Source organism: Rhinopithecus roxellana, chromosome 14 (genome assembly GCF_007565055.1).
Source record: "Rhinopithecus roxellana isolate Shanxi Qingling chromosome 14, ASM756505v1, whole genome shotgun sequence".
Taxonomy (NCBI): domain Eukaryota; kingdom Metazoa; phylum Chordata; class Mammalia; order Primates; family Cercopithecidae; genus Rhinopithecus; species Rhinopithecus roxellana.
This window is the reverse complement of record NC_044562.1, coordinates 69,898,786-69,957,409: the sequence shown is the minus strand read 5'-3', so window position 1 is coordinate 69,957,409 and position 58,624 is coordinate 69,898,786. Positions and strand designations below refer to the sequence as shown.

Here is a 58,624-nt window from a genome sequence, read left to right as displayed (position 1 = left end):
TCTTTTTTTTTTTTTTTTTTTTTTGAGACAGAGTCTCACTCCACTGCCCAGATAAGTGCAGTGACATGATCATGGCAAAGCCCCATTTCCAACGACTACAAAATATTTGTTCCTAAATGTTTCACAGGCACCTCAAATTTCTCATCTCCAAGACCACTCTCACTCCCGCCCACATGAAATCACTCAATCCTGTATATTTTACTGCAGCAATTTCTGTTTAAATCCAGCTGTCTTCTCCAAGCCTGCTTTCCTTAATTCAATTCCTTCACTATCTGTCCATTCTTTACCAACTAGTATCACCTTCCACATAACAAATGTAAAAATGGCATATTAAGTCCTTGTCAAAAGGCAAGTAATGGGTCAAACTGCAGCTCCACAAAAGCTATGTCCACCAGAATCTGTGAATGTCACCTTGCTGGGAAGTGGGTCTTTGCAGATGTAATTAGGTTAAGGATCTCAAGATAAGATCATCCTGAATTTAGGGTAGGTTCTAAATTCAGTGATCCTTTCCTTATAATAGATGCACAAAAGAGAAGACACAGAGACACACAGAGGAGGAGGTGGTATGAAGACTGAGGTACACATGGAGTGATGGGTCTACAATCCAAGGAATATCCAGGATTACTGGCGGCCACCTCATTCTGGGAGAGAGCCATGAAACGGATTCTCTCAGAAAAAAAAAAAAAAAATCAGTCTTCTCAATGCCTTGATTTTGGAGTTCAGGTCTCCAGAACTGTCAGAGAATAAATTTGTGTTGTTTCAAGTCACCATGTTTGTGGTAATGTGTTACAGCAGCCCTAAGAAACAAATGCAAGAGCTTTCCTCAGTGCACCTTTATTTTCCATCTCTCTTCTTACCTCCTGCCATAACTCTCCAAGCATTCTCCCCTTCTCTCTTCTGGGCTTCTACTTGAAATGCTCTTTTCCCCTTCCCTGCTTCTCAAACTTCTCTTTTCCATTAACACCTATTTCAAATGCCACACATCCTATGGTTCCTGCTTCCCCAATAAAAAGCTGTGCTGTATCCTATGTGTCCTGCTTCCACACATTTTGGTCATCTACCTGCTATATACCATTGAACATCTGGTGTTTATTCAACCCAACACGATGCATTTAATTCTCCATTTAAAAAATATTTTGCATTTAAACACATCTTACTACTCCTTTGTCTCTTCTTTTATCAATTTAGAAATTGAAAGCACTCTAAGCCAGAAGCCCACCTACATTCATAGTTGTATTAAAGATTAATAAGTATCTAGAAGGTACGTTTTTAAAATTTCAAAGATATCTTGGTAAACGATAATGACCCATAAAGTTACAGAAAAAAATGAGCTTCAAAATCACGCCATAAATGTTTTACATATTTTCTTCATCTTAAAATCAATAGAGTATTTTTCACCAGAAAAATCAGCAATAATCAAAGTATCTTGAGGAAGAATAATTTGTTGATAAAAAATTGGTTGGTTTTTCATTATTGAAAATATTTTCTATATATTTGGAGACTCAAACTTAGTAGAATATGGATAAATTCAATATTTAAAATATTCCTTGAATCTTCATAAAGGTAACTTTGCTAAAATATCTTAAACCATCAACACTGTTGAGTTAAGACATTGACAATATAAAATAGTCTAAGAGTCATCTCTTTCCTCAAGGAACATGTACAGTCTAGCTAGGGAGGTAGAACGTTTACATTAAAGAACAATTGACAATACAAGATATTGTTGATGATGTCTGACAGACAAGAAAATCTATTTTCTAAAAATCAGACACATCCTTAAATACAATATGATATTATTTATATTCAATAGAATCCATAACCAATCCATAACAATAGTATTAATATTGAGAGTATAGACCTACTACTAATAGAACTAAAGGAGGAAAAAGCTGGAGGGAAAAATTCAACAACAGATTCTTTTTTCCTTCAACTTTTATTTTAAGTTCTGGGGTACATGTGCAGGGTGTGCAAGGGTGTGCAGGTTTGTTACCTAGGTAAAGGTGTGCCATGGTGATCTGCTGCACAGATCAACACATCACCTAGATATTAAGCCCAGCATGCATTAGCTATTTTTCCTGCTGCTCGCCCTCCCCTCGTCCCCCTGATGGGCCCTAGTGTATGTTGTTCCCCACTTCCCATGTCCATGTGTTCTGATTGTTCAGCTCCCACTTATAAGTGAGAACATGTGGTGTTTGGTTTTCTGTTCCTGTGTTAGTTTGCTGAGGATAATGGCCCCAGCTCCATCGATGTCCCTGCAAAGGACATGATCTTGTTCCTTTTTATGGCTGCACAGTATTTCATGGTGCATATCTATCAAATTTTCTTTATCCAGTCTATCATTGACAGGCATTTGGGTTGATTCCATTTCTTTGCTACTGTGAATAGTGTTGCAATGAACATACACATGCATGTATCTTTGTAACAGAATGATTTATATTCCTTTGAGTATATACCCAGTAATGGAATTACTGGGTCAAATGCTATTTCTGGTTCTAGATCTTTGAGGAATTGTCACACTGTCTTCCACAATGGTTGAACTAATTTACATTCCTACCAACAGTGTAAAAGCATGCCTTTTTCTCCACAAACTCACTAGTGTCTGTTGTTTCTTGGCTTTTTAATAATTGCCATTCTGACTGGCCTGAGATGGTACCTCATTATGGTTTTCATTTGCATTTCTCTAATGATCAGTGATGTTTAGCATTTTTCATATGTTTGTTGGGCACATGAATGTCTTCTTTTGAGAAGTGTCTGTTCATGTCCTTTGCCCATTTTTTAATGGGGCTGTTTGTTTTTTTTCTTGTAAATTTCTTTAAGTTCCTTGTAGACTCTGCATATTAGACCTTTGTCAGATGGATAGATTGCAAAAATTTTCTTCCATTCTGTAGGTTGTCTGTTCACTCTGGTGATAGTTTCTTTTGTTGCACAGAAGCTCTTTAGTTTAACTAGATCCCATTTGTCAATTTTTGCTTTTGTTGCAATTGCTTTTGGTGTTTTTGTCCTGAAATCTTTGCCACAGTGCCTATGTCCTGAATGGTATTGCTCAGATTTTCTTGTAGGGTTTTTATGGTTTTGGGTTTTACATTTAAGTTTTTAAAACATCTTGGGTTAATTTTTGTATAAAATGTAAGGAAGGGGTCCAGTTTCAATTTTCTGCATATGGCCAGCCAGTTCTCCCCAGCATCGTTTATTAAATAGGGAATCCTTTCCCCGGTGCTTTTTTTTGTCAGGTTTGTCGAAGATCAGATGGTTGTAAGTGTGCAGTCTTATTTCTGAGTTCTCTATTCTGTTACATTGGTCTATGTGTCCAACAACATATTTTAATTTAGGTTTTAATTCAGGGAGGTTATATAGAAGAAGAAGGGTAGAAATAAATATTAAGCACTGGTGCCTTTCTTCTTAATTGCCATGCCTTCATTCACTAAATCAAAAATAATTAATCATTCCAGCACTGTTTTGCACGTCTTATAGGAAAAATTTTATAAAAATTGAATATAAATGTCTTATCATTTAAAAGACAATCTCCATTAGTCTCATCTGTTATTTACGGCTTGATTCAAAGATGAAACGTTACTCCCAAGAGTAACTTCCACAGCAACTAATACATTAAAAAAAAAGCATGGCAACCCTCAATTATTTATTTTATTTTTTGAGTGATCATGATAAATCACAGACTACAGCAAGGCCAAGCAGCTCTAGTTTCAAATAAGCATTTTTTAAAAATACACTGTACAAGTTATCCATAAAACATTTGCAATGTTTTAATGTCAGAATTTATCTTTCCAAAATAAATACATCAAAATTAAAGATAGTTTGAACTTTGAGAAACTATGAATCTGTTGTCAAATTAATCTTATTAATATGCAATGTAATGTGAAATACTATTAACATAATTAGTTATCATTCTAGAAACTCTAATTACATCACAGCTACATGTTATAAAAACAGCTAATGATGTACCCTTGGGCACTGAAGAACCAATCAAGACAGAACCTGATGCTAGATACTCCTCCTGAAGTTTAGCTTCTGAAAGATTTTCTCACTTGTGTATACATACACATTTTTTGGCACATAACCTGCTTTTTAATGAGATTCTTGTATTTATAGGAAAACTTTTCTACATGCTATTTTATCACCAAGAAATAGACCAATGTAAATGTCTAACCAGTTTATAAGAGTAAAAGAAAATACAGAGAAAAAAATTGAGCAAATTATTCAATTCATGCTATACTATAATAATAAGGTAAAGAATTTGGTTAATTTCAGTCTCTCATCAAATATCCTTTTGAGCACAGTAGAAAGTGTCATTTGTTAACAATGACCAAAATGGCATCTTTCTCAACCTGGCTGCCTTTGCCTGCATTCTTTCACCCATCTCTTCAAACCGGGCTTACCAAATTTTCCTCTACTAAATGAGCTTAACCCTCCAAGGATATTCTGACACTGACCTTGGAGAGAGTTTTAAGCACTTTGTTTGTTTGTAGTAGTGACTTCACTGTATTGCTTCTAGCTCAGTCTTTTCTTTCTTCAGTTGCAAACAATTCTGGTGATTTTCTTTCAACATTTGTACAAGTAATTTTTTAAAAAATTATAAAAATTATCATTTCCACACTTACTGTCAAAGGTTTCCTCACAAAAGACCACCAAGGTTGAAATCATTTGCATTTCTGCAATATAACTCATACTTTAAATATGTATCAGAGACTACCCAGTACTTCCTAGGTTGACTTTTGTCATTTAGATTTCCAGTCGAAGTGGGAGCAGTGCTATCTGTCACATAGTCATAGTGAAGGCCATTGTGGGGAGCTTCAGGCGCAATGTCATCTCTGTTACCACCTTTAATTATTTTAAGTTGATCTCAATTTCCCTTTTTGCATATTCGTACTAGTATCAAGCAATGGTGGAGCAAGATGCCTCAGTTTCTACATCTGCAAAATGTGAATTATTAATTGAATTGTATTAAATGAGTTAATATGAGTACAGCACTTAGAACAGTATCTGTACAAAAGGAGCACGATTGAAAATAAAAGAAACAGAACAGTTTCAGTCACATAGTAAACTCTCAATAAATGTTAGCCATTCTATTATTATTGTTGTTATCATTAATTTAGCCACCAGTCCACATACCTGAAATACAATTTTAAAATACATATACATTTTTTAATGTAAAACCTTGTTTAAAACCATATGTCAACTAAAAAATGACAGAGTTCACAAATTTCAACCCTCGTGAAGTGTTGCAGCCTGCAGGGTGGCCATTCTGACACATTGGGAAGCATAATCTCTAGTCAGAAGCTGGAAACAGACACTTTGAGGGAAGGGCAAAGGGAACAGGAATTTATGCTTAGCAGGGTGGCCAAACATACATATTCAATCAGCTATAGGAGGAGTCATGAATATTTATGAAAGAAGAAACAATGTGCACGCACAGTTCAGCTTTATATCCCTTCATGGGGCCCACGTACAAAAAGCAGCAGCATTAGCATGGTCCAAGGGTGATGTTTTTGCTCTCTGATATCATGTAAAGCAGAGGACACAAAAACCCTCACTGTGCATTCTGGGTGGACTGGCCAGAACCACTCTGTGGTCGGTGGGGCAGCATCAAGTGGCTGGTTGTTGTCAGTGAAAGGGCTAGTTCCTGTTGAACTCTTAGGGAAGAGTTAGCCAGAGAGAAAGTGTAACAAGCCATATCTGACCTCTCACACAATCATGGCTGAGAACTTAGTTTTCAAGGTTACTCTGATCACCTTGGCCAAGAGATGGTCTGTTCAGTCAGTCGTGGGGCTTAGAATCTTATTTTTATTTCTCACATATTTTCTGCTAGTTAGGGGTAATTGAAAAATCACTGTACAGAAAAACAGAACTCAGTAGAACTAAATTTTTTTTTTTTTTTTTTTTTTTTTTTTGAGATGGAGTCTTGCTCTGTCACCCAGGCTGGAGTGCAGTGGCACAATCTCAGCTCAGTGCAACCTCTGCCTCCTGGGTTCAAACAATTCTCCTGCCTCAGCCCCCCAAGTAGCTGGGATTACAGGCATCTGCTACCACGCCTGGCTAATTTTTGTATTTTTAGTACAGACGGGGTTTCACCATGTTGGTCAGGCTGGTCTCGGACTCCTGACCTCAAGTGATCCACCCACCTCGGCCTCTCAAAGTGCTGGGATCACAGGCGTGAGCCACCTCACCCAGCCAGTAGAACTAAATATTTGAAGGAGCACAAAAGTGGTAGGAAATTGAACCAATTTGAGAAGCCAAAAAATAAAAACAAAAACCTTTTTAAGTACTGCTCAGAAAAATGACACACTTGTTTTTCCAAAGAATTGGCTATGCTGGTTTCCACAGACTGGCCAATAAAGCACATGTCCAGGGCAGGCATATAGATCCAAAGAGCCCTACCAGAAAGTGTGTGAATCACACTTTCCTGCTACAGTAGTTCATCATACCTTTGACTGGCTGTACAACTAATAACACCACATTCCCAAAATACATACAAAATAAGTTTCCTAATAACTTGCTGTGCAGGAAAATGTTCCTCTTTCTGGATTTTCATAAAATAATATGAAATTTAGTGACAGAAAAAAGTTCCGCAGATTTTGCTTTTGCATTTGACAAAATTTTTCAGTGACTTTCAGCTATACTTTTAGTTTTTCTCCTTTTATGAAAAAGATAACATATGCTTGTAAAAATTTAAACATAAGATTATATAAAGAAAAAATAAGTCTTCCATCTCCATTCCCAAGAAGCACATACTTATCAGTGTGGTATGTATCAACAGCCAATAGCTATATAGATACCTTCACATATACACAAACATACATATTCTTGTATGTATAGAAAAAAACTATATATAAAAGTGAGCCATTCTATAAGATCCATCAGAAATTTGCTTTCTTTACTCAATAGTGTATTATAGCTATCCCTCTATGTCAGAATAAATGAAACCTCAAAAGTATAAAAATCCAAAAAGGGCTTTTGTCTTCAAGTAAAATTAACACTCCAAGGTAAAAAGATCACGTTTATTCTAACCAGAATTACAAGAGAAATAACTTTCTTTTCTAAATCAGAATTTAACGTCAATGACAAATTATCTCCTTGAGTAGCTCAGAGAGGTTCTTGGATATAATTGTGGAATAGAACCTTCTAGTCCTAGCTATCAAATAATCTGTTATCTAATTTCTTTATGCTTCAAGTAAAACTGCACAATAATTTGATCACTAGCCCATAGTCAATCTAAACTTGGATTTTACAAAGGCTTGGTTTGTTGCTCACATATCAGAATGGGAGAAGTAGTCAAAGAGTAGGAAATGCTGATGGTTTTGCAAGCCAGAATGCAGACACAAGCAAGTCTGACATGGGAGCAGGCAGGCTGCAAGCAACTATACAAACTAGAAAAAAGAACAAAGCAACATTGACACATAGGTCATAACTGGTCGGGTTAACAGGTAAGTCAAAGAGCAGTGAGACTGGGTTCAACAGAAAGATTGTATGAAGCAAAAATACAAGCAAAAGGAAATGCATATGCATGTTTATGATAGACAGCTTTTTTTTTTTTTTTCAATTATTCACTACCCTCTTCCCTCTAAAAGAATGACAAACTATTGTCTTGTGACTTGCATTCCTTCTTCAGGGAAAGTATACCTTTTCATTTAATTGGCATTGGCCTTGACTACTTAAGTTTTGATCAGTGGAAGGTGAGTACCCATTATGTATGCCACATCTAAGCAGAAGCTTCATGAAACATCAGGAGCTTCTTCTGTGGCTCTTGGACTTTCCTTCTGCCACATGAATGGGAATGTCCATATAAGTACTTCTTTAACCTGGGTTCTAGAATGAGAAGACACTTGGAGCAAAACCACATCCAACCAGTCTCTATGCCATGTGAATGAGAAATATTAATAAATGCTTTGTTGTTGTAAGTCCCTGAGATTTTGTTACTATAGCAAGTTGACATACAGAAATTGGGACCTAGAAGTGAGGTGCTGCTGTCACCAAAATATATAGCCCTATATTGAATACCTGACAGAGAGTGGCATGGAAACTATTATCGGGAGCTGGAAAAATGGTGACCCATGTTATACACGTATAAAATATTTGGTGAAACTGTCACCTACAATACCTTAAACAGGTAAGAAATCTAATAAACATGGACATAAATATGGGAACAAAAGACGCTGTGGAGGGGGGTGTTTTAAAAACTACCTATCAGATACTATGCTCACTATCTGGGTGATGGCATCCGTACTCCAAACCTCAGCATCAAACAATATTCCCATGTAACAAATCTACACATGTACCCCATGCATCTAAAATAAAAGTTGAAATAAAAAAATAAAATAAACCTAAAGAATATACAGCTTCAGGTGAAGAAACTGAAGAACAAAATGTTACTAGTGTATTTGGTCATTACTAGCTGTGTTTATCAAGACTGTACAAGAAGTGAACTCAGAAAAAGAACTGGCCTATTTATAAGCAGTGATTCAAGGGAAAATAGAGAATCCAGAAATCCCAGAAGTTTCCGACCTGAAAGCTGCAACTATTTCTCATCTCAATTTCAGATGAAATTAAAAATAGTCTTGCGACAAAAGCCAATTAAAACTCAGTAATGGGGCAAATAAATGGCTCAGTAAAAAGAATGTGACTCCACGAAAGCCTGACAAGCACAAAGTAGGATAGACAAAAAGAACAAAAATCAAACAGATTTTCGGAGACAATTGTGCTATCAAAAGTACCACTATCCTAGGTTTTTAAAAGACTGTAACTTAATAAAAACAATCTTTGGGCTGAAGTCACCCGGAGACTTGACTGGATTGTATGGATCACTCTGTCTGGGCTCAGCTGGGACTCTGGAACCACTGAATCACTCAACTTCTCTCTCCCCATCTCCTGGCTGAATCAATCTTTCCCCTTTCCCCTCTTCCAATAGCCTCAGGCCTCTCTTTCTACATAAGGTTTCTCCACATAGTCTCTCCAGCAGGACTGCCGACCTTCTTACATGGTGGTGTAGATCTTCCAAAAAATGCAAAAATGTAAGCTTCCAGGTCTTAATGCTTAGGATCTGAACTAATATAACATCACTTCTATCACATTCTATTGTTAAAGTAATCAAAGTCAACCCAGATTCAGTGTGAGAGAGTTCTACACAAACGCATGAACAGCTGGAAGCATATGGTTTATCAGGGGCCATCATTAGAGACGAGATACCATAATGCACAATAAATAAATATTTATTGAATAAGCTAATGAATGATAATCCACTGTAACAGACCACATTCTTATTTATGGCAGAAGATGGGCATACGTGGTTTAAAATGACCACTCTATTTTTATGATCAAACAGTAATTTATAGAGCCATGATTTTCACATAATACTATTCCAAATACTTACCAAAAAAGGAAAACAAACCAAAAATAAACCTCTTGGTAAGATTAAAACAGAAAAATTCCATGTAAAAATTTTTATTTTATAGGATTGTTGCAGTTTTCAGAGAAGGACAGAAAGTGAAACATGAGGAAGTGGTTGGATAGACGACACTCCTTAAAAGTTTATAAATCTGGCCAGAACCCCACATAAAAGTAGGAAAATCAGATTTAGGGAAACCAGGACCCATGTTCTAGTTCCAGTTTTGAGAACTAACATTAAACTGTTTGATTTTGGAGAAGTTTCTGGGCCTCAGTTTTCTCAACTTTAAAATGAGCAATCCCACTACTGGGTATCTACCCAAAGGAAAAGAAATAATTGTAACAAGAAGAAACCTACATCTGTATGTTTCTGCATTCAAAGATATGGTCACCCTCCGTGTCCACCAATGGATGACTGGATAAAGAAAATGTCAGTCGGGCGTTGTGGCTCACACCTGTAATCCCAGCACTTTGGGAGGCCGAGGTGGGCAGATCGCAAGATCAGGAGTTCGAGACCAGCCTGGCCAAAGAGACCAGCCTGACCAACATGGTGAAACCCAGTCTCTACTAAAAATACAAAAATTAGCCAGGCATGGTAGCAGATGCCTGTAATCCCAGCTACTCGGGAGGCTGAGGCAGGAGAACTGCTTGAACCCAGGAGGCAGAGGTTGCAGTGAGCCAAGAGCACACCATTGCACTCCAGCCTGGGTGACTAAAGCAAGACTCCAGCTCAAAAAAAAAAAAGAAAGAAAGAAAGAAAAGAAAAGAAAATGTCATATATAGACACAACTGAATATTATTCAGCCATAAAAAATCATATCTTGTTCAGCAACATGGATAAAACTGGAGGCAATTAACTTTAATGAAACAAGTAAGACACAGAAAGACAAATACCTCATGCTGTCACTTAAAAGTAGGAGCTAAATAACTCTTTCACATGGGCATAGACCGTGAAATGATAGACAACGGAGACATGGAAGGGAGAGGGAGAAAAGAAGGTGGATGATGAGAGATTACTTGATGGGTACAGTGTACGTTATTTGGGTGATGGATACCCTAAAATCCTGACTTCACCACTAAGTAATCTATGCATGTTAACAAAATTTATACAAATTTTAAAAACCAAAAATAAAATAAAATAAGAGTATGGAAACGGTACATTTTCAAACATTTTCTAACCTCCGTACACTTTATTTGAAAGTAGTTTTATACTTAGGAGTAGGGAGGAAGGATGTGGAGGAGTAGGGAAGGTGTCCCACTCCTCCTCAATCAGAGTGGTTCTGTTTTACACACTGAGTTTTTTTTTGTTTTGTTTTGTTTGTTTGTTTTTTGGAGGATGGCTGCATTTAAACAAATGGTTCCGCAAATAAAATATATTTGAAAATGAGAGATTTGGCCCAACCCCTCCCATTTTATAGATGAGGAAATACTGTCCTTTTCTGCACTGAAACACCCCACCTCTGCCTTTCATGCAATCCCTGCCTCACATGATGGTGCCCCACTCTGACTTGCCTTACTCTCATAGTATTATGTGTTTACATGAATCCCCACTTTGTGGGGAATGAGGAATTCAAGCTGAGGAAATGCATGAAATTGTGATTTCAAACTCAAGTTAATCATAATGATCACCAAGTGAAAAATGCAAAGACGAAAATTTGATTCTAAATTCTAATCTATGTTAATATTTTAGAAGAATGTGATGAGGAAGAAGAATAAGCAAAACGTAAATGCTTAAAATTATGCTGTATTATATACATCTTGTAGGACACGAGAGTTCAATTCAAAAAATTATTCTTCTTGAAAAATAAATGGTGGCTGGGCGCAGTGGCTCACACCTGTAATCCCAGCACTTTGGGAGGCCAAGGCGGGCAGATCACAAGGTCAGGAAATCAAGACCATCCTGGCGAACACGGTGAAACCCTGTCTCTACTAAAAACACAAAAAAATTAGCCGGGCGTGGTGACCGGTGCCTCTAGTCCCAGCTGCGCAGGAGGCTGAGGCAGGAGAATGGCGTGAACCTAGGAGGTGGAGCTTGCAGTGAGCCAAGATGGCGTCACTGCACTCCAGCCTGGGTGACAGAGTGAGACTCCATCTCAAAAAAAAAAAAAAAAAGAAAAGAAAAAGAAATGGTATGTTGTTTCCCACAAGACCTACTGACTAGAGGTTTACATCTGGGAAGTACTTCACTCAGTAGTCTAAAAAAATTTGAAGAATACAGGATCTAACAATGTTCCACTGCTTTCTGAAGAGTTCTCTCTGTACCTTCTGTAACACACAAATAATTGCCAAGTTAATTAATCTCACATTTTCACTTCAATTAAATGAAACAACTCTTTGTCCTTTTAGATCCTTATGAAGATATAAATTAGAATTGCCTATGCTAAAAGTGATCAATGTTCCTATATAATCATCCAATGGTCTACATATTTTTAAATATATTTTTGCTGGTATGTTATCACCGTAACATTTCCTGGTCACTAAAGTCTCCTGGTTCATGTTAACGGTACTATAAAACAAAAATACTTACTTTTTCAGATTTCATCATGATAGAAATCTCTTCTCTGATTAATATGAATCCTTTTCCTACTGGATATTTAATTCAAGTGTAGGAGACATTTTCAGACTTTAACCACTTGACAACTGTAAAGAGTTGTAAAAGTTAATTATTATTTCCTCTGCTCTGTCAGAGTACACCTAATTTAGACGGAAGTGCACTCAAAGAGTAATTTCCTTAGAGGTTCTCATCTTTCACAAAGTAGGCGTTGCACAGATACGGTGACCATATCAGTTAGGGTTTGAGCAGATAAGCAGTACCACTATGATTGATGTGAATAAGGAATTTATTATAGGAATTAGGCCTTCCACAATTTGGGGAGCAGTTGAGGAGATAAAGGTCGAGAAAGGGACAGTTTAAACTATCAGAGGAAAGTCAGTAAGACCACAAAGCAGAACTAGTGAAGAAGACGATGGGAGGTTGTTGGTGTTACAGAAAAAAATTATTCCGACACTGCTTAAAGACAGGAAGAAGGATGTTACTGAAGAAGAGACTACTACAATGAGAGTTTTGCAGTAGGGAGAAAGATTGAGCTCAACTATAAATACAACAAGGTCAAGTGGAGTTTATAGCTAAGAAGCGGGGTGGAAGCTCAGTGGATGAAAAAGCACTAAGAGGAAACGCCAGGTGTAAGAGGCGATTCTGGCCAAACTGACTTAACAGGATACTTGCTGAAGGCAGGCCAGGGGATTAGATTAAAAAGCTGAGGGGTGAGGAATTTTATCAGATACCAAGGGTGGGAGATTTTTGCTAAACTAATTTAGCACAATTCTTGCTAAAACTGTAGTAAGTGGATCAAACACAGAGACCAAGATCAGGGCCTAGTCGAGAAGACAGTTTAGATGAGCCTGACTCAAGTCTGGTCAAAGGATCTTTATTAATGGCTCTGCATCTAGCAGTGGGCCTAAGGTTGTTGTAGATCAGCAGAGCAAGTACTTGGAAAGAAAGCTGCAAGCCAAACAGAGAGAGCAATGACAAGCCTGTGAGGGTAAACTGGTACCTGTGTTGTCTGTTTCTCCCCATTTCAAATCTGGATGATATGAGTGGCCTGAAAAACCTAGGCCCTTTCCCCTCGAAGCTCCACACAGTCCTGGCCCAAGACTCAGAGAAGCTATAAAAGAATACGCGGCAGGAGTTGGAAGAGCTGTTGTCCCATCACACAAAGGTGAGCCAACAGATTAGTTACAAGTATAATTTGTACCTGGGGCCCTGAACTGACCTTCCAAATGTCAAAGTTTCTGCCTGACCCATTTTGAATCTCAAACAAATTTCTCTGGTGACCAGCCCTAACTGAGGACAATATAGAGAATAATTTGGAAGATGCAGTTCCAGCTTAGCTAAACTGGCACAGTATAAAATCCCCACCACACCCAAAAGTCCCTTCATGCAAATTCATCCTAAAATGGACTTAAGCCTCTTAGAAATAATATATATTCAATAATAACGCCTATCACAATAAAGTATTTTCATTATTGCATTCATTTGCAAACTTTCTTCCAACTTTTATTTCTTGACAGGAAACATTGCTATCAGCAAAGAGATACTTATTTTGCTCTAAGGTAAACATAAATTCAAAGCAAATTCAACACATTATTTCTAACTGCAATTTTTTAAATGGAAGTCTACTTAATATTTCTCCATGTCTACCCACCTGCCTTTTTCTTTTTTTTTTTTTTTCTTTTTTTTTTTTTTTGAGACGGAGTCTCGCTCTGTCACCCAGGCTGGAGCGCAGTGGCCAGATCTCAGCTCACTGCAAGCTCCTCCTCCCGGGTTTACACCATTCTCCTGCCTCAGCCTCCCGAGTAGCTGGGACTACAGGCGCCCACCACCTCGCCCGGCTAGTTTTTTGTATTTTTTAGTAGAGACGAGGTTTCACCGTGTTAGCCAGGCTGGTCTCGATCTCCTGACCTCGTGATCCGCCCTTTTCGGCTTCCCAAAGTGCTGGGATTACAGGCTTGAGCCACTGAGCCCGGTCCCACCTGCCTTTTTCATCTCAACTCTCCTCATACCATCTTTCTTCTACTTCCCATAAGTCAAAAGTATTCAAGCTCCACATCTGGGGGCCTCTTACTTCCCCATGCAATATGGCTTTTATCAATGCCACCACGTTCATCTGTCAGGGTTGTAGAAATACAAACTGTAATTATAAATGTGGATGGAGTTCAAGTTCTTTCTCAGAGAGCTCTCTGGCATCATGCCAATTAGGATAGGAGGTACATCACCTAATTCTACATATTTGCACACCTAACTGAGCTCTGAGACTGGTAACATCCTTAGCACACTCTTGGAGTCCCTACAGATGTCTCTGCCCTTATCAGATAATTCCTTCAGGGAGAGAATAACAAGCTCAGCTTTTTCTGAACCCTCCCTGGGCCCCCACAGGCACTCTTCCTACACAATACTGACACTGGGCTCCATGAGGAGTGCATTCTCCCCGACTTACCAGATACATTAAGAGTAAGGCTGGGCACTTAGCAGATTTAATGGAACCATCTGGAAATCACTGTTTGTCAATATGTTCCCCTCACTCTGAGAACTCTGTTAGGATATCTTCACAGGAGGCATATGCTAATATTTTTTTCATTTTATTTTATTTTGAGACAGGATCTCACTCTGTTGCTCAAGCTGAGTGTAATGGCATAATCACAGATCACTGCAGCCTTGACCTCCCAGGCTCAAGCAATTCTCCTGCCACAGCCTCCCGAGTTGCTGGGACTACAGGCACATACCACCATGGACAGCTAATTTTTGTATTTTTTGTATTGATAGGGTTTCACCATGTCGACCAGGCTGGCCTCCAATTTCTGGGCTCAAGTGATCTGTGCACCTTGGCCTCCCAAAGTGCTGGGATTACAGGCATGAGCCACTGCACCTAGCCCACTAATATCTTAACTTGCTAAAATATTATCCCTATGATAATGGTGAAAAGCCACAAGGAATTGGAGCAGAAGATCCAAGTCTTGGTTCTGGTGCCAGATCTCTCTAGGTGTCAACATAGAAGGTAAAACCCACATCACAGGGGCATTGTTGTGAAGTGTAAATGAGGTAACACATGTCTTATCATTACCCATAATGATTCCAGACCTAGTCCACTACCCATCCCTTTGGTACGGACTCAGCTTCTCCTTCAAGCATTGGGTCATATCATTTTGGTGATACAATACTTGCAGGACTGCATAGCTGCTTCAGGGGCTGCCTCACACTACACAAAGTCACTGTTCCCTTCCACCCGGGCCCTGCTGTAGACCTGCCCCACCATGTGTCTCTTATATTTGCTGAAAGGTGGGGGCTCTTTCCACATTTATGACGAAGGTTTTGGGATTTTTTCTCCCCCTCTCTCAGTGTCCCTGCTATCCTTCCCTGCAAATCTAGCTTCATATTACTCAGGATTAGCAGAGTATCTTAATGCAGGAAGATTACATGTTATATGACATAAATATTTAACAACATTGGACTTGCTTTTCTCCTTCTCTCTTTTATGTCAGCCAAGGTCAACAATTTGCTCTTTTTTCCCAAAAATATTCCTAAGGTAAGATCAATTATGTGACCTTATTTTCCCTACTTTTTTAAAAGTTGCTTTAAGTATTATTTATAATAAAAAGCAAACATGTAACCAAGCACAACTTAATGAAAATTAAAGCTAATGTCTTCTATATTTACATTTAAATTACAGAGAAATAAGTATGTGGAAACCATCATCAATAGTAGTTGTTAGGCTTATAAAATACTTTGTGCACATAGAGACTACTGAACCACAACAGATTTTAGTTTCCTTCCTTCTCCTCCTCCATCCTGACCCATCCCCATCCTTAGCAAGCCAACAAAAGCGAGTTCAGACTCTGAAGGGCTCCTGATCAGTAGATCACACATAATAAAAAATACCAACCTTTATTTTAAAATGTTAAACTTACTACAGGCTGATCAGAAAAGATCAAATATGACTTCTTTAAACGTGCAATTTTTGAAATTAGAAATTTTGGCTTATAACGTATTTCTGAAGTGAAGATGTTGCCCGCTTCAAATATTGAATAAGATCTTCTCTTTCACTTTTCTTATTTATTTATTTATTTATTTATTTTTATTATACTTCAAGTTCTAAGGTACATGTGCATAACGTGCAGGTTTGTTACATATGTATACTTGTGCCATGTTGGTGTGCTGCACCCATCAACTCATCAGCACCCATCAATTCATCATTTATATCATGTATAACTCCCCAATGCAATCCCTCCCCCCTCCCCCCTCCCCATGATAGGCCCCAGTGTGTGATGTTCCCCGTCCCGAGTCCAAGTGATCTCATTGTTCAGCTCCCACCTATGAGTGAGAACATGCGGTGTTTGGTTTTCTCTTCTTGTGATAGTTTGCTAAGACCAGCAAAGATCATTTTTAGTTCCAGGGATATATTTCTTTCTTTCTTTTTTTTTTTTTTTTTTATTTTGAGACGGAGTTTTCCTCTTGTTGCCCAAGCTGGAGTGCAATGGCACAATCTTGGCTCACTGCAACCTCTGCCTCCCAGGTTCAAGCCATTCTCCTGCCTCAGCCTCCCAAGTAGCTGGGATTACAGGTGCGCACCACCACGCCTAGCAATTTTTTGTATTTTTAGTAGAGACGGGGTTTCACCATGTTAGCCAGGCTGGTCTTTAATGCCTAATCTCAGGTGATATGCCTGCCTTGGCCTCCAAAGTGCTGGGATTACAGGTGTGAGCCACCATGTGCAGTCCTAGGGATATATTTCTTTGGGTTCTCCAAATATTCCATCAAAGTCTCTTCTCCCCATACAATACCTACAAAGGTGAAGGTAAGTTTTAAGTTTGTGTAGTTACATTTGTAGGGCTTACTTTCTGATCTGACCTACATATGTGAACAAAAGATTAATGTTGGACTCAGTAGGGAGGTTATTTTAACTGAGACTTACAGATTCTGACCTATAAGAAATTTCCAAAATTCGTCTTCACTCCTTGGCTTCTCTGTAGAAATCCAATAGTCGCATACTGTTTAGGGTCTTCTACGGTAAACCAGTAAACTACCACCAAAGACATGTTATGCTTAAGCAGTTCCTCATCCTCCAAGAATCACAGTGAGTTCCTTCTAGAAAAGGTCTTAGAGATCATGTAATCCAATCTCTAATTTTGCAGATTAGTAAACGATGGTCCAAAACTTGCCCTAAGATTACAAAGCTACCTAGAGTCATGAATTTATGACTACTAACTCATGTTTCCATGTGTTTTCTACCTATCCTACCAAGCTGCCTGTATCCAGATCTCCATCAAAATCCACGATTTCAAAAATCCAGTTTTAAGAAAATAGAGAAAGGTTCCTTTTTTTCTTTCTAAAACCAGTCAAAATGATCATGGAGAAAGAAAAACAGAAATGCTACCTTCCCTTTTGATAAAACTTTTGAGGAAGCACCTATTATAATTGTTATAATTAGAAGCCTACCAAGGACATGAAACCTGGACCCCAGAGTGGAATGACACTTTTCACTAACCATCTCTCCAACATAGGTGACACACTCTGAAAGGCAAAGGCATAAGCCTTTGTTTAGCTCAAAAAGAATAGGACATATCAGCTGGCCATGAAAATCTTCTTAAATTCAGTTTGACACCATGGAGGACCAGGGGAGCCAGGATGAATGAAGAAAACATAAATATGTCCTCTTTGAAAGAAGGACTCTAACTTACATTATAGGGTACAAGAGAAACTGCAAAGGTAACATAACCCCAGGCCTGCCAGTCTTTGCCACCTGAAGTAAAGAGCCAAATAACAGCCCCACCAAAACATACACCCATACACGCTCAGGCATATGTTATCTCTAACGTAACTATGGGTAAGGAAGACGTCAAAACTAACCAGAAAACTCAGACCATCATCCTTATTTTCTTTTGGCAAATAACTAGTCCAAAAAGATTATCTTCATCAGAAGGTGGATAATAATCAAAAATAACCAGCACAAGAAAGTACTGAAAATACACACAATACACACAGTATATACACACACATACACACACATCACATATATACACACAGCAGAAAGGAATATGAAAAACAAAAGTTAGGCCAGGCATGGTGGCTCACACCTATAATCCCAGCACTTAGGGAGGCTGAGGCTGGTGGATCTCTTGAACTCAGGAGTTCAAGACCAGCTTTGGTGACATGGTGAAATCCCATCTCTACAAAAAATAGAAAAACAAAATGGCCAGGCATGGTGGTGCACATCTGTGGTCCCAGCTACTCGGGAGGCTGAGGTAGGATGATCAACTGAGTCCAGGATGTCAAAGCTGCAATGAGCTGAGATTGCACCACTGCACTCCAGCCTAAGCAACAGAGTGAGACCCTGTTTCAAAAAACAAAATCGAAATGTTAAATGAAAAATACACATCAGAAGTTATGTGTTAATAAACAGGCAGATGAAAATCACAACCACATTTCCATGGATTCAAAAAAGGCCATTATGAATTAAGGGCTCAAAGTAGAGTGTTCTAGTCTGTTTTCACACTGCTGTAAAGAAATACCCAAGACTGAGTAATTTATAAAGGAAAGAGGTTTATATGTCTCACAATTCCACATAGCTGAGAAGGCCTCAAGAAACTTACCACCATGGTAGAAGGTGAAGAGGAAGCAAGCACCTTCTTCACAAGGCAGCAGGAGAGAGAAGCATGAAAAGGAGGAATTTCCAAACACTTATAAAGCCATCAGATATTGTGAGAACTCACTATCATGAGAACAGCATGGGGGAAACTGCCCCCATGATCCAATCACCTCCCACCAGCTCCCTCCCTCCACATGTGGAGATTATGGGGATTGCAATTCGAGATGAGATTTGGGTGGGGACACAGAGCCAAACCATGTCATTCCACCCCTGACCCCTTCCAAATCTAACATCATTTTTACATTGCAAAACCAATCATGCCTTCTCAACAGTCCCCCAAAGTCTCAACTCATTTCAGCATTAACTCAAAAGTCCATAGTCAAAAGTCTCATCTGAGATAAAGTGAGTCCCTTCCTCCTATGAGCCTGTAAAATCAAAAGCAAGTTATTTACTTCCTAGATATAATGGGGATACAAGCAATTGGTACATACACCCATTCCAAATGGGAGAAATTAGCCAAAACAAAGGAGCTACAAGCCCCATGCAAGTCCAAAATCCAGCCAGGCAGTCAAATCTTAAAGCTCCAAAATGATCTCCTTTGACTTGATATCTCACATCTGGGTCGTGCAAAAGATGAGTTCCCATGGTCTTGGGCAGCTCCACTCCTGTGGCTTTGCAGGGTACAGCCCTGCTCCTGGCTGCTTTCACAGGCTGGCATTGAGTATCTGTGGCAAAACAGTCACACATGCAAGCTGTTGGTGGATCTACCATTCTGGAGTCTGGAGAATGGTGGCCCCCTTCTCATAGTTCCATTAGGCAATGCCCCAGTGGGGACTCTGTGAGGGGGCTCCAAGCCCACATTTCCCTTTCACACTGCCCTAGCATAGGTTCTCCATGAAGGCTCTGCCCCTACAGCAGACTTCTGCCTGGACATCCAGGTGTTTCTATACATCCTGTGAAACCTAGACAGAGGTTCCCATACCTCAATTCTGGACTTCTGTGTGTCTGCAGGCCCCACACCACATGGAAGCTTTCAAGGCTTGGGGCTTGCGCCCTCTGAAGCAATGGCCTGTGTTGTACCTTGGCCCTTTTTAGCCATAGTTGGAACTGGAGTGGCTGGGAAGCAGGGCACCAAGTCCAAAGGCTGCACAGAGCACAGAGCAGCAGTGGGGCCCGGGGCCTGGCCCACAAAATCATTTTTCCCTCCTAGGTCTCAGGCCTGTAATTGGAGGGGCTGCCTTGAAGGTTTCTGACATGCCCTGGAGATATTCCCCCATTGTCTTGTTGCTTAACATTGTCTTGCCAATTAACTCCTTGTTACTTGTAGAAATTTCTGCAGCCAGCTTGAATTTCTCCCCAGAAAACAGGTTTTTCTTTCTTTCTTTCTTTCTTTCTTTTTTGAGACAGAGTCTCGTTCTGTCACCCAGGCTGGAGTGCAGTGGTGCAATCTCGGCTCACTGCAAGTTCCATCTCCCAGGTTCACGCCGTTCTCCTGCCTCAGCCTCCAGAGTAGCTGGGACTACAGGCTCCCGCCACCACGACAGGCTAAGTTTTTTTGTTTTTCTGTTTTGTATTTTTAGTAGAGATGGGGATTCACTATGTTAGCCAGGATGGTCTCGATCTCCTGACCTCATGATCTGCCCGCCTCGGCCTCCCAAAATGCTGGGATTATAGGCATGAGTCACCGCACCTGGCCCAGGTTTTTCTTTTCTACCACATGTTCTGGCTGTAAATTTTCCAAACTTTTATGCTCCGTCACCTCTTGAACACTTTGCTGCTTAGAAATGTCTTCTACCAGATACCCTAAATCATTTCTCTCTCAAGTTTGAAGTCCCACAGATCTCTAGGGCAGGGGCAAAATGCTGCCAGTCTCTTTGCTAAAGCATAACAAGAGTGACCTTTACCGCAGTTCCCAACAAGTTCCTCATTTTCATCTGAGACCACCTCAGCCTGAACTTCATTGTCCACGTCATTGTCAGCATTTTGGTCAAAATCATTCAACAAGTTTCTAGGAAGCTCCCAACTTTCCCACATCTTCCTGTCTTCTGAGCCCTCCAAATTGTTCCAACATCTGCCCATTACCCAATTCCAAAGTCTCTTGCACACATTGTTTTGTTTTGTTTTTTTAAGACAGAGTCTCGCTCTGTCGCCTAGGCTGTGGTGCAGTGATGCGATCTCAACTCATTGCAACCTCCGGCTCCGGGGTTCAAGCAATTCTCCTGCCTCAGCCTCCCAAGTAGCTGGGACTACAGGTGCGTGCCACCACACTCAACTAATTTTTTGTATTTTTAGTAGAGACGGGGTTTCATCGTGTTAGCCAAGATGGTCTTTTTTTTTTTTTTTTTTTTTTTTTTTTTGAGGCGGAGTCTCGCTCTGTCGCCCAGGCTGGAGTGCAGTGGCCAGATCTCAGCTCACTGCAAGCTCCGCCTCCCGGGTTCCCGCCATTCTCCTGCCTCAGCCTCCCAAGTAGCTGGGACTACAGGCGCCCGCCACCTCGCCCGGCTAGTTTTTTGTATTTTTAGTAGAGACGGGGTTTCACTGTGTTCGCCAGGATGGTCTCGATCTCCTGACCTTGTGATCCGCCCGTCTCGGCCTCCCAAAGTGCTGGGATTACAGGTATGAGCCACCGTGCCTGGCCATCTCTTACACATTTTTAAGTATCTTTACAGCAGTGCCCCAAACCCCTGGTACCAATTTACTATACTAGTCCATTCACACTGCTATAAAGAAACACCCGAGACTAGGTAATTTATAAAGGAAAGAGGTTTAATTGACTCACAGTCATATGTCTTGGAGGCCTCAGGAAACTTATAATCATGGAGAAAGATGAAGGGGAAGCAAGGTACCTTCTTCATAAGGTGACAGGTGAGAGAAGTGTGAATGAGGAGCTTCCAAATACTCATAAAACCATCAGATCTCATGAGAAATCAATGACTATCACAGGAACAGCATGAGGGAAACCACCCCTATGATCCAATCACCTCCCACCAGGTCCCTCCCTCGACATGTGAGGATTATGGGGATTATAATTCAAGACGAGATTTGGATGGGGACACAGAGCCAAACCATATCATAGAACTACAAAGGCGCAAGTAGAAAATGATAAAACAGAAACACATAAATGACAGCAAAAAGGGACAATGCTACTGCTAGCACAATCAGACTTCAAAATACTGATAAAAATACTGATAAAAATGAATAAAAACTGGAAAAAATAGTTTTAAATGATCACTCTAGCTATCAGCCCTAAGGTCAAATGACAGATACAGAAGATCCTCAGACAAGGAGATACAAGATCTGTACAACTGGTGGCCCAAGTAAGACTTTTAAAAAACAAATGAAATAGAGTAAAACTATTACAACATATAATTCAAGAAAACTTTCAAAAATAAAAGCACTGAATCTATCAACTGGAAGAATACAACATGTCCCAGGAGATACTGAAATTGATCAATCAAGGCCTAGATATAGCCTAGCAAATTTGCTAACTCTCAGTAAGACTTTTACTGAAACATAGAGAGAAAAGAATAAAATAAAAAACCAAGTAACTCATAATGGAAAGCCATCAGGGTGGTTTAATATTTCTCCAAACAATAATTCAACATAAAGCATATAAAATCCTGAGCAATTAAAATGTCTCCCAATAATTTTATGCCCAAATTATCACTCAAGTGTAATAACAATCCCCAGCTGTTTTTAAACATCCAAAAACTGGGACAATATAGTTCCAGTAATACTTTCTTATTGTTATAACTAATAGAAAAACCATCCACCAACCAAAAGATAAATGAAGATAATATGGTAAAATCTGGGAACACTCACTGGTACAATTTAAATGTGGAACAAATATTAAAAACAACTGTGGTAATTATGGTTACACGGGGTGTAAATGATATATGGCATATCAGAGTAGAAATAACAACATACCTTAGTGGTAAGAGTGCGAGACTATGAAAAATGGGAGGTTGTATAAATATTTTGACTTTGTCATCCCTCAGAGTGGAGGATAAGCAGATGTTGCTTAATGTAGATCAATCTAATTATAGAGGCACATGGATATTCTTTAAAGTATAAATATGACTATCAAAATTATCAAAAAGAATAATATTGCCAAATAAATGTAGTCGGTAGAGGGACAGGAATAGGAGAAGGTCAGGAAAAGTGAACATACATAATTTCCTTACCACTCATAATGGTAAATATTTCTTTTGAACTATTTGAATTTTTGTATAATGTAAGCATTTCAAGATATTTTTAAAGTTATTAATACATTTATGATTCAATGTGCTCCTACTGTATCCATTAACAAGATTTGACATGACAATAGGCAAAAGATGAAGACTTAAATCCCTTATAAGATAGTTTAGCTAAATATGCTAATCTCATGATACAATTTCTTTAAAGGCCCAAGAAAACCAGAGTTTGTATCCTAGTTCCACCATTTATTAGCATAGAATCCTGGAAAAATCATGAATTAATTCAAACAACTTGTTTCTAAAACCTGCTTCAATTATCACTGCCCAAAAATGCAAGTGGCACTTCAATGCACTATAAAGACATTATTCTCAAAAGAAAAATTTTATCCATTTACTGATGTTTTTAAAAACACTGTATGGCCAGGCACGGTGGCTCACACCTGTAATCCCAGCACTTTGGGAAGCCAAGGCGGGCAGATCACTTGAGGCCAGGAGTTCAAGATCAGCCTGGCCAACTTGGTGAAACCCTGTCTCTACTAAAAATACAACAGTAAAAAAAATTAGCCACACGTGGTGGTGCATGCCTGTAATCCCAGCTACTCCGGAGGCTGAGGCAAGAAAATAGCTTGAATCTGGGACACAGAGGTTGTAGTGAGCGGAGATCACAACACTGTACTCCAGCCTGGGTGACAGAGTGAGTGAGACTCCATCTCAAAAAAAAGAAGAAGAAAGAAAAACACAATATATATGGTTCAACATCACCAGTTATTAGGGAAATGAAAACCAAAACCACAAGATAGCACTTCAAACCCATTAGGATGTCTGTTATCACAAAAACAGAAAATAAATGTTGGTGAGAAGTTGGAGAAATTAGAACCCTTGTGTATTCTAATTCACAATGGAGTTGTGGAAACATAAAATGATGCAACCACTATGGAAAAGGATATGGTTGTTCCTCAAAAAATTAGACACAGAATTATCATAGGATTCAGCAATTCCACTTCTGGGTATATACCCAAAGGAATGAAAACAGGGACTCAACAGATATTTGTACACCCATGTGCATAGCAGCATTAGTCACAAGAGTCAAAAGGTGGAAGCAACCCAAGTCTCCATCAATGGATAAATAGATAAACAAAATGCTATCTACATATAATAGAATAGTATTCAGTCTTTAAAAAGATAGAAATGTTGACACATGTTACAACATAGATGAACCTTGAAGACATTATGCTAAGTGATATAAGCCACTCACAAAAGGACCAATACTGTATGATTTGATTCCACTTATATTAGGTACCTAGGGCAGTCAAATTCACAAAGTCACAAAGTAGAATGCCAGTTGCCAGGGGCTATTCAATGGGTACAGAGTTTCAATTTGAGAAAATGAAAATGTTCTGGAAATGGATGGTGGTGATGGTTACAAAACAATGTGAATGTGCTTAAAATGACACAGAATTCTACAGTTAAGACGGTTAAAATGGTAAATTTTATCTCATATATATTTTGCTACAATTTTAAAAACCACATAATATAAGATTATTGCTATAATCATGAGTTTCATAAAACTATATTCTATACAAGTCATATGGGATGAAGAATCTTTAAAATTGAGAATTTCTGTAATCTTCTGAAAATAAAAATAGTATAATTATTTGAAACAGAAAGGTCATACACAGAAAATAAAATACAGTTGACAGTGCACCACAATTTTTATTAACACTGAACCACTGACTTCCTGGTTCTTCTTAGTTTTTGAAGTCTGTTTTTAGCTAAGCTGTGCTAATGTACTTTTTAAATCCTTGTTTAGTTTTAAGTCAACTTATTTTAAAATCCTAGCACAATTAACATAGTAAGCTACTTATTATTCTTATTTCATCAGCAGAACAAATAAATAATAATATTATATCCTCAATTTAGTCACAAATATTACTTAAACAATCTGATTTACGGAAATTTTATTTCTAATTCTTAAATAACATTAAAACCAAGCCTTATACAGCTTTCAACCACTGGCAACAATCTATATAATAAAAGACATATTTGTTATAAGTTTTAATAGTTTTTCAAATCAATGCTATTAAGGAATAAATTCCTCAAATTACTGACAGTTAGAGGAACAATATTGGCTTAAGACTGCTCTACAAATTAGAAGTTCAAAAATTGTGCTTATAACAGGATAATAATAATAAAATGACTCTACAGAGAAATACTACTCTAAAAATTAAAAAGTCATATAAATGCTAACAATGAAGATGAGTTAAAAACTGATCTATTCAGTAGCCTATCAACTGAGAATCCTACTGCAATAACGGCAATGCAAGTTTAATACTACCTGCCAGAGTAAGCACAGACTCCATAGTCCCTTTGCTTCAGACACCAGCTGCAAGCTCAGGGGCCCCTAAGCCACCCAAACTTCCAACTAATTGGCTACAAATTTAGGGGTTCCCACAACCTCATCAACATCAATAATTTATCACTAGAACAACTCACAGAACTTAGGAAAGAACTATACTTGCAATTACAGTTGTATTATAAAGGATACAAATCAGGACTAGTCAGAGGAAGAGACCCATAGGGTGACAGCTGGAAGGGTCCCAAATGAAAAGCTTCCGAGTCATTTATTTGTGGAATCAGGTCTCATCACTCTCCCAACACATGGATGTGTTCACCAACCAGGAAGCTCAACCAGAGTTCCAGTTGAAAGTGTCTAGACTTTTTAATCAGGGCTTCATTACACAGGCATGATTGTGTGAATCACTGGCCATGTGACTGAACTCAACTTCCAACCCCCATTCTGTTCCCAGAGGTCAGACTTACTCATCTAGCTCAAAGCCTTAATTCTGTAATCACCTGCTTAGTCCTTGCAGCTTGGTCAGCACCCATCCTGAAACTATCTGGGAGTTCACCACGATTCATCGTATTAACATAAACGCAGGTCTTGGTCCCAGGGGCCAACTATAATAACAAACATATTCCTGTCACTCTAGAAATTGCAAGGTTTTAGAGGTTCCTTGCCAGGAACCCAGGAGAAAGACCAAAGTATTACCAGTACCTATCACCAGCATTTTTGCACATCCCAAATACAATGATATTGTGTTAATAATAAATATGCTGACATTTTAAAAGATGATAAAATACTATTGACTTGGTAAATATTAAATTTTATTCAATGTACCTGTAGTATAAGTACTTTATCAATTATGTATTTATAAATTTATTTACTTAATTTCTTTTTTTTTTTTTTTTTTTTTTGAGACAAAGCCTCACTCTGTCAGCCAGGCCAGAGTGCAGCTGTGAGATCATGGGTTACTGCAACCTTAACCTCCTTGGCTCAAGGCATCCTCCTGCCTCAGACCCCTGAGTAACTAGGACTAGAGGAATATACCACCACATCCAGCTAAAATTTTTCCTTTTTTCTTTTAGACAAAGTCTTGCTCTGTTGCCCCAGCTGGAGTGCAGTGGCGTGATCTCGGCTCATCGCAACCTCCGCCTCCTGGATTCAAGCGATTCTCCTGCCTCAGTCTACCGAGTAGCTGGGACTGCAAGTGCACACCACTATGCCTGGTTAATTTTTGTATTTTTAGTAGAGATGTGGTTTCACTATGTTGGCCAGGCTGGTCTGAACTCCTGACCTCGTGATCTGCCCACCTCGGCCTTCCAAAGTGCTGGGATTACAGGCATTAGCCACCACACCTGCCCTAAGTTTTTTTTTTTTTTTTTTTTAGGAGGTGGGGTTTCACCATATTGGCCAAACTGGTCTTGAACTCCTGACCTCAGGTGATCCACCTGCCTTGGCCTCCCAAAGTGTAGGGATTACAGGCATAAGCCACCATGCCCAGCCATCAGCTAATTTATTTTTTGTAGAGACAGGGTCTTACTACATTGCCCAGGCTGGTCTTGAACTCCTGGCCTCAAGTAATCCTCCCACCTCAGCCTCCCAAAGTGTTGGGATTACATGTGTGTGCCACCAGGTTTGGCTAATTATGTATTTATTTTATATGTAAAAGTAGTCCTTTATTATGAGTCTCCCCCAAACAAAGATATGTTGAGGTCCTAACCCCTGGTAACTCAGAATATGAGTTTGTCTGGAAATAGAGTCATTGCAGATGTGATTAATTGAGATGAGGTCATATTGGTGTAGGATGAGCCCATAATCCAATATGATTGGTGTCCTTATGAGAAAATGGTCATGTAGAGACAGAGATGCACAGGGGTCATGTAATAACAAAGTCAGAAATTGGAATTATGTAGCTAGAGGCCATAACTAAAACTTTACCCATAAAAAGCAATGAAAAGCATCACAAGAAGTATTGATTGCCATAAAAAATTATTAGACTTAGTTTCTCAGTACCACCTGTTGTATTCTGGGTTGTTTGTTGTACTTTTGTTGTTGTTGTTGTTGTTGTTAAACATTTCCAACGGGGGAAAGGAATGAAGTACTGATACGTGCTACAATTTAGATGAGCCTTGAAAACATTATGCTAAGTGAAAGAAGTCAGACACAAAGGGTCACATATTATATGATTCCTTTTATATGATCCAATAGGCAAGTCCAAAGAGACAGAATGCAGATTAGTGGTTGCCAGGAAATAGGGTTAAGAGGGAATGCAGAGGGATTACTTAATAGACACAGTTATTCTGGAGTGATAAAAAAAGTTTTGAAACTAGGGAAAGGTGGTGATTTTACAGCATTATGAATGCACTAAATGCTACGGAATTATGCACTTTAAAATGGCTAATTATGTTACATGAATTTCACTTCAGTAAAAATAATAAAAAGAAATAAAAAATAAAATAAAACCCTTTCCAAATAGTAGTGACTTGAAATGCCAACCTATAAGATATGCTAGGCCCCAAGAAAAGTTTCAAATAAAGTTATACCCTATTTTGAAAAAAGCTGAGATATATATATATCTCTCTCTCTCTCAAAAAAGCTGATATAACTATATATATATATAACTATATATATATATATTTAACAGGATTATCATATTATAATCTCCATTCTCGGAGATTTTATATATATATACACATATATACACACACACATATCTCCATAAGATTATAATATCCAGGAATGACAAATTGCTTTGCAAAGATAGAGTAGTCTTTTCCAACCACTTCGATCTTAACCCTAAGATACTGTCTCATTTTATCTACCCTCTTTCCACCAACAAAAAACCATGCTGAATATACTCTTCAAACTATATAATATTCCTCCCACTCTGCTAAAATCAATACTGCAAATAGAATCACTACTGCCATTATACCACTAAAATATGATTTTTTTTAAATCTAGCTTATACTTTTTCAAGATAAATGTACTACCTAAAATCAAATACCCTGTATAGGCAAAAACCTATGACATACAAGATTCTTAATTCTTCTGATTAAAAGGATGATCAGTTATCCAATGCAGGTCTTACGATATAAATCCATATTTCAGTAATATGTAAAGAGTGGTCCATTTTTAACGCCGCAGATTAGGAAATTATTTTAATGCCAAATCATGTGCTTCATTCTTTCCTACAAAGTATCTGGTTCTCTCCCATAACTGCTAGTTTTTACCTTTTTAGTTTAAAAAGTTTAAAAAACTTTTTAGTTTAGTTTTACCTGCTTAGTTTTTGTTTGCCTCTGTATAAGAAAATGCTGGTGTTTGTCCTGTTTTTCAGTCAAAGAGGCCCCAGAGATTTGGACCAGTCTTGTGTTTTTCACCTTTTTCCACTGTGTGGCACTGAGCACATTTTTGAATGAAGATCTTCTTGCCTGCTTCAGCGTCTCCCATGTTGCTCTGCAATGGAACATTAAAACCACAAACCAAAAATATGTATCTATTAGATTTTCAAAGCTGGAGAGAAAAAAGAATTCCATCACTTTGGCTGAAGTGAATGCTGATGACGTTAAACAAAAACATATCATTTAAAGCATGCAAGCTTTAATGTCTGAGTGTTCAAAAACACAGATATATTGTAGCATCCAATTTCATAAAGACAATCATCTCATTAATTAGGCTTATTTTAAGTTTCTAGCCATAGCTACTTCAGAAACTGCTATTGGTATCAAACAGGTTTTACTTCAGCCTTCAAAGAATTATATTAATTTATCCAGGTCAATCACAATCCTTTTCATTTCTAAAAAGTGCATGTGCAAAAGATGATGTAAAACATATAAGTCTAATTTTGCATCCCCTTATTTAAAAATAAGAATAGAATAGGAAAGCTGTTTAAATGTGATATTACTATGAGTATTTATATGTCTACAATAATCAAACTGTAAAAATAAAAATTATACAGAAAAGAATGCAGCCATGGAAACCTATATGTAACATAATTTCTCATTTACTTTACATTCTTAGTTATAGATACCAAATTAGATCAAGAATTATGTGAAAGCAATCAGAAATAACGTTAATGAGTTCAGTCAGCATTAGTATGCATTTAATACTAATGTAGTGGAAAATATACAGTTTTAAGTAGTAAAGACCTCACTGGGCTGAGTGCAGTGGCTCACACCTGTAATCCCAGCACTTTGGGATGCCAAGGTGAGCGAATCACAAGGTCAGGAGTTCAAAATCAGCCTGGCCAAGATGGTGAAACCCCGTCTCCACTAAAAATACAAAAATGAGCCGGGCATGGTGGCAGGCACCTGTAATCCCAGCTACTCAGAAGGCTGAGGCAGAGAATTGCTTGAACCCGGGAGGTGGAGTTTGCAGTGAGCTGAGAGCTCGCCACTGAACTCCAGCCTGGGTGACAGAGAGAGACTCCCTCTCAAACAACAAAAACAAAAACAAAAACCTTACTGTACGGTGGCAGATACATAAAATAAATTTTTTACGAAGATATTTTGGTTGAGACTGTTAAAAATTCTGTAACTAAATAAATGCCTCCTCTACCTAAAATGATGTAAAAATTAAAATAATTTCAAACTATCAAAAAATTGTACTTTATCAGCTTCTCAGAAGGTTCTCCATGGTGGTACAGGATGACATAATGAAGGCCCTGAACGTGGAACCAGATGGCACAGGCCTCACCTGCAGCCTGGCACCCAATATCATCTCACAGCTGTGAGCCCCTGGGTCAGATCACTTCCTCCACCCCTCCCTATCTCACCTGCCCAGCCAACTGGGAGCTTGGCCAGAATTCTGCAATAAACACTTGTGGCTTCTGTCCCAAAAAAAATTGTACTTTGATGTAGTAAGGAATACACTGTCGGGGTTTTATTTTTCTGTTTTTGTGTTCTGTGAAGAATGAGTACAAGGGAGATGGGGTTTGGGATGGATTTGAACACAAAGAATTACTACTACAGACATCATGAAAATACCTAATTCTTTGAGCGTAGAGTCCTAAGCACATATTCATCTATCAATAGAAAAGAAAACATGTGTGTTATTCTGCCAGTATTGAAGAAACATATTGTTTAACTACAGTCAAACAATGGTTTAACATACTGTAGTTAAACAATCTGTATTTTTCAATATTGGCAGAATAACATAAACACTGTTAGTTACTACTCCAAGAAAGGCCAAAGCTTTATACACAACAACCTGCAAAACCAGTATCTCCCTAACTTCTTTAAATCTATGTGGAAACCCGTAACAGTGCCAACCTGCAAAACCAGTATCTCCCTAACTTCTTTAAATCTATGTGGAAACCCTAACAGTGCCAACCCTGCAAAAACCAGTATCCTCCCTAACTCTTAAATCTATGTGGAAACCGTAACAGTGCCAACCTGCAAAACCAGTATCTCCCTAACTCTCTTAAATCTATGTGGAAACCCGTAACAGTTGCCAACCTGCAAACCAGTATCTCCCTAACTTCTTTAAATCTATGTGGAACCCGGTAACAGTGCCAACCTGCAAAACCCGTATTCTCCCTACCTTCTTTAAATCTATGTGGAACCCGTAACAGTGCCAACCTGCAAACCAGCAGTATCTCCCTAACTTCTGTTAAATCTATGTGGAAACCCGTAACAGTGCCAACCTGCAAAACCAGTAATTCTACCTACTTCTTTAAATCTATGTGGAAACCCGTAACAGTGCCAACCCTGCAAAACCAGTATCTCCCTAACTTCTTTACATCTATTGTGGAAACCCGTAACAGTGCAACCGCAAAACCAGTATCTCCCTAACTTCTTTAAATCTATGTGGAAACCCGTAACAGTGCCAACCTGCAAAACCAGTATCTCCCTAACTTCTTTTAAATCTATGTGGAAACCCGTAACAGTGCCAACCTGCAAAACCAGTATCTCCCTAACTTCTTTAAATCTATGTGGAAACCCGTAACAGTGCCAACCTGCAAAACCAGTATCTCCCTAACTTCTTTAAATCTATGTGGAAACCCGTAACAGTGCCAACCTGCAAAACCAGTATCTCCCTAACTTCTTTAAATCTATGTGGAAACCCGTAACAGTGCCAACCTGCAAAACCAGTATCTCCCTAACTTCTTTAAATCTATGTGGAAACCCGTAACAGTGCCAACCTGCAAAACCAGTATCTCCCTAACTTCTTTAAATCTATGTGGAAACCCGTAACAGTGCCAACCTGCAAAACCAGTATCTCCCTAACTTCTTTAAATCTATGTGGAAACCCGTAACAGTGCCAACCTGCAAAACCAGTATCTCCCTAACTTCTTTAAATCTATGTGGAAACCCGTAACAGTGCCAACCTGCAAAACCAGTATCTCCCTAACTTCTTTAAATCTATGTGGAAACCCGTAACAGTGCCAACCTGCAAAACCAGTATCTCCCTAACTTCTTTAAATCTATGTGGAAACCCGTAACAGTGCCAACCTGCAAAACCAGTATCTCCCTAACTTCTTTAAATCTATGTGGAAACCCGTAACAGTGCCAACCTGCAAAACCAGTATCTCCCTAACTTCTTTAAATCTATGTGAAAACCCGTAACAGTGCCAACCTACAAAACCAGTATCTCCCTAACTTCTTTAAATCTATGTGGAAACCCGTAACAGTGCCAACCTGCAAAACCAGTATCTCCCTAACTTCTTTAAATCTATGTGGAAACCCGTAACAGTGCCAACCTGCAAAACCAGTATCTCCCTAACTTCTTTAAATCTATGTGGAAACCCGTAACAGTGCCAACCTGCAAAACCAGTATCTCCCTAACTTCTTTAAATCTATGTGGAAACCCGTAACAGTGCCAACCTGCAAAACCAGTATCTCCCTAACTTCTTTAAATCTATGTGGAAACCCGTAACAGTGCCAACCTGCAAAACCAGTATCTCCCTAACTTCTTTAAATCTATGTGGAAACCCGTAACAGTGCCAACCTGCAAAACCAGTATCTCCCTAACTCTTTAAATCTATGTGGAAACCCGTAACAGTGCCAACTGCAAAACCAGTATCTCCCTAACTTCTTTAAATCTATGTGGAAACCCGTAACAGTGCCAACCTGCAAAACCAGTATCTCCCTAACTTCTTAAATCTATGTGGAAACCCGTAACAGTGCCAACCTGCAAAACCAGTATCTCCCTAACTTCTTTAAATCTATGTGGAAACCCGTAACAGTGCCAACCTGCAAAACCAGTATCTCCCTAACTTCTTTAAATCTATGTGGAAACCCGTAACAGTGCCAACCTGCAAAACCAGTATCTCCCTAACTTCTTTAAATCTATGTGGAAACCCGTAACAGTGCCAACCTGCAAAACCAGTATCTCCCTAACTTCTTTAAATCTATGTGGAAACCCGTAACAGTGCCAACCTGCAAAACCAGTATCTCCCTAACTTCTTTAAATCTATGTGGAAACCCGTAACAGTGCCAACCTGCAAAACCAGTATCTCCCTAACTTCTTTAAATCTATGTGGAAACCCGTAACAGTGCCAACCTGCAAAACCAGTATCTCCCTAACTTCTTTAAATCTATGTGGAAACCCGTAACAGTGCCAACCTGCAAAACCAGTATCTCCCTAACTTCTTTAAATCTATGTGGAAACCCGTAACAGTGCCAACCTGCAAAACCAGTATCTCCCTAACTTCTTTAAATCTATGTGGAAACCCGTAACAGTGCCAACCTGCAAAACCAGTATCTCCCTAACTTCTTTAAATCTATGTGGAAACCCGTAACAGTGCCAACCTGCAAAACCAGTATCTCCCTAACTTCTTTAAATCTATGTGGAAACCCGTAACAGTGCCAACCTGCAAAACCAGTATCTCCCTAACTTCTTTAAATCTATGTGAAAACCCGTAACAGTGCCAACCTGCAAAACCAGTATCTCCCTAACTTCTTTAAATCTATGTGGAAACCCGTAACAGTGCCAACCTGCAAAACCAGTATCTCCCTAACTTCTTTAAATCTATGTGGAAACCCGTAACAGTGCCAACCTGCAAAACCAGTATCTCCCTAACTTCTTTAAATCTATGTGGAAACCCGTAACAGTGCCAACCTGCAAAACCAGTATCTCCCTAACTTCTTTAAATCTATGTGGAAACCCGTAACAGTGCCAACCTGCAAAACCAGTATCTCCCTAACTTCTTTAAATCTATGTGGAAACCCGTAACAGTGCCAACCTCAAAACCAGTATCTCCCTAACTTCTTTAAATCTATGTGGAAACCCGTAACAGTGCCAACCTGCAAAACCAGTATCTCCCTAACTTCTTTAAATCTATGTGGAAACCCGTAACAGTGCCAACCTGCAAAACCAGTATCTCCCTAACTTCTTTAAATCTATGTGGAAACCCGTAACAGTGCCAACCTGCAAAACCAGTATCTCCCTAACTTCTTTAAATCTATGTGGAAACCCGTAACAGTGCCAACCTGCAAAACCAGTATCTCCCTAACTTCTTTAAATCTATGTGGAAACCCGTAACAGTGCCAACCTGCAAAACCAGTATCTCCCTAACTTCTTTAAATCTATGTGGAAACCCGTAACAGTGCCAACCTGCAAAACCAGTATCTCCCTAACTTCTTTAAATCTATGTGGAAACCCGTAACAGTGCCAACCTGCAAAACCAGTATCTCCCTAACTTCTTTAAATCTATGTGGAAACCCGTAACAGTGCCAACCTGCAAAACCAGTATCTCCCTAACTTCTTTAAATCTATGTGGAAACCCGTAACAGTGCCAACCTGCAAAACCAGTATCTCCCTAACTTCTTTAAATCTATGTGGAAACCCGTAACAGTGCCAACCTGCAAAACCAGTATCTCCCTAACTTCTTTAAATCTATGTGGAAACCCGTAACAGTGCCAACCTGCAAAACCAGTATCTCCCTAACTTCTTTAAATCTATGTGGAAACCCGTAACAGTGCCAACCTGCAAAACCAGTATCTCCCTAACTTCTTTAAATCTATGTGGAAACCCGTAACAGTGCCAACCTGCAAAACCAGTATCTCCCTAACTTCTTTAAATCTATGTGGAAACCCGTAACAGTGCCAACCTGCAAAACCAGTATCTCCCTAACTTCTTTAAATCTATGTGGAAACCCGTAACAGTGCCAACCTGCAAAACCAGTATCTCCCTAACTTCTTTAAATCTATGTGGAAACCCGTAACAGTGCCAACCTGCAAAACCAGTATCTCCCTAACTTCTTTAAATCTATGTGGAAACCCGTAACAGTGCCAATAATCCAGGTAAAGGGAAGACAGTTTTCTTTAGGCAGTATCCAAAAACAACTAAGCTATTAACCAATAATTCAGGTTTCACGGAAAGCCGGGTAAGAAAACTTTACTTTATCCAAGAGAAGCTTACTTTAAAATTTCACACATCACTCAGAGTACTGCATTCAATTATCCGTTCTATTAATTATCTAAATAGGTTCAGAATTCAGTGAGCCTTTGAGCACAGACCATAAAGGATAAAATTTCAGTCACAAAAGCACATTTTTGGCCTTTTCACAAAATACATTCACCATAACCATGAAGTTTGTATCATAAAAAAGTTATCTAAGCACTAACTAGATAATCTTTATTTCCAATTTTTATACAAAGCAGAAAAATCAGATTGAGGCTGGGCATGGTGGCTCACGCCTGTAATCCCAGCACTTTGGGAGGCCCAGGTAGTTGGATCACCTGAGGTCAGGAGTTCGAGACCAGCCTGGCCAACATGGCGAACCCTCATCTCTACTAAAAATACAAAAATTAGCCGGGTATGGTGGCGCACGCCTGTAGTCCCACCTACTCGGAAGGCTGAGGTGAGAGAATCACTTGAACCCGGGAAGCGGAGGTTACAGTGAGCCGAGATTGTGTCACTGCACTCCAGCCTGGGTGACAAAGCAAGACTCCCTCAAAAAAAAAAAAAAAAAAAGAGAAAAAAGAAAAATCATATTGATTTTTGTACCAAGTAAATGTTACTAGTAATTCAGGAAACTAGACATTTAAAAACAAACAAAAAACTGTCCTTACTCATAAACTACAGATTTCACATGAAAGTCACGTGTAACATATTTCCATTATAACTGTTAAAACTACCAGCATTAATCACAATTACAACGTTTACTGCTGCCCTCTCTAATTATAGACGAATACTGCCTGTGCAAATACCTATGACCCTCTTCCAAGTGCATTAAAACCAATAGATTCAGTAATACCAGGAAGGGAAGAGCAGGATAGCAAGGCATAGAATATTTTGAGAAGGACAGGAAGAATATGAAGAGAATACATTTTGTCCTATAATCATTTGGCACTCTATCAGCATTTCATATTTCAAAAGAAATCTCTCACTGAAACAGGCAAAGATGTGGCATCTAGTATGAAAATGGTCATTCTTCCAAGAATGAAGTAATTTCAACATTAAATAGAGCAAACATTTGTATGTGCTTAGTATATGACAGGCATATTCTAAGCACTTTAAATATTATTAACTCATTTAGTCCTCACAACAGCCCCGTAAGATGGATACCATTAACATCTCTATTTTTATAGATGTAAAAAATGAGGCAAACAGAGATTAAGAGACTTGTTTACCATCACAGGTTGGTAATCAGTGTAGAAGAATTAATATTAAATCTTACAGGTTTAACAATTCCTTTTTTTTTTTTTTTTTGAGACGGAGTCTCACTCTGTCGCCTAGGCTGGAGTGCCGTGGTGTGATCTCGGCTCCCTGCAACCTCCGCCTCCCGGATTCAAGCGATTCTCCTGCCTCAGCCTCCTGAGTAGCTGGGATTATAGGCGTGTGCCACCACGCCTGGATAATTTTTGTATTTTTAGTAGAGACGAGGTTTCACCATGTTGGTCAGGCTGGTCTCGAACTCCTGATCTCGTGATCCGCCTGCCATGGCTTCCCAAAATGCTGGGATTACAGGCGTGAGCCACCATGCCCTGCCAACAATTCCTTTTTAAGGGTGACTTGGCAACCCTGTGTTGAACACAGTATCTGAAACACTGCGGAAGCTTACAACTTTTTTTCCCCAACTGAGAGTGCTTAAAGAGGACTAGGTGGGTACATACCATTGTTATGTCTTACTTTTCATAAAAAGAGAAATGCTAATGAAATACTTTTTAATATTGGCATTAAAAACGGCCAGCGATTCCGCCCTTCGCCCCTGCTCCCAGCAGTCACCTGGGACAGCCACCCGGCCAGAGTCCATGCCTCAACTACAAGGCTGGAGATCCAGAAAGTGAACCTCAAGCCCTGGCTGCAGGCGCAGCCGAACGCGTGCTTCCAGTGGTCGCCAGCCAATGGCAAGCCGGGCCCCGGTCGCACTGCTGATTGGCCCCCAGATCCCGTGGGATCCCGCCTCTCGCAGAGGCTTAAAGCCTTGTACCTGCTGTGCAGTCCCCGCCTCTGCGTGCCTGCTGTCCGTAGCTGTGGATAGCTGTTGCGCTGTCGAAAACTGTCTAATTCAACTGAGGAAATGAATTTTTAATTATTTTCATTATAATTCATTTTAATTTTAGGTAATTTTAAGTAATTTTAATTGAAATAGCCACAGTCACCAGATGCTTGAATGAAACTATTCTAAGTGGAATCTATGAGTTTTGTTCTGTGATCTGCACATTTAAAAGATGTATGTCATCAAGTTGAATCAAAAGGAGCCGGTATATGGTGAAAAAAAAATCAGGTGTTAGATTTTATTCTCAAACTCAAACAAAGGCATGCAAACTCAAGAAGGAGACTACCATTTCTTGAGTGCCTGCCACAGGTCAGGTTAAGCCTTACAGATGGGTCAAATGGAAACTCTGGACCATATTCATATATAACAATGTGAAAGCTACTAATTGATCACCAATAAGTCTTAGTTTTAAAAACCTATAAAAAATTTGCAAATAGGGCAAAACACTTTTAGTTAATTAAATGTAACATATGAAGACTAATATCACCAACTAAGCAAGTCTCATTGTACTTGAGTTTGGAAAATAACGACAAAAATTTACTATTTGCTCCTGGCAATTCAAAAATTAGTCACAATGTCACCTCTCATTTTAAAAAGAAAAAATTTGAGGGAGAAAAGCTTTCAAAAAAATCTGAATTTCATGCAAAACAAACATGTGTGCACATTCCAGTAACAGTGCCTTATAGGCTACGTGTTCTAAAGCCTTGAAAAAAATTTAATCTGCAAATGCCCAGCACCTGGTTTCTTCTATTAAGCAGACTAACTAAAAATCATTCTTTTAAACCTCAGACATTTTTAGGTGTTTTAGTTACATGTAATTCGTGTTCAAAGGTTTTATGATTTGAAGTGTAACAATTTGGTCATTGAGTGATGAAACGTTCTAAAATTGATTGTGATGATGCTTGCACAATGCTGTGAAGGTACTAAAAACGATTTAATTGAATACATCAAATGAGTGAACTGTATGATGTAAGAATTAGATCTCGCTGGGTGTGGTGGGTCTCTCCTGTAATCCCAGCTACTTGGGAGGCATAGGCAAGAGAATCACTTAAGGCCAGTTCAAGATTGCCCCAGGCAACATAGTGAGACACCATCCCTTTGAAAAAAAAAAGAAAGAAAAGATGAGAAGAATAATTATATCTCAATAAATCTGTTTAAAATAAATACATAAGTCATGAAGAAAATGTACTTACTATATTTTTAATTTATAAGTAAATTTCTAATTTTCCTTGAATATGTCATATTTCACATAATTGAATAGTAAAGAAATTTTGCTTTCTTGGCATTTTACAATATTTCTGTTCCTGGCTTTGTTTTATGGAATCTTTTATCTTTTTTTGAGAAAAAAATTAACTGTTCTCAATAACAGCCTAAAATTTTCAGGACACCAATCAGTAGTCTTATTTCACAAAGAATAGAGATTGCTCAGTCAGGACAATTTAAGAAAATTACACATTTTCCACTAGATGGCACTGGTTTGCAAATAATATTGCTTTGCACTTCCTCTCATCAACAAAATTATTACACTATCAAATTATTTTCATTTACCTTGATTGTTGTGGGTAGGATAAAGACAAATGAAAAGTTAAGAAAACATACTTCCTAGAGTTGCTCAGCCTCAGGGTAAACAGAGCCCTCATTACAGATATGGAATGTAAGACAAGGAGCAATTATAAAAATCTTGTTACTGCTAAATCCAGGGTAATAACCCACAATCCCTGACTCTCAGTAGTCATCACACAACTATACAATATCAGGGGTGGGGGAGTGAATACCATAGTCAAAGGGAACAAGAAAATTAATCTCGATTGTGCTATTATACAAATATTATCTCATTTGATCTCTAAACTATGAACTCCATATATATTATCTCATATGAGCATAACTATACAAGGCTAAATGATTAACTCTGTGGGGGAGAAGAGTAATTATTTTGTTGAATACTACATCCCTTCAGTATAACACAGTGCCTAACACATATAAGATAGTCAAAAATACTTATTGAATAAGTGAATGGGTGAATTAATTAAACTTGATAGTCATGCTCCTGCGTATGATATTAGGTGGCTATCAAGCTCAACTAATCCAACTATAAAATAATATGTATTACCTATTTAGTAGGTAATATTATTCCTACTTTACAGTTAAGGAAACTGAAGCTGCAAGTATTAAGTAACTTGTCCAAGCTCACACAATTCAGTAGCAAAACCATGTAACATGATCTGACATTACTTTGCATTATATATTTACATGTCAGATTTCCACAGTGGGGGAAAACAAGCCCTCAGGACATATCTTTCCTTATCCTCATTATATATCTAGCTCCTGGCATGGAGCCTGGCACATAGTTGGAGCACAGTAAATATTTATCTGGTTGACTTCATAGCAACCTAGGTCTTAGCATCCAGAACTTGTTCATTTGAAGAACTCTGCCCTCGGTCTACGTAGGGGTTTATTCCTTTCACTTCATTCCAATGCCACTGCTAAATCCAGGCCTTGTTTCTGGATTTCTACTGGATTTCTGACCTCTCCTCTAAGACCTGTTAACAAGAAGGCGTTTCCCACTTTGCTTGCACTCTATGATTTCTCTTAGTTCCACAGCTGAGCAGTCCACCCTCACTGCCCTCCAACCCCAGGGTTTTTTGTAGAAGTTGAGTAAATCAACAGATGGAGTTAGTTCTGGGTTTTTTGTTGTTGATGTTTGACACGGAGTCTCACTCTATCACCCAGGCTGGAGGGCAGTGCCGCGATCTCTGCCTCCTGAGTTCACGCCATTCTCTTGCCTCAGCCTCCTGAGTAGCTGGGACTACTGGCGCCCGCCACCACGCCTGGCTAATTCTTTTGTATTTTTTTTAGTAGAGGGGGGTTTCACCATGTTAGCCAGGATGGTCTTGGTTTCCTGACCTCGTGATCCACCCGCCTCGGCCTCCCAAAGTGCTGGGATCACAGGCGTGAGCCACCACTCCCGGCTGAGTTAGTTCTGGTTTTAACTGTACTTTTATCTCTATTACTTCGGCTATGTTTCCTCATCTCTAACAAATGAGGTTGAATGGAATGATCTCAAATGTTCCTTTCCACTCTAATGCTGTATAGTTTGAACTCTGTCCTATATTGATCGTCTATCGAGCTTATGACCAAGATGGTGACAAAGGACTCTCCTCTTTAACCAAAACTTACTTAGGCTCCTCTGAGTCCTCTGCTTGACTAGGCTTGATCTTGGGCTGTCTGTCCCTGTAGAATCCAATTTGCGCAAGAATCCTGCTGAATCAGTGTAGTGAAAATCCAGTATCTGACCACCACAGATATCAATCACCCTGGCCTGCCTTCAGCAAGTATCCTGTCAAGTTGGTTTAGCCAGAATCCTCCTTAACCCTGATGTACCCTCTTAGTAATTTTCCATCCACTGACCTCCCACCCAGCTTCTTGGTTAGAAATGTGTCCTTATTAGAGTAAAAATTCAGTCCAATCTCTCTCTCCCACTGCAAGACCCCATTGCAGCTGTCCCTGGACCTATCACCATGTCTCCTTTTGTCAAAGTTGGCCCTCCTGTACCATCTCTAATGCGTGTCATGAATAATTTTTTCTTTAACACTGGAAAGAATCCTTGGCCTTAGGGGTGGGGTTAAGCCAGCGTTGGGAAAGCCTGTGCAGTAGGCAGCGCTTTTCTGCCTGCAGGGAACAAGGATTACACAACTGATACTTGGGCCAAGGCTCAGCTGGGTTGGAGACTTAGACTGCATCAGGGTCCCCCGCGTCGCCAGGGGGCGCTGCAGGCCGCTCCCCGGAAGGCCGCATCCTGCGCAGCTGGACAGCCCCTGGCGCCGGACTCCTCTCTCTCCCGGAAGCGGAGCACCGAGCCCGCAAAGCCTGGGTGTGAGACATCGGCGGTGGCAGACACCGCAGAAGGAAAGAGCACTAAGGCTCTTGCATTTGGGTGGAATACCATGGACGAAGCTGGCAGCTCTGCGAGCGGTGGGGGCTTCCGCCCGGGCGTGGACAGCCTGGACGAACCGCCCAACAGCCGCATCTTCCTTGTGATCAGCAAGTACACGCCTGAGTCGGTGCTGAGGGAGCGCTTCTCGCCTTTTGGCGACATCCAGGACATCTGGGTGGTGCGGGACAAGCACACTAAGGAGTCCAAGGGCATTGCTTTCGTCAAGTTCGCCCGCAGCTCACAGGCCTGCAGGGCCATGGAGGAGATGCATGGCCAGTGCCTCGGCCCCAACGACACCAAGCCCATCAAGGTGCGGGTGCCCGGGTCGGGGTGCCCTCGGGGGAAGGAGTGGGCCTTTCGGACCTCCCTTCACCTGCCGCTCTGCCGGGGTGAGGGAGGAGTGGAACGTCCGTTCCCGGCAGCTGACCAGACAGCACCTGGCGTAGGGACAGGGGCTGCTTTGAGGAGAGTCTCCCCTCCCACGAAGCTGCGCTGGGTTGCAGGGAAGGGGACGGGAAGCGGAATGTTTGCCCCCCGAGAGCGGACCAGGCAACCGCGGCCACCGGGTGACAGAACAGCAGTGGCTGGGCCTCCCCTCTGCCTCGCCCTCACTAATCCACCAGCTGTTGAGTTCACTGCCAAACTCGTCCTAGCCTACTTTGAGTACTTTTCTGACCTTCCTCTCTCAGATGCCCAGAATTTCCATATATAACAAACAGAAAAACTCTACTTTTCCTCAGGTAGAGATGAGGTGTTAACAACTTGACAAAAGTACTTTAAACTGGGGACCTCTGGTAATGGACGTTTTCCCAGTACCAGACAAAAGAATACATGTATATAATACTAAGTGCAGGTGTTTAAAACGGTCACTGTTACATATTCATCACATTTTGTTATTTTGGAAAATTATTTTGAACGAGCTCTGTTTCTGAAAGTGTTAATAGCATACATTTGGTTCGTGACCCTTTCCGTTACTGCAAATTTTCTTTGAAAGCAGACCAAAGTAAACTGCCTTAAGAAGAGCCAAATCATTGTGATAATGACACATGTCAGGAAGGATCATTTTGTGGGTTATTTGACATAATCTGTGCTTTTAGCACAGTGCCTCGCACAGGGTAAGCCCTCAATATGTCCTTGTTGTTGATCGGTAATAGCCAAGATGTCACTGCTTACTCCTTGTGATCTCAAATCAGGACTCAGTCCTGAGAATCTGGCAATTGCTTAAATTGTACCCTTCGTCTGCCCCGTGTAAATAGTTGCTATGTATGTTATTCTGTTGGTACTTTGCACAAAAATATTTTCTCAATTTTAAAAAAAAATTGTTTTCCAAATTGAGAACGGTATTATTATGGACTTACGTAAATAAAGGACTCAGAGATATTTCAGTCTCTGGAGGTCTTGCTCCATGCAGAAAAGAGAAGGAGCCTGGGAATATACCAGCAACACAGTAAACAGTCCCTTCCTCCCACCTCTCCAACCCTCTGAAGTGTGTCAGAATAGGAGAGCAACAAAATTAATTTAGGGTCACAGCATACAGAATCAGGAGTTGACAAACTTTTTCTGTAAAGGGCTAGCTAGTAAATATTTTAGGCTTTGTGGGCCACATACAGTCTCTGTCACAAATCCTTGTCTGTTTTTACAGTTTTTAAGGACAGTTTTTACAGTCCTTAAAAACTGTAAAAACAGTTCTTACATCATGGGCTATACCAAAAATGGAGCGGTAGTTTGCTGACCCCTGTACTAGACTGATGAGTTTCATCGCTGCCCAATTATGACCTTAGTGGAGAGGGTTTTTATATTTTGAGTGTAACATGGCCACAGAGCCCATGTGTACAACCCAAAAAAATGTGCCATATTTGAAATTGGTGGACCACCTTCCCCTGATAAATTTCTACAAGAGAAATTAAAGGCCCAGCACTGAAATGTATCCTGTCTTTTAGCTGCAGAGAAATTAAAGATCTTGTTCCCAGAAAGAAATAAACTTTACTATTTTCTTTGTCACATTTTTGACTATTCAGTTTTAGCCAGAAGGTTGTTTCACTATAGTACCTAGCTAGACAGTCTAGTTTCTTTTCTTTCTTTCTTTTTTTTTTTTTTTTTTTTTTTTTTTTTTTGAGGCAGAATCTCGCTCTGTCACCCAGGCTAGAGTGCAGTGGCTTCTTGATCACAGCTCACTGTAGCCTCTACCTGACAGACTCAAGCAATCCTCTTGCCTCATCCTCCCTCCCGAGTAGCTGAGACTACAGATGTGCACCACCATGCCCAGCTAATTTTTTTATTTTTCATAAAGACAGGGTCTCACTATGTTGCCTAGGCAGGTCTCAAACTCCTGGGCTCAAGTGATCCTCCCATTTCACCCTCCCATTACAGTTGTGAGCCACCACACCCTAACAGCCTAGTTTCATTCTGCAGCTGCAGCTTGAGCCATCTTCAACTGGAACACTCTTGTGTTGTTTTCAGCATTTCCAGTTAAATTAATTCAGCTTCAGTATTTCTATTGTACTTTGCTTTTGCAAAGTTTCAGAGGATCTGTAACACAAGAATATTATCATACCAGGCCTCAGCCAGAAAAGATTGTCCAAGTAAAAGTTATTCTGTGACCAACTATGTTATCTGGTGGAAAGGGGGAAACCTAGAAAACAGAAGAAAAAAATCTTGGCTTTAGTTTTGCAAGAATGCTTCTTATCTAGAGCCTATGAACACTCATAGTCTTTGAAGGTGAAAATTTATGGGAGATATCTACCATGAGGAGGTTAATTATTTTACATACATTCTACATAGACTGTCTCCTTTATCAGAGATTTGAAACACCTCAGTCCTCTAAAATGTAGAAATCTGTGTTCTGATGGCACTTCCAATTTCGTCTTACCTGAGATTCTTTTTTTTTCTCTAGTGTCTTTGCATATACTTAAAGCTTCCCTATTGTATTTCCCTATTTACCATTTATTACTGATATCAGCCACAAGACTCTAGTGGGCCATTTCTGTGTTACTCAATAGTTGTACTCATATAGTGCTTGGCATACAGTATAGATTTATTGTAGGAATAACTAGAAGTAGACTATAAAGGGATATGTCTCTAATACTGTGGTTTTCTTGGTCACTGCTTCCTACTCTGGAATTTCATAAGTTCCAGTTTTCTCATGCTTGAATGATACAGAGCCCCCTTTACCAGCAGTGGATCAGATACCAAGATATAGAGACCCCTTTAAAGGTAAAAGAAACAAACAATGCAAGGATCGTTGTTTATGGTGTTTTAATTAATTATATTACATTTATTCAAATTGCTCTGGCTAAAAACAAATGCAAAAGTAGAAATACATTTGGGAAAAAATCAATGCAGAGATTGGTATGATCTCATTAAAAAAAGTCATTGCAGGCCCAGCATGGTGGCTCACACCTGTAATCCCAGCACTTTGGAAGGTCAAAGTGGGAGGATCACTTGAGTCCAGGAATTTGTGACCATCTTGGGCAACGTAGCAAGACCTTGTCTCTATAAATGTTAAAAAATTAGCTGGGTGTTGTGGTATGTGTCTGTGGTCCCAGCTACTTGGGAGGCTGAGGTGGGAGGATCACTTGAGCCTAGAATGTTGAGACTGCAGTGAGCCATGATCACACCACTACACTCCAGCCTGGGTGACACAGCGAGACCCCATCTCAAAATAAATAAATAAAAAGTCATTGCAAGAATAATTGCTTTTGAAAAAAATTTAAGAAATGGGAAAATAGTTGACATTATTTTATTTTGGGAGTTTTGTTTGTTTCTTAGGTTTTCATTGCACAGTCCCGATCATCTGGAAGTCACCGAGATGTTGAAGATGAAGAACTTACAAGAATCTTTGTTATGATACCAAAGTCCTACACAGAAGAAGATCTGCGGGAAAAATTTAAGGTACTTATTCTAATCAGCTAGCATATGTGATAACTCATAGTCCTACACAGGTTGTATGGGTACTAAATCTGAAGTGTCGTTGGAATAAGGTCAATAGAGTAGTCGTGGGGAATTACATAACTGTTTACGTCAATTTCAATCTACTCTTTAAATATTAAACCTAGCATAAATTAGTTTTTAAAATTAAAGAATATATAAAAGCTGGGAAAATAGTAATGGTAGTCTCCCCCTACTTTATTGTGAAAGTAGAGATTCACAGAAATGAAGTATAAAACTCAGAAACTTTTAAGTAAAGTCACACAGTTAGTAGGTGGTAGAGCTATGATTTAAACCCAGGCTATCGGAGTCTGGAGCCTGCTCTTGGTCTTTAAAATTTCAAAGCATGCTCTTTTCACTCCCCTCTATTGCCTGGCATGTAGAGGCGAGTCAGGCAGACCTGAGTGTGTGAACTGTATTATCTAGTATTTAGAAAAGGCCTATGGTGTGTTGACATGGTACTCGTTCACAGAAAGGCTTATTCTTTGAAGAGTTTTTGTCCTAAAATTAGGCCTTTGAAGGAGTTATATTTAAAGAAGAAAACATAAGTATAGCTCTGACCTATATAAATGAAATTTGAGGATAATTTTAAGTCTTTTTAGCCCTTAACTTATGCAGTGATAAGCTTTCACACAAATTATTAAAAAGCAATTTTTAAATTGTTTTGAATTGTAGTTCTTTATCTTTTTTCTACTAATCCTCCCATGATTTGGGTGGCAACAAGCAAGAAAAAAAACAAGCAGTAAAAAGTAATTTTCAAACTTTCGCTCCTACCCCAATTGAGAATTCAATAAAATACTTCAAAAATAGCAAATACCAAAAACGTATATTTTATGTATCCTCCAGTAGTAAGGAAAATGTTTTTTACCTTAAATATTTATAAATTTTTATCTTTTCCTGAATGAACAAATATGACACTTTAATCTAGTGTACAATAATTAAGTTGCTAATTGATTACATAAGAATTTATAAAATAAATAATATCAATTATATTCCATATTTCTTTGAACATTAAAAGTAAACACTACTGCATGTTTCTCAAAATAGTAACTTTCTGAGTGAACCAGCATATTTTAGAGATACCCTTTGAAAAGCGCTCCTTCAAAAGAATACACAATCATTTATGTTCCTGTTAGAAGACAGATAAGTAATTATAGCTAATGTTCTTTGAGTATGTTCCAAGCCCCATGTAAGCACTTCACATGTTTTACTTCAATTAATTCTTAAACAACCCTGTGAGGTAGATACTACTGTTAGGCCCGTTTAATAAAGAGGTAGGTACAGAGAGAATAAGTAAACTGCCTAATTAATGAGTGGTTGATTCAGGATTTCAATCTAGAAAGTTTAATTCCAGAGCTCTGGCTCTTAACCACTGTTGAGCAAGACTTTGGAGCTATCCAGACCATGTACAAATTCTAACTCTTCTTCTGTGACTTTGTCCCTCTTTGGTTTCTCTAAAGCCTAGCTTCCTCGTCTGTGAAATAAGCATATTTGCATGTTGCAATATCTGCATAGTTTATACTGTTTATTTCTTTGTTTGCATGCAAGGGTAACATATAAACAACTTTTTAGTTCTGAAATACTCTGTTCAATGAATTTTATGTCCCCTGAAATCGTGTCTTTTAACTCTTTTAGGTGTATGGAGATATCGAGTATTGCAGCATTATTAAGAATAAAGTCACTGGAGAAAGTAAAGGTTTGGGCTACGTACGATACTTAAAACCATCACAAGCTGCCCAAGCAATAGAAAACTGTGATAGAAGTAAGGATGTGTTTGTTTAACATTGTTAAAAACTTTTGTAAAAAATTCTGATTATTCTAAATAACTGAATTTAATGTTGGTTTTTGATAGTAACTTTTTCTGCTAATGTAATTTTAGCAATGGCTATTTAAATATTTACAGTCCAAGGAAGAAAAATATTTTGGGGCTATGATTAAACATTCATTGAGGCACTATCTTAAAGAAATAAGAGCAACTACTTTAACTTAGTAAGTGAAATGCATACCTTGGGTATTATTTGTATAGGTTTTTAGGGTTTTTAAAGGTATTTTAGAATTTTATGTATTAAAAACTTGACTTACCTTTTCAGGGTTTTTAAAATATTCTTTATATTTGTTTATAGTTGACCTACATCCCAAAGAGTATAAAGTAAAATTAATAAACCTTTAGGTTAAGGATAAGATTTATAAGATGTGCTAACATAGGTAATTGATATAGATAGGGTTAATTTCAAGCTAGAATGACATGAATGTGATCTTCTGATGTTGCTGTATATATAAAGAATAAGAATTTTAAAGATGTCAAGGAGAATATTCTTTGTTGGTATACTTCTAGTTAGGTATATTGATATGTAGAATGATTAAATTACTGGATTTTAGGACATTATAAAAATCTACACATACTGGAAAAAATTACTGTTCATCAGTAGAATTCTTAGATACCCCTAAGGTACATATGAAAATTTTCTCTTAGATCCTTCTGAATTTCTCATTTAGCCAGCACTAATTGAGTACCTGCAGTATACTGATCGATATGCTAAGTAGAGAGATACAGATGAAGTATATGTGGCAGCCCTCACATTTAAGGAATTTATAGCTGTATTGGGTAGCCAAGATCTAATAGGCAAAAAATAAAGAATAATGGAAGAACTTTTTTAAAAGGGTCTTTGAAAGCAAGAAGTATGTCTTATTAGTCTGTCACTCCAGGTATCTAGTACAATAATAGGCCCTCGATAAAGATATTAAGCTCTCTATAAAAGTAACTGCCATTTATAGTAGACTCAGTAAGAATTTGCCAAATGAAAAAAATGTTCATAAGTGTATGGTAGAGTCTGTCAATGGTGAAAAACAAGTGTGCTGGATGAGCATGGCAACATATGCCGAGGGGGTAGGACTTGTGTCTTGTGTCGAGTAGGCAGGACAGAAGGTGAGAGCAGTGCTAGCAGAGGCACAATGCCAGAAATAAACATGTCTTTTGCTTAGTGCTGTGAAGACAGCTGTCTGAGTAAAGCACAGTATTTCTGTTGAGACATTCTGAGACACAGTTAACTAGGTACATTGGAACATGGGAACAATATATGGGAGGTTAGGAAAAGTTCAAGGTTAGTCCACATTAGAATTCCTTTGTAGATTGTTTAGAAAGACAAAAGTAAGAACAGTTGATCTAACCCCACAGTATTAATGATAGATTTCCAGAGAAGAATTCAAACTAGCTGGTTTTATCCTTTTTAAGCCACTGAATAATGTGAAGAAAACTGAACCCTTGAAATATGCCCATGTGCACATAAATGCATAATAAGCATTTTATTTAAAGTTTCAGAGGGTTCATGGAGTCTTCCCACCTTTTGAAGCTCATCCTTGGTCCCCTAGTTAAGAAACCTTGATTCAGAAGCAAAAAAAATCCAGTTAAAGGGCTGTTGTAATTAATTGAAGAGAATCTAAATTAAAAAGAGAGGCAAGGAAGTTAGGGTAAAAGATAGCATATTCCAGTTGTGCACATTTCAAAGGAAGAACGTTGGTGACAGGTTAAATATGAAGAAGCCCTACAGGATTTTGATACTGAGGAGCTTAAGTGAATGAATGATGATATTATCTGTAACAGGGGAAGATGGGAAGGGATAGCATAGAATTGCTGATCTTTCATGTCTACATTGACCCATAATTTGGTATACTTGCTGTTTGTCATTTACTCTTTGCCATCTTCCAGAAAGCAAAGAAGTAGGTTTGGAGGAGATGGCCGTTGTATAGATTTTCCTTTGTACAATTATATTTATAAAGCTGAGTCAGGCACTAGCAATCAAGTATATTTGCAGGTATGTTAAATTTGCTATGAAACTTGAAATTCATGGGTTTTCTTTTCAGGTTTTAGAGCAATCTTGGCTGAACCTAAAAATAAAGCATCTGAATCCTCTGAACAAGATTATTATAGTAATATGAGGCAAGAGGCTTTGGGACATGAACCTAGAGTAACTATGTTTCCATTTGGTAAGTAGGCGACCTTTACTTTTAATAGTATAATGTAGTATATGCGATCTAATTTGGGTTTTAAAAAATACTCTGTTATTGGGCATCTATAAATTTCACCTAGTGAATAAAAATCTTAAATGTAGTTTTTTTTATTTCTAAAACGTGGATTATGACTCCTAAGGTTCTTAATATTTAACACTTATTTTGTTTAACTGATTTCTAATTATAGTTTTCTCTGTTTAATTATGCATTCCTCATATTAGAAACTATTGCCACTGCCACATATCACTGCCACTTTTTTGGGTGAGCTTCTGCTGCTATACAGCTGACCAAAAACTTAAAAAGACATATGTAGATATCCTCTCAGTATGAGTCCTAAAATTTTGTCCCAGAACTACTGCTGCTTTAAATTTAGGGCTACAGAAAAGAGAGGAATGGTAAAAGTAGAAGCTCTGATAGAAAAAGGGAAAAATGGGTAATGAAAGTAAGGCCTGTGAATGTTATTTGACATAAACTTTTAGGTAAAATACTTGCCATATTTTTCAGTTTTGCATACTAAACTTATTTCTGTGAAATTAGACTATGCATTTCTTCTTATATTTCTGCATTAAAGGTAGGGGAGTTGGGAGAGTTGTCTGTTTTCTTGTCATTAGTCTCATCAGTAGTTCTGATGACCAGAAGCCTATTACAAAATACAGTGGCTTTATTCAGTACAATGGACTCTTTGTATTCTAGTATTTAAAATGTTAAGTGAATTGTTGGCTGTGTAGAAATCTAAAGATTTACTTTTTTTTATATTGTTGGAGAACAACAATCTGAATTTTCAAGTTTTGACAAGAATGACAGCCGAGGCCAGGAAGCAATCTCCAAACGACTGTCAGTTGTATCAAGAGTTCCTTTCACTGAAGAACAGCTTTTCAGCATTTTTGATATAGTACCAGGATTGGAATATTGTGAAGTTCAACGAGATCCTTATTCAAATTATGGTAAAATAATATTCACATTAAAATATATATATACACACACACACAGAGTTGTGTTAAAATGGCTTTTCTCCAGTGGCACTTTTATATCAGATACTGCTCATATGAGAGGAATTTTGTCTTTCCTTTTTCTCTACTTTAGACTTCAAAATATGGTGATACCTTAATAAACAAAGCCCTGGAAATATATGTTCTTTTTACAAAATTGTTCACTTTAAAATACATTTTAACTCCCATAAAATATAACATTCTGTATTCCAGTTGCACAACAAAAAATACCTCAGGATAGAGCCTCTGTCTCTATTTACTCTTTTGGTTAATGCTAGACAAAGTTATGAAACTCACAAAGTTTCCTCCTCATTCATCCCTAGATCTCTTTCTCTTAAATTTATATCCCTCCTTCCCTTCATTCCAAGCATCTAAATGCCCTACTTCTCTCTCTGCTTCTTCCAATTCTCAGTGGAAGCAAGACTCCAATATCAGCCATTTGAACTTATTAATTAGTTAATTGATTACACCCATTATCTAGCATTAGCTAACCCATCTTTGTGTTTTAAGCTTTTGATTTTATTAAGGCTCTTTGTTAATGGAGGCATTGTGGCATAATGGGAAAGTCTGGCATTCCATTTTGCATCAGAATCAGGTACAAATCCCAGCAGTGGCATGTAGCTTTGAGACCTTGGCAATTTGCTTATCCCCTCTGAGCCTCTCTTTCCTTATATGTAAAATGGGATCATTGATACCTTCTTTGCCAGGGTTGGGTAAGAGTTAGATGTAATATATGTAAAATAACCTAATGCAAGTTCTGGCATGTAATAGGGCACTCAGTAAATCTAAGGGTTTTTTTTCCTTTGTTAGTGAGGGGTGGTAGAGAAATCATACTTGGTTGGCATTTCTTCCAGTTTTGTAAGGATACCTGATTTAGTCCTTTTAGAGTGACATGGCTGTTGACATAGAAGTAGTGATGTGAGTTTGGTCGTGTGGACCAACAGGACTAAGATAACTCCACCCTTCATACAGACACCCCCACATACTCACTAGTACCTGACCCAGCACTAGTCTTTTTGTAGAGCTTTGAGCCATCCCCAACCTTAACCTGATCATATGTTGTCATTCTCCATTCTAAGACTTCTAGGTACACATTTTTGTGTTCTCTGGCACATTTGTTTTATGCATATGAAGTTGTGTTTATTTTGTTTTGTTCCCTCCCTTTTATCTGGTAGGTTGAAATGTATTTGTTCCTGTACCTCCTGTTTTGGTTCTCTGGTTGGATGTGTCTGAAACATATGTGTCATTAGAACATCTTTTTATTAATAGAGGTGTCATCATATAGTTCGAATCTCATTTGAATTAACTTTATATGGTCATTTGATTTCTGCATTTTATTTTAATTCCATTAAAATATTGGATGCTTGGGTTTTCAGATGAACATAAATTATAAGTGTTTCCCCAGTGGTTTGTATTATAAATGTGAAAACCTTTTGGTTGTGTCACAGGCTCCTGGGCTCTCGAAGGAATGCATTATAACATTGTCCCTGCCTTCAGCATCACCCTCCTAAATTGAAATTCATCCCTTTAGCAGAAATCTCTCCAAAGGAATGTAAAATATGTCACTTGTGGATCTGAGATCCTCTGTTCCCTATCTTTTTGTTTTTCATTCAAATCACTTTTCCTCTCTCTACTGCTGCAGATAGCCAGGATGAGTATATATTCTTTTCAACTATCACTTCTCATTTCATTTCCTACCCAGTATGGTTGGGAAAATCTTAAAATTTCAAAGTAGATTTCAAAGAATAAAAATTTAGACTTTTAAGTATATTGGTGTCATATAAGAAAAGCCAGTATCCTAAAATTAAATTTATTAGACAGAGTATATGTTAATATTCCATTTTCCTTAAAATTTCATGTTCATATTTTTCCCTAAATTATTTCTTCCTTTTGTAGGAATACACTTGTTGCACACATGATAACAGAACTGTGTTTTCTGATACATTTGACTCTATATTTACTAGTTATGTGATATTAGAGTTCTATATGGTTTCACTTTTGAGATAGATTATAACATAGGCCTTAGGCACTCAATCTGCTTTCCTTTTTCATTTCTGTATATTCTCTATTTTAGGTCATGGAGTGGTTCAGTATTTTAATGTAGCATCAGCTATTTATGCAAAATACAAATTACATGGATTTCAGTACCCTCCTGGGAATCGAATAGGTGTTTCCTTCATTGATGATGGAAGTAATGCAACAGAGTAAGTACCATTCCAGGAGTGTCTAAAGCCAAGCTTTGAGTGTACATGATTGATAGGACTTGAAGAATAAAAATAGAAAACAGTTGACCTCTCAGGTGAGAAAGTCACACAAAACAAGTTACTGTTAAAAGACTGAATATTTTTAGTTTTCTGTAAATTATCAGTTATTGTCTCCAGTCTCCTTAGAAAAATGGCAACACAGATGGTAGCTGCACAGCTTGCATCAATGGTGTGGAATAACCCAAGTCAGCAACAACTTATGGTAAGTAGGTAAGAATTTAACCTTTATAATATATCAATAGCATATAAAATAAATGTGAAGAGAAATCATACTTTGTCGATTGCCTATGTAAGAAAATTTTCAGAGCTATAGTGGAAGACCACATAGATGCCATGATACATATCTGTCTTTAGCTCTTGGCCAAAAATCCCTAAAGGGCATTTTTTTCTTTTTCTTGTTTTCTGCCTGTTAACAGCAATTTGGAGGAAGCTCTGGATCACAGTTGCCTCAAATCCAGACAGATGTTGTACTTCCATCATGCAAAAAAAAAGCCCCTCCTGAAACTCCTGTGAAAGAAAGACTTTTTATTGTGTTTAATCCTCATCCTTTACCTTTAGACGTATTAGAAGATATATTCTGGTAAGAAAGTTACACTTTTTGTTATATTTTATTTACACTAGTAATTTAATTATTCTCATAATCTAGACACTTCTTTCCTCTAGTACCTATCAGGTAGAGATGATTTGTTCTCTGGTTTTAAAAACTCCTCATTTGTATCATCTTTTTCAATTTCTGATTGTTTTCTTCTCTTGTTTATCAGACACACATCCTAAGGCTCCATACAGAATTTCCTGCTATTTTGTTTTTGAAGACATAAAATGAGCCTGGTGCAGTAGCTTATGCCTGTAATCCCAACACTTTGGGAGGCTGAGGTGGGAGGATCGCTTGAGCTCAGGAGTTCAAGATCAGCCTGGGCAATATGGCAAAACCCCATCTCTACAAAAAAGACAAGAATTAGCCAGGCATGGTGGTACATGCCTGTGGTCCCAGCTACTTGGGAGGCTAAGGTGGCAGGATTGCTTTTGCCCAAGAGCTCGAGGTTGCAGTGTGCCAAGACTGTGCTACTGTACTTCAGCCTGGGTGACAGAGTGAGACCCTTTTTGTTTTTTGTGTTTTTTTTACTAAGCATCTTCTGTTTTGTTGGTGCATTGTTGGATCCTTAAGGGTTATCCAGTCACATTGTGTAAACTATTACTTGATTGTAGGGAAAAATATATAAATGTTTTTTATATAAAAAAGAGAAGGTTCTTATTTATTTTTGTGTTTTTAACATAACTCCTTTCTTCAGTTTTTCTTTTAAGCCTTTTTCCCATTTGCCTTACAAGAATGTTAGTGAATTAGATAGATAGGAAGCTTGTTAAAGAACTGCACAAAATATTAGGGACATAATGTGATAGTGTATTGAGGTTCAAAAGGAAAAAAAAATCAGGACATGGTTCAAGTATTTTGACCTTTATTTAATTGATATATTTAGTTTTTTTCTTGAACCTCTTCTTTGTTCAAGGCAGGAACTGTGCTAAGTACAAGAGACATTATGTAAACAAAATATTAAATGGACAAGACATTATAGTTCTTGTCCTCTTAGAGCTGATCTCATGTAGGAAACAGACAGGTAAACAGAAAATTACAACCCGGTGTGATTGTTGCTGTGATAAGGAATGTGTAAGATACATAGGAGGAGCAGTTACCTTAGAAACTCTTGAGAAGCCTTGAAAGAAGGCAGGTGTATGTGGAGACCTGAAGGATAAAAATAATTTCTCCACAGGTGAAAGCTGGGGGTATGCGTGGTTATTTCTGCCATAGAGAATGTAAAAGAAGGGCTATTAGATAGGTAATTTGAGAGATTGTTAGGGAAGATGAAACTAAAGAGTCCAAGGACCATGTCAGAAAGGCTCTCGAGCTATGTTAAGGGATTTGTTGCCACCATGGAGGCAGTGGGGAGCTGCTGAGGGGACTTTTAGGGAGTAAATGATCATATTTATGTTTTAGAAAGATCACTCAAAAGACAGAGTGGAAAATGGATTGAAGAGGGACAAGCCCAGGGGTAAGGAAACTAGTGAAAAAGGAATTAGATTAAGGAAAAGATGATGGTCTGAATGAGAATGAATAGAATTGACTGATTGAGATGTTTAAGATGACATGAGTGGGATGTCAGATGTGGGGAGAAGGGTGAAAAAGGAGTCAAGAATGGACTCCAAATTTTAGACTTGAGAAGCTCTATTTATCAATTTTGGTTGATTATTATTTTACTTTGTTTCAGTCGTTTTGGTAACCTGATCGAAGTTTACCTTGTATCAGGAAAAAATGTGGGGTATGCCAAGTACGCCGATAGAATAAGTGCTAATGATGCCATTGCCACTCTACATGGAAAGATTCTGAATGGGGTGAGACTTAAAGTTATGCTGGCAGATTCGCCAAGAGAAGAGTCTAACAAACGGCAAAGAACTTACTGATTCTTGAGGTAAGTCCTTTTTAATCTGAATTTTAAAACATATTGAGTAAATAGTATATGAGGAATATGTGTAAGTACTTTATGAACTTTTTAGTGATTTAGAAGTTGTCAGTTAAAAGAGCTTTGCAACGATTTAAACTTTAAAAATTGTTAACATTTACTGAAGAATGTTTTTGCCCTTCTATAAAATAAAATCACATTTCAGTTTAGAAAGATAATTGTTTTTTGTTTGTGAAATCTTAGATTTTAAGAATTTGACTTTTTATTATGTGTTTATATAAACTTTAAAATTGTCCAGTGCTAGAATAAGGATTGCTTTAAAAAAAAAATTGAAATACTTCTAAAGATTTTTAACTTGAAGAATTGGTGTCTTGAGTTATGAATTGAGGTAATTTATAACAGTCGTTTAGAAAGATAATGTTTTGGCTTCTCTCTAATGAAATGCCTAAAAAGTAATATCAAATAATATATCATTTTTGGACCTTTTGAACCTAAATATTGGTGTTTTCTGGACTTATATTTGTGAGTTTATGCATTAAAACAGTACCTTCAGAAAATATTCTCATGGCCGGGCACGGTGGCTCAAGCCTGTAATCCCAGCACTTTGGGAGGCCGAGACGGGCGGATCACGAGGTCAGGAGATCGAGACCATCCTGGCTAACACAGTGAAACACCGTCTCTACTAAAAAAATACAAAAAACTAGCCGGGCGAGGTGGCGGGCGCCTGTAGTCCCAGCTACTCCGGAGGCTGAGGCAGGAGAATGGCGTGAACCCGGGAGGCGGAGCTTGCAGTGAGCTGAGATCCGGCCACTGCACTCCAGCCCCGGGCGACAGAACGAGACTCCATCTCAAAAAAAAAAAAAAAAAAGAAAAGAAAAGAAAAAAGAAAAAGAAAATATTCTCGTGTGCATATATGTATTTTTTAAGAAAACCTAACAATTTACCAAAAACTCTTTATTGTAAATTTTGATACATACAGCCATATGAATTCCATTTCCTATTTTATTTATTAGTTTCCAAAAATCAAACTATAATTTCTTTAGTTTATATCTGTGTGGTTTGGGGAAACATTCCTTAAAGTTTGGCTTTTTTTTTTTAATCTTTTTTTCTGAGACGTCTTGGTCTGTTACCCAGACTGGAGTGCAGTGGTGAGATCTCAGCTCACTGCAACCTCCACCTCCTGGATACAAGCAATTCTCCTGCCTCAGCCTCCCCAGTAACTGGGACTACAGGCGTGTACCACCACACCTGGCTAATTTTTCATGTTTTTAGTAGAGACGGAGTTTCACCGGGTTTCGATCTCCTGACCTCATGATCCGCCCGCCTCGGCCTCCCAAAGTGCTGGGATTACAGGCATGAGCCACCGTGCCCAGCCTAAAGTTTGGCCCTTTTTATTCTGTAAAATAATTCTGAATTTCAGGGGAAGCTGTTTTCCTGTTCACACACACCAACTTTCCAAGTCTACTATAGGTCAAATGTAGTAGATGGCAGGCACTTTGAATTCAGTTTGAAGTTACTGGTTTGAAACCTTTATTTTTTTCACTTAAGATTTTCTTTCTGACCAATTGTGTGAGCTAGCACATATGAGAATGAATCCTGCCAGGCCTCACTGCTGATGACCCTTCCTCTCCTAGAACAGATCACATAATTAGTTCCTCCTTCATAGAAGGCATTTGACAAGAGAAAGTGCCCATTGGGCCCATTATGAATAATCCTAATTTTTAAATCTTTTAAAATATTTTATTAAATGACAAAACCACTCTCATTGTACCATAAATTGTTAGCAATTTAACCCTGGATATATTAAATTGGCAGTGAAAAAGAATTAGCAAGCATTTTTTCCTGTTTATGGATAAAATGGTAAGAATGAATTCTGTTTGGACAAGCTATTCTCTAGCATGCAAAAAATGTGTTTTTTCTAGTCTGTGAATATTTCAAGAATAGGAAATAGCTCTTGCTTTTACTCAATAAATCTTTGTCCTTAAAAAGGACAATAATATAGACTTTAGACTTCTCAGTATAGAAAAGTATATAAATTACTCTTATGGTTGAACCTTTTCTAATGATTATTTACATGTTAAAGAGAATATTGGGCTTAAAATAAAAAGCCATTTAACTGTGACTGAGTTGGTCTCTATGCCTTTTTTTTTTTTTTTTTTTTTTTTTAAACACAGAATCTCACTCTGTCACCCAGGCTGGAGTGCAGTGGCCTGATCTTGGCTTACTACAACCTCTGCCTCCTGGGCTCAAGCAGTCCTCACAGCTCAGCCTCCCGAGTAGCTAGGACTACAGGCATGTGCCACCATGCCCGGGTAATTTTTTTTTTGTAAGACAGGGTTTTGCCATGTTGCCCAGACTGGCCTTGAACTCCTAAGCTCAAGTCATCTGCCTTCCTCGGCCTCCCAAAGTGCTGGGATTACAGGCATGAACCACTGCACCTGACCCTCTTGGCCTTTTTGAGCCCCAGTTTTCTCATAGGGCTTTTGAGAGACAATGAGTCAACAAAATTCCTTGTAAAATGAAAAAAAGGCTTTGCAAGTCTAAGCTAAAACTCTTGCATTTGTAGCTTCAGTGAAACCTTTGAGATGTCCTCTTATCTAAAATAATGACATCCAAATGATCAGAAACTAAAAGTATAATGATATAAAACTACCTCATGGCCAGTTGGTACTGTGAGAACTAAGCCTTATAATACCACATTTTTCCCTTAAACTCATCCAATTTCCTACATTAGAGGAATTGCATATTCAGCATGGCTGTTCACAAAAATTTTAATCTATCATTTTTCCCTTTTTTGAACTGTTACACATATTCAGGGCAGAGATAAAAGAGGGGTCAGGTAGTTGAAATGGCTATTTGGATAGGATACGATTAGCTACACGGTTTTGAATTTCTTCTAATTGCAGCATGGCTTTTTTATTTTTGCTGCGGATCTTCTATTTACAATGGACTCCATTATGAGACTCTTCTTTGTTGGTGTATTAAATAAATATATTACCTTATTTTAAGGTTCGATAAGATACTGTGGAAGACTTTCCCAAATTTTATATGATTGTGACAAGTTTTGGGGGGTAGGTACACTTTTTTGTTTGTTTCTTTAATTTTTAAGAGGCTGCAAACACAGTTCATGAAGGCTGGTTTATTTTCTCTCTGAGGTATGGGCCTGGGATTAAGTGAGTCATGCCCAGGAAATAGAAGCAGCTGATCCAAGGATATAACATTGAAAATAGTTGAGTTCTATTTTGAGATGGGTCTGATAACCACAATGTAATTCTCTATTTGAGGAAAATAGAAATTTTAGTATTTCAGAGAATCAGATTTTTTATTAATTCACAACACTTTCCCTCTAGAAATTCAACACCTGCATCGCCCTTCTGAGTAAGTTTGGTTTTATTTGGGGGCAGCTATGATTAAGCAGATAACATTAGGTATATTGAAATAAAGGAACAATTCCTAACATTTTAGGAATACTACAACAGCTATTTCCTTTCCTTTCAGGTGATGATTTTCATACTTGTGTTGTGTTCTTTCTACAGAACAAAGACTAAATAATGACATAATCCTCAGCTGACTGACTGAAAATGTGACTGGACGCATTCCCTGTGGACAGTTGACAGCTTTTTTTTCATATACCTGATAGTCTGTGTACAGCATTGTTTTGTCTGGGAAGCAGGGATTGCTGACATGTATTTTTGAATCCATACATTAATGCTAAAACGAATATAATAGTTGTTCCTTAGAGCAATATGTTGTTACATGTAGCAGAAATAAAGTTTTCTTTGCTAACTAAATCATGACTTATTTATGTGAAAGACAAGAACGGAAAAATTTAATAGACAGTCTTTAGAATTTGACTAAATGACATATGTCATTGATTTTGAGATGCACATCTTTCACATTTTAACACCCCTGAAAGTAGAAGCATCTCGGTATCAGTTGTATCGCATAATGTAATTAACAACCTTATTTTCTTTCTTAATAAAACATGAAAAGGTGCTTTTTTTCAATCAATTGCATCTTAGAGTCAATAAAATATGGTAATTGCTACTCAATCTGTACATGGAGCTTAACTGTTTACACTTAATCTAAGGACAAAAGACAAAATCATTGGAAATATTTTATATGGTTTTTTTTTTTTAGTTATACCAAAATGTGTTGGTAATTTTGTAAAGCTCTTTTAAGATTATAAGGCAACAGTGATAAAAAAAAATTAAAACTTGTTGATAATAAATTTAAATAAATGTCAGTGGCTTTGGGGGATGGGCATTTTTATCTTTATAGAAATAATGGCCACTCCAAAAATATGAAATGTAAGGAATTTTCAAAACAGACTACAATAGGAGGTATAGTTATTTTGAAACTAAAAATTAAAAATTAGGGCTGGGGGTGGTTGCTCACCACACCTATAATCCTGGCACTTTAGGAGGCCAAGGTGGGAGGATCACTTGAGCCCTAGGGTTCAAGAGGAGACCAGCCTGGGCAACATAGAGGACCCGGTCTCTACAGAAAATTACAAAATTAGCCAGGCGT

General features: G+C 38.4%; 1 protein-coding gene across 4 annotated transcripts; it reads left to right on the top strand.

Moving 5' to 3' along the window:
- Nucleotides 1–40,327: 40,327 nt before the first annotated feature.
- Nucleotides 40,328–57,885, top strand: RBM45 (RNA binding motif protein 45). 4 transcript variants are annotated; one of them, XR_004053220.1, is made up of 10 exons: nucleotides 40,328–40,763; nucleotides 44,222–44,344; nucleotides 46,016–46,142; nucleotides 48,242–48,364; nucleotides 49,147–49,332; nucleotides 51,452–51,581; nucleotides 51,759–51,851; nucleotides 52,058–52,221; nucleotides 53,903–54,103; nucleotides 57,631–57,885. XR_004053220.1 is itself a non-coding variant. In XM_030916728.1 (10 exons), exons 1-9 carry the CDS (start codon nucleotides 40,464–40,466, stop codon nucleotides 54,093–54,095), a joined length of 1,431 nt encoding a protein of 476 aa, XP_030772588.1. In that variant the 5' UTR covers nucleotides 40,328–40,463; the 3' UTR covers nucleotides 54,096–54,103; nucleotides 57,631–57,885. The 4 variants fall into 4 exon arrangements, 3 of the variants coding, with proteins under 3 accessions (XP_030772588.1, XP_030772589.1, XP_010380776.1); XM_030916728.1 differs by having other exon boundaries at nucleotides 51,759–51,843; XM_030916729.1 differs by having other exon boundaries at nucleotides 51,759–51,843; nucleotides 57,593–57,885.
- Nucleotides 57,886–58,624: the final 739 nt, after the last annotated feature.

What these genes read in the sequence shown, in the direction of transcription:
- RBM45 (XM_030916728.1), top strand. Translation starts at nt 40,464, where the DNA reads ATGGACGAAGCTGGCAGCTCTGCGAGCGGTGGGGGCTTCCGCCCGGGC. An exon ending in ACGACACCAAGCCCATCAAG is followed by an intron (nt 40,764 to 44,221) that starts GTGCGGGTGCCC and finishes TTTGTTTCTTAG; the next exon opens with GTTTTCATTGCACAGTCCCG. An exon ending in CAAGTCAGCAACAACTTATG is followed by an intron (nt 51,844 to 52,057) that starts GTAAGTAGGTAA and finishes GCCTGTTAACAG; the next exon opens with CAATTTGGAGGAAGCTCTGG.